The following is a 57,232-nucleotide window of genomic DNA, read 5'->3' on the forward strand; positions in this document are numbered from 1 at the left end:
CACCTTGAACCCATTACTCTGGTCCTAGTCTGTGGAGCAGCAGAAAACAAGCTTGCTCCCTCACCAACATGACATCCCTTCAAATATGTAAACATGGCTATCATGCCACCTCTTAACCTTCTCTTCACCAAACTAAACATACCCAGCGCCCTAAGTATCTCATCGTAGGGCATGGATTCCAGACCTTTTACCATTTTAGTTGCCCTCTTCTGGACCCGTTCCAGCTTGTCAGTATCCTTCTTGAATTGCAGTGCCCAAAACTGTACACAATATTCCAGGTTAGGTCTAACCATACCAAAGTCTGCCCACTGCCTCCACCGATCTCCCATATATAACAGCTTTTACCAAAATGCCCCATTTGGGTCCTCCCATCTGAGTTTCTGGGCAGACTTCAGTGTGGGAACAACTGATGTGGAGGTGGACTCTTCACACATACCCCTTCTGTCTGCATGAAAAATAGATGGGCGTCCAGGTCGTGACCAGCCCCTTTAGTAACTGGGGGAAGGACCTGCAGGGAAGGCCTCTTTTGCACCCCTTCTACCAGAGGACTCCTACAGTGTTCTGGGACTGCTGGCCTATCATCCTCCCAGCTGGACGGGAAGGATCTGGGGGAAGGATCCTGCAGGGAAGGCCTCTTCTGCACCTCTTCTACCAGAGGACTCCTACAGCTCCTACAAAGCTCCGACAACTCACTGACGCAACTCACCTTGAGAGAACTCCATCACTCTAAATGGTGCACAACAGTTATAACAAAGATTGGGGAATTGGGCTATGATAGTGACTCTCTGAACATGCTAACCCTTACTGAGACATTTGCCCTCATCAAAGAGCGGCTACTTGCAATGGATTATCAACAACTGCAGAGCTTGGCCAACAAATCCTGCTCGCCAATGAACGCGGGTATAATTCCATTTTGTGCAGGGAAACCCAGTCTACTATATCAAGTAGCTTACTAAACCCTATATATAGGGGAGCCTACACGCTGGCTAGATTTAACATTATGCCATCCCCGCTCCATAGAGGAAGACTCAAGGGTCTACCAAACGATAAGAGGCTTTGCCCCTGCAGTCCAGGGCAGTTGGATTCCATTACGCACATTCTCCTCCACTGCCCACTTTACCAGAATCCAGGATCCAGCTTATTATTACAAATCATTGACTCTATGAAAACCCTGACAGAGCTTGATAAAGTAAATATGCTCTTAAACTGTAATGACCTTGACTGTTGTCTCGCAGTGGCAAAGTTTCTGGCTGAGGTTTGCGAACTGAACTTATGATCCAGTGTGAAGTTTTATCTAGTAATTCTAACTGTATTTATATTGTATGTTCTGTATGCCAATAAAGGCTTATTGAAATTGAAATTGACTCCTACAGTGTTCTGGCACTGCTGGCCTGTCGTCCTCCCAGCTGCAACAATCCAGGTTTCTTTCCCTGCAGTGCTCTTTTGGCGCACCCTCAGGCTAGATCATTGGTTTCTTCGGCCATCGCATAGATCTCCATCAACCCCACTGGCTTGTCCATTGTCTTTGGTTCACGGCACAACGCCAGTGGCGGGTGGAGGCAGGAAATAATACGGCATATTGCTGCAACGTTATAACTTCAACAATCTATTCTATGGTTTGCACAGCTGGCTTTAACCAATGGAGCGATCAAATCCTTTTACTACGGCACATGGCCAATGTTAAGAAATACAATAAATATGATGTTCACTTAAAACATAAAATCATAGCATAGGCTGTAAAACAAAATGTTCCAATTTATCAATAGAAATTGATTTGAGCTATTTCCCCAATTTAAAAACACTTGTTAAAAAAAGATTAATCTTGTAAGAAGAAAATTACTATTTAATTTCAGTGTTTATAGAAAGACAAACTTTATATAATAAAGCACAAAGTTTGGTGACTTGCCAGGTTAGTTGAGAATTCCCATCTGAAATAAATTGTTGGTCCCAGTGGGTGTTGGTCCCAGTGGCCCCGGAGTGGTTTCCATGAGTCCTGATGTGAAGGGGATCCCCATCATTGCCTTTGGGCCTCTTACAGGCAGCGTGCCGTAGTGGTTAAGAGCAGGTACACTCTAATCTGGAGAACCGGGTTTGAGCTGTGGAGGCTTATCTGGGGAACCAGATTAGCATGTGCATTCCAACACATGCTGGCTGGGTGACCTTGGGCTAGTCACAGTTCTTTAGAGCTCTCCCAGCCCCACCCACCTCACAGGGTGTTTGTTGGGGGGGGGAAGGGAAAGGAGATTGTCAGCCCCTTTGAGTCTCCTTACAGGAGAGAAACAGGGGATATAAATCTTCTTCTTCTTCTTCTTCTTCTTCTTCTTCTTCTTCTTCTTCTTCTTCTTCTTCTTCTTCTTCTTCTGTTGCTGCTTGGCCATCTGCTGGAGAAAGTGTTCAGCAAGTCCTGCTTCGGCCTCCCCAACTGTGCCTGCCAGTTGCCATGGGTGACGCTCCCAGCATCTCTACCCCTGTAGTAGTCAGGTCCTTGCTGAGCCCAGCCCAGAAAGGGGAGGTTAGTGTAGGTGTATGCAGCAGGTCAACGCCCCCCCCCTCAATGACATCCTTCAAAAACCACAAGACAGTAAGTAAAGCAAACTCACAACTTTTCCTTCTGAGCATTTACCGTTCCTATTTTGTGTGAGAGTTGCACCACCCCTGTACCACACATGGTTCCCTCACCTAGCACACGGTGTCAAGGATATGTGTCACAGTACTATACTTGAGTCGCTGTCCAAAGGGTTCCCACTTGCTTCCCAGGATCTCTGGAACAGGGAACTCAGAGTGAGTGCAGGTGCATGAATGCTAAGGCACCCTGCGGTGCACTCCCTGAAGCGTCACAAGCATCTTTTGAACTCCCAGTAACACATTAATGAACTATTCTGGTTCCCTAATGTATACTGAAGTGGCTTGGTGGCACTGAACACACTCAAACATTTAACTAAAGTCAGTGTAGTGGTTAAGAGCAGGTGCACTCTAATCTGGAGAACTGGGTTTGATTCCTCTCTCTGCCATTTGAGCCGTGGAGGTGTATCTGGTGAACTAGATTAGCTTGTGCACTCCAGCTGAGTGACCTTGGGCTAGTCACAGTTCTTCAGAGCTATCTCAGCCCCACCTACGTGTTTGTTATGAGGGGGGAAGGAAAGGAGTTTGTAAGCCCCTTTGAGTCTCCTTACAGGAGAGAAAGGGGGATATAAATCCAACTCTTCTTCTTCGTGGTTAAGAATGGTGGGCTCTAATCTGGAGCTGCAGACTCTAATCTGGAGAAGTGAGTTTGTTCCCCCGCTCCTCCACAATGAAGTCGGCTGGGTGACCTTTACCCAGTCATAGTTCTCTCTGAACTCTTTCAGCCCATGTGGAGGCTGGCAATAGTAAACATCTCTTGCCTTGAAAACCCTACGGGGCCACAATAAGTCAGTTGTGACTTGATGGCAGACACACGAAGAAGAAGAAGAAGAAGAAGAAGAAGAAGAAGAAGAAGAAGAAGAAGAAGAAGAAGAAGAAGAAGAAGAAGAAGAAGAAGAAGAAGAAGAAGAAGAAGAAGAGGAGGAGGAGGAGGAGGAGGAGGAGGAGGAGGAGGCGGAGGAGGAGGAGGAGTTTGGATTTATATCCCCCTTTCTCTCCTGTAAGGAGACTCAAAGGGGCTTACAATCTCCTTTCCCTTCCCCCCTCACAACAAACACCCTGTGAGGCACGTGGGGCTGAGAGAGCTCCAAAGAACTGTGACTAGCCCAAGGTCACCCAGCTGGCGTGTGCTGGAGTGCACAGGCTAATCTGTTTCCCCAGATAAACCTCCACGGCTCAAGTGGCAGAGTGGGGAATCGAAGCCGGTTCTCCAGATGAGAGTGCACCTGCTCTCTCTACGGAACTGCTGCTTTCAGTAGGCAGGTAGTCAAACAAACATTCTCCCAGATTTTCAATAAAAGCGGCTGTTGCAGATTACCTGAACTCAGGAGCCGGAACTGAGCCTGCAGCATAGTTAGCGGTGGAGTCAAGCATCCCTGCTGCTGGAAGAGATCCGTCCCTCCCCTGTTCCTATAGAGAGAGGTGAGAGCACAAACATTATTTCATCCCAAAGCAAAGAACATGTGCTTCTTTAGTAACCATCTCCCAGTCTTGCCACTGCAAAGCAATCACGTCCCCGCTGCTGCCTCCGGTCCCCGGTCTGTGTTTCTCGCTGTCCCATTGGCAAGGCTGGGGCAGAGAGGAGGATCTTGCAATCCCCACGCCTTGTCTTGATAAGGAGCCCGACAGGAGCTGGCTGGGTCATACTCTCCACAGCAGCTGGGGAGAGCAGGGCAGGGGAGGGGGGGCTGGGAACACGCTGGGGAGGGAAGCACTTCCCTTCTGCACCAGCCATGGGGCAGACGGAGCACGCATCCTGGAGGAAAGTCGAGAGAGAGACCCTGAAATACTTCATCGAGGATCCCAGCACCGGCACGCTTTACAAGAGGGGCCAACTTTTGGGAAAGGTAAACGGACCGCTCTGCTTTTTTGGTCACTGGCTGAAAGTGGCAGTTCTTTGGGGATGACAGCTCCGTATTATTTTTAGCGAGGGCGGCGACCACCCCCACACAAGCATCCCCTTCCAAAGCAAGGGGGCTGGCTTGGAGGCGCAGAGGAAGATGCTTAGTGGAGATGCGGCCAGGCAAGCAACCGAAGACCCACCAAGAGCACAGGGACTTCCCTGGTAACCGCTGTTCAAACGGATTCCAGTTTATGGAGGGAATACAGTATGACCCATTTAAATGGCTACTGGATTCCTGCACTTTGGGGAAACTGAGGCACAAGATGAAGGGGCTGCTCAAGGTCACTGGTAGATTGAGTCCCTCCCCAAGTTTTCCAAGCCCCCTCTTCTGCTAGGGCTAAGGACCCTGCCCTCCTGCAAGCCCTGCTTTCGACCCTGCTCTTTGGACCGTCCTGCACCTCTGGAGAGCTCAAAGGAAACCTAAAGGAAAGGGAGAGGAGGGAAATTCGAGCCGGGTCACTTGGGGACTTTGCCCCCACACCGAGCCAAGGATGTTTACCTACTCAGTTTTTGCACGCATTCTAATGAACGCATGGACAGAGCCCCAAACCTTGCAAAAACCCCAAAGCGAAGCTAGAGAATGCCAATGTAAAACAAATAAGGAACTGGAGGAGGGGGGAGCGCAGAAGGGAGGGAGAGAGAAACGGGGAGCGTGTGAACAGCCTTCCCCATAAAGTGGGTTTTAATCTGGATTCTGGGCTGGGGATGCATTTGTGGGGTCGGTTGCAGGACGAGCTGCTAAAAAAAGAAAAGAATGTGTTTCCCAAGAATCCCGAAACTGCTTTAATCCTTGCAAAAAGGTTACGTTTTGAAAGAACGGCTCTGTAATGTCCAGTTTGCAATTTACCTCTGAGGGCAGGTGACAGGAAGGAAAGCAGGAGCGAACCCCTATTAATGTCTAACACGAAGTTGTGGGTGTTTTTGCAAGGACTGGGCTGCTGGTGAGCAAGAATGATCTAGGCGATTGGCCATTCTTATAGGAAAAAAGGAACTATCAGCGCCCCCAAAATGCCTAAAGAATTTAAGCCCCTCCCCCCCCAACCCCCCCCACTGCAATTTAAATTACTCTGGATTATCCAGGACAGAGCGCGCGAGTGAGTGTTTAGAGCTGGGACAGCTTCTTTGCACGGTCTGCCCAAGTTTTTTTACGCCCTCCCTGCAAAGAGGGCCAGCATCCAAGACATGCTTACCCGCAGAAGTACGCCTCCTAGTCCCACGGGTCACTGCAAAATAAGAGTGCCCGGGACTGCAGCTCTCCAAAGAGCTGAATCTCTTCTCTTCCACCCAGTCCTGAGTCCCTGTCCTTTTGGACAGGGTGGAGGGACGCCCAGTGTCCCCCCCCCCGCCATTCTGACCTGGACCCCCAAGTTCAGAACGTGAGAACCCCTCCCTCCCCCTCTCCCGGATTCGATTCTGCCTTGGATTTGCACAGACAGGTCCTCAGATCTTGCAAACATGCCCGGGCTAGTTGCAGGTGGACGAAGACGCTCCGCCCATTTGAGACACCTGCCTATCTTGCGTCATTTCGGACTTTTGAGAAAGGTTCGAGACTCACCCGAGATCGAGCTGCGCGAGCAAAATGTAACGGGCGTGGGAGCTTAAAAGGGAGCCTCCGTGTGCTGACGCAGTGTATCTCCGAATGGCATATGCTGCAGGCAAGCAATGGGGGAGAGCCCGAGGCTTCCTGCCCTGTCTGCCGGCTTTCCAGAAATCACTGTTGCAAAAAGGAAGGCGGAGTGAGTGGATCTCAGGTTTGATCCATCAAGTCCCTGTTAAGGTTCTTATTTTAAAAAGAGACTGGATGCAGTGCTTGCAAAGGACTAGTAGAGCAAAATGGAACCTCCACGTTAAGAGGCAATCTACCACGAGAAAGACTCACAGCGAGGGTGATCTGTTGCCTTCCTGCCCCCGGTTGTGGGCTTGGTGAAATAGGGTGACTGGTGGTACAAAGGAGATGTCGGCCAGACAAGCCCCATCTCCAGCTGGGAAATGCCGAACTGCCTTGCTCCAGTGCGTCCAACGACTACCCTCAACAAGCAGAAATCCAACAGGGGAGCACTTCCTGTCCTTGAATCAACATGCTGGGAAAAGCTGCCCATCCTTGTGTGTTCCACGCAGCGTCTAAAGCTGTAAGATCCATGCAAGGAACAAAAGACATTAAAGTGGGGAATTAGCAGGTTCGAGACGCAGGTTCGAATCCCCACTCAAGCTTGCTGGGTAACCTTTGGGCTTTGGCCAATCCCAGATTCTCAGCCTGACTTACCTCATAGAGTTGTTGGAGGGAGGAAGAATGATGTTGCAAGTGACTTCGTGACTTGGGGAGAAAAGGGGGTATAAATCAGGGAACCCTGCTCAGCTACTTTGGGCTTGCTGGCATCTCTGAATATGTTGTGAAGATGAAATCGGAGCCCCAAGCACCCGGAGCCTCCTTGGAAGAAAAACCCTTAATGCTTTTTAATGCAGGATGGACGTGGTTTAAGAAAATCTTGCCTTTTTCTTACCTGCAGTTGCTGCTGGGGGTGTTTCTTTCCAGAAGCTGCAACTGTCCACCTTCCCCTTAGAAAGCTCTGGCTGAGCTTTTCGATTTTCTCTTTAAATTATCAGGGACGCTTAGCCACCTCTCAGCTCCTCTGAAGCTATGCCTTGCTTAGCCAGAACACTGGACTCTTAACGCTGCCTTCCCGATAAACACACGAGCGCTGCATCCTTTCTGCTGTTCCTTCCAGGTGCGAGAGTCACCTGCTGTTACCTGAAGGGAAGATGATATTCTTCGGCAGGTGGAAAGGCCAAGTCTCAATTTTTGTGTCTGCTTTAGAGACTGGTCTTGCTGTTCTCTTGCATACAGTCCGTGTATGCCTAGATTCAGTGGTGGCAAACCTTTGGCACTCCAGATGTTATGGACTACAATTCCCATCAGCCCCTGCCAGCATGGCCAATATCTATCTGGTACAATTGGCCATGCTGGCAGGGGCTGTCGTCTAATCCCTGGAACAAATTCGCCATAGCGAATCTGCCTGCTAAACCGTTGGGATTTCGGCCCAACTCTAGACAGTGGTTTTAACTGAGGATGCACACAGAATGAAGCTAATGAAATGTGCTCCAATAGAATGAAGCTAATGAAATGTGCTCCAATCCACTCAGGCTTCTGCACACATATACACAAATCCACGAGTCTTGGAAGGTGCCACAAGATTTTGGCTGCTCCAGACGAATGCTTTCGTTACAGTGTATTTTCAATCCGCCTTAGCGATCGTTTGCAAGTACATTTTCCTGCTTCATGCAGGAAAATCCACTTGCAAGTGATCGCTGAAGGGCGGCATAGAAATGAAATTATTATTAATAGTAGTAGTCGTAGTCAAAGAACACAAAAGGCACTGCAGACTATTTCAGCCAGAAAAATCAGCAATAGCAGAACACATGATAAACCAACCTGGACACAGAATGTTATTTGAAAACACAGAAATTCTGGACCACTCTGACAACCACTACGTCAGACTACACAGAGAAGCCATTGAAATCCACAAGGCCATGGATAATTTCAACAGAAAGGAAGAAACCATGAAAATGAACAAAACTTGGCTGCCAGTGTTGAAAAACACTAGAGTCAAGACAGTAACTAATCAGTTCCACACAAACACAGGATGACTATAGACAGTAAATAATCAAAGGGAACAAAGGTCAGGCTACTTCTATTCAGATGCCCTCACTTATTACCCTTGCTATCTTCATTGTTACTCACAGGTATATATACTCCACTTGCTTTCCTACTATCAGATCCTCTGAAGATGCCAGCCACAGATGCAGGCAAAACATCAGGAGAGAATGCTGCTAGAACACGGCCATACAGCCAGGAAACCACACAGCCCCCTGGTCGTAGTAGTGCTGGAATTAGTATATATGCCAAGTGAATGGGACCTACAAAGAATGTTATCAGAGGTTGTAAGATTGCTATCTTTTTTAAAAAATTGATCTTTATTTAAATTATTTCATACAAAGATCATATTAAACATCAAAATCCACGGTACATGCAAAACCTAAAAAATAAAAATAAAACGGTTCACTTTCCTTCAATACTTTATATTAACTATGTTATAAATCTTGCCGTTCCAATTTTAAAAAATGTCCTGCTAGAATAGTAATTCTGGCCTTTCAGTTCCCTTACAACCTCGTTAAGGATTTTTAGAATTGCTCAGCTTCTTCCATTCTATATTCCTCTTTAACCCTACTTTATTATCATTCCTGTGCCACTCTTATCCAACAAAACTACATCTCTTTTCTCTAGTGTTGAAGCCTCATTGATAGGTATTGATATTCTCTTTTAATTTTAATATAATTTACCAATCATTCCCAGTCCTCTATGGCAGCGGTTCTCAACCTGTGGGTTGCGACCCCTTTGGGGGTCAAACAACCCTTTCACAGGGGTCACCTAAGACTCTCTGCATCAGTGTTCTCCATCTGTAAAATGGATAGATGTTAGGGTTGGGGGTCACCACAACATGAGGAACTGTATTAAAGGGTCGCGGCACTAGGAAGGGGGAAGAATTAGGACTAATAAAAGGAAACACTTCTTCACGCAACGTGTGACTGGTGTTTGGAATATGCTGCCACAGGAGGTGGTGATGGCCACTAACTTGGATAGCTTTAAAAGGGGCTTGGACAGATTTATGGAGGAGAAGTCGATTTATGACTACCAGTCTTGATCCTCCTTGATCTGAGATTGCAAATGCCTTAGCAGACCAGGTGATCGGGAGCAACAGCCACAGAAGGCCATTGCTTTCACATCCTGCATGTGAGCTCCCAAAGGCACCTGGTGGGCCACTGCGAGTAGCAGAGAGCTGGACTAGATGGACTCTGGTCTGATCCAGCTGGCTTCTTATGTTCTTAAGGTTGAGAACCACTGCTCTATACATTTTCCCCCATTTTGGTATTTATTCAATGTTGAAAATGTATCTGTTACTGTAAGACTGCTCTTTTAGCTGTTAATTCCTGTAGAAATGCATTAATGTCCACATACAAAACCCATTTGTGGGTGGGGGGATGGGTATGTAGATTATGGTGCTCAAGGGGGAAACCATCGAATGCCACAAGTGACTTGGTCTATTGATTACATTTGGAAATTAAATGAATTTATTTTTTACTTGCATGAATCTGACAGAATCTGAAAGGAGACAGAGAATGGATGTTTGGGCCCTGTGTGCATATATGCCAGAACTGAGATTCACAGCACCCACTGAGAACTGTTTTGGGGAGGGGATCAGCCATGGCAGCCCCAGTGTTTCTTTCGTTCATGCAGTACCCCAAACCTTCTCAAGTGGCACCCGTTCTGCATCATAGAACCAGCCAGATCCAGTCTCCCAAGCTGAGGAAGTGGCGATGTGGTTTGGGCTGTGGAAAGCTGTTTGCAGGCAGAGAACCTGAGAAGGACCTTGTGCGAATTCTCTGAGTTAAAAACTATTCTCTGCCACAGAACTCAACACTGGACCTTCTTTGTAGTAGAATGCTCCGCTTGGGGTGCTAGTGCCTACCTAGCCCTGCTCCCCCAATCTGTTTGAAAGTCTGACGATAATCATTCGACGAACTATAAATGCTCTTGTGTCAAAGTACCACGTTCAATGATGCACAAAATAATGGTTTTGTCAAAGGCAGCACGTAAAAATGAATGATAATTCTCATATTCTTTTGGGACTATATTCTAATGCGGAAGCATATAATTTTCTCAACCACTGCACCTCAACTGACCGTACTAACATCTTTATCTGAGACAGAGGATAGCAGTGAGGGCAGGGATACCAGCCTCTACATGGGGCCTGAGGATTCCCTGTAATTACACCTCATCTCTAGACTACAGAGATCAATTCCCCTGCGTTAGTCTGCAATAGAATAGCCACATTCGAGTCCAGGAGACCAACAGAATGCTGGTCTCTAAAGTGCCACTGGACTCGAAAATAAATGAAGAAACGAGTTACGTTTTCATTGGACTATCTTTTTGGGCAACCATTTTAGGTGGTGCCAATTTTGGAGAGTTACAGAAGTCTTCGTAACACTTTTCTGCCTAGCAAAAGCATTCTATGAAACTACAAAATTTGTACAGCCTAATAGGACTGTAAATGGTGACTACAGTTAAGGGCATTTGGGTTTTTTTTGAAGCCCATCCCTGTCTCCCAACAGAGGCCTGATTCCTGCCTAACCCTCCTTCCTTTTTGTTACAGGGGGCATTTGGAAGATGCTACAAGTTCACGGATACATCGACCAACAAAGTCTATGCGGTGAAAGTCGTCTCTCAATCCCGGGTCTCCAGGCTGGACAACAGGGGGAAGGTGAGCTGATATTTGGGGTCTGGGGGTACTGATTGATTGGAACCCAAATGTCTATATCAGGAGTCCCCAGTGTGGTGCCTGGGTGCCCAGTGAAACTTTTCTGACACCTGCCAAGTGGTTTTAGTAAATGGGCAGAGCAGAGGAGGGATCCAGCAGGTTCTCACAGGTTCCCGAGAGTAGGTTACTAATTATTTGTGTGTGCCGAGAGGGGGTTACTAATTGGTGGTTTTGCCACGTGATTTTTGCCTTAGTTACGCCCCTTCTCCGCTCCTCAGCAGTAGCGCGCAGAACTTGAAGCAATCTAGCAGGAGGTGCACATGCGTGGCAGCCTGCACCTGCGTGCATTCGTTTCCCGCCCAAGGACCGGCGCAGCGGCTGCGTGCTTGCCACAGCCCCGCACAGCAATGCCCCGCCCCCGGAATGCCCGGCCATGCCCCCGTCGTGCCCCGCCCAGCCCCATTGGCGCTACGCCACTGTTTGAATCCCACCACCAGGGGAACCTGTTACTAAAAATTTTGGATCCCACCACTGGGGCAGAGCCATTTCCCAGCAAACAGAAAATCCACTGTACCCTAGCTGGCAATAATGATAACAAATCAACCTCGAATGCAATTTTATAAAAGTGTGAAAATGCAAATAAGTGCAATAACCATACATTCTACATTAAAATATGACATAGAAACAACCATCCTAATACCACACAACCGGGAAAGACTTTGACATACAAGTTGTGGTCCGCTTGAAATACCACATTCAGAATATCGTTATTGTTTCTGTATGTATTTTAGACAAGTACAGGAATTAAAGTCAGGCAGTAGTCAATGGTAATATCCTAAAAAAACTTGCGTGCTCTGACAGTCCTTCAGGCAAACTTCTCAAAAGTCCTTCAATTAATTGGTTTCCCTTTCTTTCTTTCTTTCTTTCTTTCTTTCTTTCTTTCTTTCTTTCTTTCTTTCTTTCTTTCTTTCTTTCTTTCTTTCTTTCTTTCTTTCTTTCTTTCTTTCTTTCTTTCTTTCTTTCTTTCTTTCTTTCTTTCTTTCTTTCTTTCTTTCTTTCTTTCTTTCTTTCTTTCTTTCTTTCTTTCTTTTTTGAGACCTGTTGTGCTTTCCCAGTGAAATTGACACAAATACATTTAATCTACAATGCTGAATATGTAGAATAAACTGCAACCCGCGGTAAGCGGTGTTTTCAGGAAAAATCTTCCTCAGTGTTCAGATTTGTCTAGCCAGGTGAACTGCAGGGCTAGATTGTACGAGAAAGCTCTCCCAGTCCTGCTATGGCTGCACATCTGCCATTTCGTGCTTTTTCCCAGCAGAACTTCTGATTGAGCTCTGGAGATTTGATTGGTTCTGCAGGTTTTTAAATATATTACTTTGACAGCAGCTTCCATAAGGATCTGTGCGACTGAAGGTAAGCTTCGGCAGCCATTTTGTTGCTGTACTTACCACACTGTTTCAGCATCTCTAAGGTACCAGCAAACTCAAAAGGATACCCCTGGTCTACATAGAGTTATATAGACCTGCCAGACCAACTTTGTTTCCTTCTTTGGCTACAGTTCCCCACGCTGGGCCAGGAGGTAAACGGTGGTCCCGGCCTGAAAATGAGTGTGAAGCGGCAACAGTATAACAGCCCGAAGCTGCTGCTGACACCATTTTAAACCGCTGACATCCATTTTCAGGCACTGTTCTTTCACTGCACTATTTTTTTGGCCCATGCGGAAGCTGTCCCGGAGATAGAGTGGGCAACCAGGCCTTGGCGCCTGGGATGCTGTGGGCTGGCTTGTAGCTGACATAGAGGGGAAAGACGAGAGTGGGGAAAGGCCCTTTGTTTCCTTCTTTGATTGAGTGATGGGCTTACTTGGTCATGAGGACGCTGTTGATATGGTTTACCTGGATTTCACAAAAGAGATCAACTCTAACTTTGCTTCAATAGGACCTCTCCTAAATGCTCATGGAAGCCCTATCTTTCTCTGTTTAATGTGCTGGATGCAAACCCAAATCCCCTGCCTTGATCTTCCAATCCTTCTTAATTTGGGATTAATTTGTTTTTATCAGACTTGGCCCCTTTTTCATCCTCTGGAATCAAAAACTGCAAAATGGAGGAGCCTTTGTTTCCATATTCCAGGGCTCAACCTTGGAGCAGGCAAAGTATTAATTTTTGTTTAAAAAAATGTATTTGCCTCTGTGCATGTGCAAAGTAAATTTTGCACACTGTTGTTGAGTAACCAGAATTTGTTCCTCATGCAACTGGGATTTGTAACAAAATGCTGGCCAAGATGGCCTGATCCAGCAGGGCTTTCTTATCATCCTAAGAAAAGCACCGACCAGTAAGAAAGGTTGAGGGCAAACCACTGAAGCAGGAGGTGCTTTCTTCAAATGTTGAAAACAGCAACATAACTCTGTAGCTTCTCCCCTTCCCTCTCCTTGGAGGCATTTGTCCTTGGCAGACTTTCCTCCACACCATTTTAGCGTTCTCGCTGACTCCAGCACCTGCGCCCCGTGACTTCTCGGTGGGGTGTGCACGCAGGCATCTATTTCTGCAAAAATTTCATTCCCCCCTCCTTTGCAGGTGGAACGTGAAATTGAACTGCACAGCCAGCTCAAGCATAGAAATGTTGTGGGCTTCCACCGACATTTTGCTGACCAGGAAAATATCTACATGGTCCTAGAACACTGTAGCCGAAAGGTAAGCAGCAGAAACAGGAAAGTCTTACCCGAGTTTTCTTGATGTTCACAAGTGCAGCAGCTTATGTATGTAGCTGAACTTTCACCCACATGCTCCTACCTGTGGTCTTCGAACCTAATGTGTTAAAGAGGGAGTAGGAATTAGCTGAGCAGAGTATGTATCGAATCCTTCAGCCAGGGAGTTTGGAACCAGGGTTTAGAATCATAAGAGACCTGTGGGCAGAGGTGGGATCCAGCAGGTTCTCACAGGTTCCCGAGAGTAGGTTACTAATTATTTGTGTGTGCCGAGAGGGGGTTACTAATTGGTGATTTTGCCATGTGATTTTTTGCAGCTTGAGATTCACGCCCTCCTCTCTCAGCAGTAGCCGCGCCAAGAACTTGAAGCTTGAGTCTAGCAGGAGGATGCGTCGCGTATTGGCAGCAACTGCGCCTGCGTGCGTCGTTTCCATGGAGACGGGGCGGCTTTGCGTTCATTAACTTGCCAAAGCCCTGCACAGGAATGCCCCGCCCCCCTGAATGCCCGGCCACGCCCCCATCGTGCCCCGCCCAGCCCCATCGGCGCTACGCCACAGTTTGAATCCCACCCCCATGGGAACCTGTTACTAAAATTTTTGGATCCCGCCACTGCCTGTGGGGTTAGGCTGAGGCCTAGGAAAGGAGAATATCATGTGCCCCACACATTGTGTACTATGGGGGGAAAGTGGGTAGTAAGAAGCAGGAGCATAATTTGGAGTGCATCCTTCCCTCAGCGAGCTTGGAGCAGGGGTTTAGCTTCACAATGGCCTTGTGAGGTAGGCTGTGCCAGCGTGGTGTAGTGGTTAAGAGCAGGTGCACTCTAATCAGGGGAGCTGGGTTTGATTCCCCGCTCTGCCACTTGAGCTGTGGAGGCTTATCTGGAGAACCAGATTAGCTTGTGCACTCCAACACATACCAGATTAGCTTGTGCACTCCAATACATACCAGTTGGGTGACCTTGGGTAAGTCACAGTTCTTTGGAGTTCTCTCAGCCCCTCCCACCTCACAGGGTGTTTGTTGTGAGGGGGGAAGGGAAAGGAGATTGTAAGCCCCTTTGAGTCTCTTTACAGGGAGGAAGGGGAGGATATAAATCCAACTCTTCTTCTCCAATGCTAATGTTGCCAACCTCCAGGTGGCAGCTGGAGTTCTCCCACTATTGCAGCTGATCTCCAGGCAACAGAGATCAGTTCAGCTGGAGAAAATAGCTGCTTTCGAAGGTGGACTCGGGCATTCCATTCCATTGAAATCTCTCCTCTCCCCAAACCCACCCACCTTAGGCTTCTACCCTCAAATCTCCAGGTGTTTCCCGACCTGCAGATGGCAACCCTGGTCAACACAGAGTTAGGCTTGGGTGAGGCCTCTTGGTGGGCTAGAATTTGGGAATTTGGGAAAGGCCCTATAACTCAGCGGCAGAGTACCTGCCAAAGAGCAGCAGTGGCTTAGGAGGTTAAGAGCTCGTGTATCTAATCTGAAGGAACCGGGTTTGATTCTCCGCTCTGCCGCCTGAGCTGTGGAGGCTTATCTGGGGAATTCAGATTAGCCTGTGCACTCCCACACACACCAGCTGGGTGACCTTGGGCTAGTCACAGCTTCTCGGAGCTCTCTCAGCCCCACCTACCTCACAGGGTGTTTGTTGTGAGGGGGGAAGGGCAAGGAGATTGTCAGCCCCTTTGAGTCTCCTATAGGAGAGAAAGGGGGGATATAAATCCAAACTCTTCTTCTTCTTCTTCGTCCAATCCATTCCTATTCAAAGATAGACACCAGTGGAAGATAGGACCTGGAAAATATCTTCCTGTTGGTGGAGACAGATGGACTGATGCGCCTGACTCTGCATAAGGTAGCTTTGTTATCTTCCTGAGCAAAACTTCCCAGCTCTGCAGTGTTCCAGCCCGGCCTCCTGCAGAGCAGTGCAGTGAAATGCTTGGTTGCCCTCTCGGGGGGGTCCTTTTGAGATCCAGGCATAGAATGAGTTGCAGGTGCCGCAATGTGCTGTGGGAAATCAGCGTCGTGTATCTCTTCTGCCTCTCCCCCTCTGCAGTCTTTGGCACACATCCTGAAAGCCCGGAAGACGCTGACAGAGCCGGAGGTCCGGTTCTACCTGAAGCAAATCATCTCTGGCCTACAGTACATCCACCAACAAGGGATCATCCACCGGGACCTGAAACTGAGTAGGTGGCACGGTCTGAAGATGGGTGCAGGCAGGAGGAAGTTTGCTTCGGTTAGCTGATCCAAAAAAAGCTCACTCAACTTGGGCCCTTTCCGCACATGAAGAATAACGCACTTTCAACCCACTATCACAATTGTTTGCAAGTGGATTTGGGCTATTCCACACAGTAAAATCCAGCTGCAAAGTGGATTGAAAGTGCATTATTCTGCACGTGCAGAAGAGCCCCAAGCCCCCACCAATTTGCCGTGAGACTGATGTGATTTCAGCCTTAAGTGGGGAACCAGAATGCCTGGGGTCTAAGGAAGGGAGAGACAGGGGAGCCCAGCAAATGGAAAAGAGAGTGGTGGTTGAGGTTTGAGGTTCTGCTCTGGAAAAGGAGCAGATTGGCTGGACTGGAGCTTCCCAGCGTGGCACCTGCGGGCATCATGACACCTGCCAACGCCATTCTTGGCACCCTCCAAATGTTTTTAGAAAGTAGATGGGGCCAGGAGCAAATCTACAGAAAATGGCACCCAGGGAAAGCACTGAAATTGCTCCCCCGCAAAAAAATAAAAATCCAGCAAGTCTTCCCCATCTTGGAACCAGCTCTCCAGTGGTCAGGTCTACCATTACTTCCAGTCACGGGTCACCAGCCCTCCAGAGGGCTGCTCTAACCGCTGTTAAGAATTTGTAAACCTTCTAGAGCAGCAGTGGCGTAGTGGCTAAGAGCAGGTGCGCTCTAATCTGGAGGACCGGGTTTGATTCCCCGCTCTGCCACTTGAGTTTGGGGAGCTAGATTAAACTGTGCACTCCCACGCATGCCAGCTGGGTGACCTTGGGCTAGTTCAGGGGTAGGGAACCTGCGGCTCTCCAGATGTTCAGGAACTACAATTCCCATCAGCCCCTACCAGCATGGCCAATTGGCCATGCTGACAGAGGCTGATGGGGTGTAATCCCTGATCTGGGTCTTTGCAGCTCTCTCAGCCCCACCCACCTCACAGGGTGTTTGTTGTGGCGGGGAAGGGCAAGGAGATTGTAAACCCCTTTGAGTCTCCTGCAGGAGAGAAAGGGGGGTATAAATCCAAATTCCTCCTCCTCCTCCTTCTTCCCATTGCTTCTTAATGGTGGGTAGACCAGCCGTCTGAGCAGCAGCAGCTTCTTGCGTTGCAAAAGGGGAGCCTGGCCACCCCAGGCCTCACGCCCTGGCTTGTCCCGCCCTAAACATGTCTGTGGGTGGCGCCAAACGGGGTTCTTGTTCAGCAGAGCGTCTGATTTGCCAATGAAGTTCTGATTGAGCTATGCAGATAGGAATCAGATGGTTCAAATGTTAGCTGCCCCCAGAGCATTTGCTTTATTCTCTCTTGCCCTCTTTTCCAGCGTATTTTTGTTTTAAATTACCCCTTCTTGTCTCTGCTGTGCTTCTGCTTCCTCTGTGTCTGTGGCTCCGCTTTCTGCGGCAGCTATTTGGTGGCCGTGCCCCCTGCCCAAATGCCAGAAGTGCCCACAGGCTGCACAAGGTGGGGGGCCCCTGGACTGCACCATGGGCATGCCTGGGATGGGTGTGCGTGCCTGCTTTTAAAGCTTCGGTTAGGCCTCCCTGACTTGACTCGGCCTGAGATATTTGGTCTCTGCCGGCTGGCTCATGTGTGCTAAATCATAATCTTGGTGAAGAAGAGCCTGCCAAATAACGCCGGGGAAGTTAATCACCCACTGCCCCAAATCCGCCCTTCGTCCCAGGCTCTCACAGGGCGAAGTTTCGAAGCAGGGATTAAAAATACACAGTCTCAACGGGCCGGCTAGCCGGCTGTCTCGGGCTGAGCAGTGGAGGATGCCTGCGAGGTGAGCTCATCCTGTTATTGCAGGCGGGACCTTGGGGGCTCTCTGGGCAAAGGACTCCAGTGGGGAATGCAACTCTAATTGGGTCTGCGTCGTGCAAGAATCTCTGTCTTTCACACGCGCCCCCACCCAGCCCTCAGCCTGTCATCGCGCATGTTGCAAACTCAGCGAGCGTCAGGCAGGAGCACAGAGGTGGGAAGGGGAGCATTGAAAAGAGGTCCCCCCCCCATGTGTTTACAAAGATGTGTGGGCACTTGCCCACAGAGCTCTTTCTGCTCTGAGGTGACTTCCCTGCCTTCCATACAGCAATGACCTATTACTGGAGTGGCCAACTTGCAGGTTGTTGGAGATCTCCTGGGATTCCAGCTGATCTCTAGGCAGCCAAAATCAGTCCGCCTGGAGAAGATGGCTGCTTTGGAAGGTTGGGTGCCGAGGGCAGTGATAAGCCGAACCACGGGGAGACCGAGTGCCCAAATTGCAAGCTAAAGCCCCCCACTTGTTGCTCATAAAGTGCCAACAGGTGAATTGGCACAGAATAGCTGAGGACAGTTTAGAAAAAAATGGTTGGCTCCCTCTTCCTCCGCCCCACCTGCTCAAGCAGGGGCCAGTCTGCTCTAGCCTCCAGCAAGTCCCGCGTGCACCACTCTGTGCCTCTCTAGCATCTCTGCCTCCTCTGCCCCCCGCAGGCAGCAGCCACCTGGAGCACAGGCACCAGGCCCACCAGCCGAGTCCTCCCTGCTCACCGCAGTGCACGCACATCGTGCTCAGTGGCCTAGGCCATCCTAGATGTTTGTGTGTGTGGGGGGGGAGTGATTTTCTGCCCCCCACATGATGAACTCTGTGTGTGCGTGCCCACAGAGAGGGCTCCGAGTGCCACCTCTGGCACCCGTGCCATAGGTTCGCCATCACTGGCATAGGGCATTGTACCCCATCAAAGTCCTTTCCCTCCCCAAACCCCACCCTCCTTAGGATGCCCCCCCCCCCATATCTCCAAGTATCTCCCAACCCAGAGTTGGCAACCCAATGTCAGGTCTATGATTCATTCAGTGACAGACTCTGGATTTTCTCAATCGGAAGTCTTTATTGGAAGGAACATTGAACCCCTGGCTTTTGCAAAGCCCGCTCTAACCCACCCCCCAAATGCCCATAGCTTTATTACCTCTGTTGATCACTCCCTTCCCTGCCCCCATCTACATAAAGCACAAGCAGGAAAAGAAGAGCTTGGGCCCTTCCCAAGGTCTAGGGAAAGATAGGCTACCCCGCCCTTCGCGGAGAGGCCCCGAGATGCCACTGCTATCTACATTGCAAGCACAGTGGCGAACCTAGGAATTTCTGCCTGAGGTTTGAGGATATTTCATATCGAGATTGAAAATGTAGACCCTTTCTGGCTAGGATGATATAGCACCTTTATCCCTTTGCCTTTCCAGGTAACTTTTTCATCACAAAAAACATGCAGGTGAAGATTGGAGACTTGGGGTTGGCGATCCAAGAGAAACAGGCTAACAGGAGACGGGGGTGAGTGCTGTGAAAGGTGAAACATGCATTTCTGGAATGTATTGATTTTAATTTTTTTAATTCATATTTATGTCCAGCATGGTGTAGTGGTTAAGAGCAGGTGGATACTAGTCTGGAGAACCAGGTTTGATTCCCCACTTCTCCACATGAGCACCAGACTCTTATCTGGTGACACAGATTTGTTTCCCCATTCATACATATGAAGCCTTCTGCATGACCTTGGACTGGTCACAGTTCTCTCAGTATTCTCTCAGCCCCCACCTGCCTCACAAGGTGATTGTAAGTCGCCTTGAGTTTCCTTATGGGAGAGAAAGGTGGGATATAAATCCAAACCCTTCTTCTTCTACCCAACATGGATACAAACCAGCTGTCCTCCATTTTATCTGTACAACATAGGCAGATTAGATAAAGAGCATGTGACTGATCAAAGTCACTAGCAAGCTTCCATGACAGTGTGGGGATTTGAACTGGGGTCTTCAAGATCCTTGTCTGTAAGTGTAACCAGTACGCCGTGCTGGCTGTCATACTGGAAGGGACAAAGCCCCATGTTTCAAAATCAGAACACTTCTAAACTGTAAAGGAGTACAGTTCAGTTCTCTCCCAGTCTCTGAAGTTAAGGTTATACAAAGAAAACTTTGAAAGAAATTGGGACTCGATTGCAAACCGGACTGTGTTTCTTGTGAGTTAAATGAGGACAGGAAATCGGCTTCCATTGACTGCCTTTGTACTTCACTGAGCTTTGTACTTCACTTCTCTAATCCTTAGCTTGCTTTTTCAGCTTTACATGCATCCCTGGAATTTGGCTATTGCCCCTGGAACCTCATGCCACAAGAAAATAACAGCAAAGCCTAATCTTTGTGCTTGCACAGTGTTTCTTGTCTTTTATCTTCAGTGGACTTAACTGCTGTTTTTGCTCTCCTCCTGTACCCCCTTACCCCAATTCCACAGAGTTGTATGCGGTACCCCCAACTACCTGGCTCCTGAAGTCATTGCTAAAAAGGGGCACTCGTTCAAGTCAGACATTTGGGCTCTGGGTTGCATCATGTGAGTAACTGTGCAGTAAAAGACAAGGTCTGCTAAACCATGTATAGTGGAAGTTTCCAGTCAATTGACTGAGTTTTTCCCCATTGCCTGTATTTTTCTGCTGGCATGTAATGGGTGGGTAGGAAAGAAAACACCAAACCTGGGAGTGGCAAGTACAATGGCATACAAATTCAATCCATTCCCTGTTGCATACAACAAGACAACCAATAAATGTTGATGAAATTTATAATAAAGTGTCACAGTGCAATAAAAACAATAATCACCTATTATATATAAGTTACAATAGAACTCTGAACACAGGAAGAACCTGTATTGATATTCTGTTTATATTCTGACATCATTTTTAAAAACAAGATGCTGAGAGTCAAGTATAACTAGTCCAATTGTAAACAGGACTCTGGAAGCCAAGCACAAGAAGTCCGCTTTCGAAGGATTTTTCTTCAGGCCCAAAGCCTCCTTATCTGGCTTGAATTTGATCACATTCCTATGCTGTCTTGAGTTTGAGACTGTAAACCATCCTTATAACCAAAGTGACTTGGGCTGTAACATACATCTCGCATGGTCAGGGGTGGGTAGGAAGACACAATCGTTTATTTGAACAGATCAGTTAAAAATATTTGCTAACTGACTTATGATTTTTTTTCTCCACCATGTTGAAGATCTTTGTGTTTCTCAAATGCTTGCATATCTATATCGTTTGTCCGTCTGCCTGTCTGTCTGTCTTGTCTATATTATTTTATATCTATATTTATATATGTATCGTTATAGCCCAACTATAATGAGCTGAGGAAGCTATTTATCCCATTTTGGGGAGGAACTTCGCACAGGGCTCTTCCCCAGAATGGGTTCATCTCGTTATATTTCCCTCAACCCAGGTTTTACAAAAATGGCTAAACTAGTGATCTTTTTGGGGAAACCAAAAGAGCCACAGCAACCTGGACTGTTTGCAATCACTTCCTGGAGGGGTGGAATCTCCAATGCAAAGGCGAACAGGGTAAACCGGGTTCATTAATAATACGTTACACATTATTAGTGCACTGTGCAGAAACCACCAGAGTTCCTATTAGCAGAGGCGTAGCTGGGCCACATTGCGCCCAGTGCGCATTCTATATTTTCCGACCCCACCAGTGGCACCCCCGTGGCACCCCACTGCGGTGCCCCCCTTCCACTTATCTTAGTTCCTTTCCTTTTTCTAGAACTTTTTCAGGCTGCAAAAGGCCTGTTCGCAGTAAAAACGGCCTGATCGGAACTATAGTTCCCAGGAGACCTTGTGAGCCCCAAGGTCTCCTGGGAACTGTAGTTCCTCAGGCCATTTTTACTGCGAACAGGCCTTTTGCAGCCTGAAAAAGTTCTAGAAAAAGGAAAGGAACTAAAGTAAATGTGGGAAGGGGGTGGGGAGCGCTGCGGGGGTGGGGTAAGGGGGAGGGGCCTGGGGGAGATTTTCTACGCCCCCCAGGCATGCACCCAGTGCACGGCGCACCCCACCGTCCCCTTGTAGCTCCACCACTGCCTATTAGAAGTGTTGCTAAATCAGCTGAATCCCCTCCCTTCCCCCTAGCATTTCAAGTGAACATGCTATAAATTCAGAATCTGTGCGCAGCAGAAAGGATCCATCTAAATTTAATGGACTCCAATGATAACCACAGTCTACTGCACAGTAGAACCAAGCAGAAATATCCCAGACTGGCTGGTTTCTCCCCGCAGGTACACGGCACTGACTGGCTGCTCCCCATTTGAGATTACCCACAAGCAGGAGATGTATCAGCGTATCCAAGAGGGCCGCTATCCGATGCCCAGTCACCTCTCACCCAGCGCCCGAGACCTGATTGGAAAACTCCTGGCTCCAGACCCAGCTGCCCGACCTAGCTTGGAGGAAGCCCTCAACCATGTATTTTTTACCCAGGTATGGGGATAGGATGATGGTGGCCATGTTGGCTTGTTGAACCCTACATGATAAGCTGAAAGGGGAATGGGTCCAAAGAGATAACAGAGGAGTACCACTAGGGTGGACACAGAAGGCATTGTGGAACCATGGTCTGATTACGCAAATGGGCAAATGTGTGTTGCCGCAAGATTTCTTGTATGGACATATTTCCTCAAGCCCTGGGGTGGTGTCGTAGACAGGCCCTCAGGAACCAAGGATAGTCCACACACAGGTCTTATCAGGTTCAGATGTTTGATGTGCACAAAGCAAGGAATCCAGGCAAGACAAGAAACAGTAACCTGCAACTAAACCACAGCATTGCTGCCACAAGCTAGCTCTGCTGCAACCTCTCTTTTATAGCCAGCCTCCCATTCCCTTGTGCAATAACTGGGTTACTTTAGTTTGGCTCCTGCAAAGACTTTGCATCTAATCCAGCTCGCCCCATAGCTGCTGACAGGCTGCTGCGTCTCCTTTGCTGTAAACTAGCACGCAGTCTCCGCATGTGTTGCTCCTGGAGCGTGGGGGGTGGGGGGTACGGGTGACAGGGTCCCCTTTGGGTTAGTATCAGGAGGCTGAAGAGTCTCAGAGCTAGACCCTGGCTGGGGAATCTCAGAGCTTGGACCTGGCTGTGGATCCCAGCCTGAATGCTCTGCCTGAACCTCTGGACCTGATCCTGCAGGAACTACTGATTGCTCAGGCTCTGCATTTACAGGAAGTACCTGGGAGTCTGGAGCCAAAACTGTCCTTTCCTCTCCATCTGAGTCTTTCTCACAAGGGTTCTCCAGTCAGACCAGGCTGAGCCATAACAGGTCGAGCAGGGGCTGATATAATTTTGGGAAGGGGTGGGTGTCAAGTGGGTTTCTTTCACTCACCCTCTGGATCACACTAACATTCCTGTTCCTTCGATTTTATGGAAAAATCCAAGATCATTGGTCTTATTCAGTCTGTTGTGGCTTTTAGCTAGTTATGGCTGTTTTACTGATGGCAATACACACAAATAAACACCCGTTGCACCCAGGCTATTATTCAAATCAGTATATTCATTTTTCATATACTGCAGTAATTTTTATAGTTATTGATTTTTATAGTCAGTTTGCCATCTGCATTTAAACACAGTATAATATTTCTATCATCAGTATTCAATACTTATCCATTCTTATCAATAGTCCATTCAGATCAATTCCAAAATCAAAGCTTCATTCCTAAATATATACAATTTCATTCATAAAGATACGTCATTCATATGAGTATACATCATTCGTAAATATATACAATTTCATTCATAAAGATACGTCATTCATACAAAAACACTTTGCACGTATGAGACGTTTTTTGCATATCTTCTTCAGTGTAATTAATGTTTCATCCAGTTAAATGATGGAGGCTTCTGATGGGTACATCTGCAATTAAAGACACATATACATATATATACACACATCTATACAATTTCTCAGCACATTGTTTTTACATAAATCATTTTTAAAGTCCACTACTTACTGGCTCTCTACCATGAGCCTGCTTTACTGATGGTGCCATAGCAATTAGGCTGTCAGACTAGGAGTCTGCAACCTGCGGCTCTCCAGATGTTAATGGACTACAAATCCCATCAGCCCCTGCCAGCATGGCCAATATCTATCTGGTACAATTGGCCCTGCTGGCAGGGGCTGATAAAATGCTGTCTGGGCTCTGGAATTCTAGGATTCTGAGGTAGGGAACCTCTTGAGAGCTCTCAGATGTTCAGGAACTACAGTTCCCATCAGCCCGGCCAGCATGGCCAATTAGCCATGCTGGCCAGGAATGATATGGGCTATCTGGAAGAGCAATTCTACCTGAGATCTAAGGAACACAGGTTCCAATCCCTCCTCTGGAAGCTTGATGGGTAACTTTGGGCTAGTCCCACACTCAGCCTCGCCTACTTCTCAGGGCTGTTGTGAGGATAAAATGAAGTAGAACTACATAAAGCTGCTTTGTGTCTCCGCTTTGGGGAGAAAGGCAGAGTAGAAATAAAGCACATAAATAACTGTAATTTTAATAACTACTGAAAGCTATCTTGAGAAGTGATATAGTAAGAAGCAGATATAAATAATTTCACTCCATTCATCAGTGAAATATTGCTATCAAGAAGGAATCCTTGGTCCGAACAAGGGCTAAGCTGGCTAGGATCTATCTACCTGGTGCATTTTCATCCCACCTTGGCTGTCTCTTTTCCTTTGTGTCCGCACAACAACCTTGTGAAGGAGGTCGGACTGAGAGGGCGAGACTGACTGAAAGTCAGCCTGTGAACTTAGTGGCAGAGTGGGGATTTGAATAAGGGTCCTCTAACCGGCCCTCTAACCGCTGTGCCACAATAGCCTTACCAGGAAATAGATCTTGCTTCTCTTTACAGTCTGCGGCATGGCTTACTTGCAGGAGTGATTGGTAGTTGCATTTTAAGTAACCCTTCTGTGATTTATCCACTGCATTCCACAGGTTCCTTGTGCATTCTCTGTTCTTGTGGCACTTCATAGTCGAGGCTGCAAAGACTGATCACAGGGGCTCTTTGGGGGCAGATCCTGACTGGATCAGACAACTTGCAGATCCTGTCTAAACCAGTGATTAAAAGTATTTGGCTCAACTATATGGATATCTTCTCCTCCCCATCCCAGTGGCTTAGTAAAGTCAATCTATCCTTATACATTTATTGCAATACATAAAAACCTAATTTAAACCAGATTAATGAGATGTCCTAATCCCCTGAACCTGTTATAGTTTATAGGTAGCAGCCAACTGCCAGTCCAAATAAAGCAGGTTACGGCCATGTAAATCCCAGATAGGCACAGCTTTAGAGGCGCTACTGATCTCTTGTAGTTCTGGAGAAGCAGTCTGGGTGAAGTATATTGGTTCTCCTGGTTTGCCATTCTGGAATTCCAGACATGCTGGAATTCTCCAAAGAAAAACCCTTGCCACTTCAGCTAGCAGCCAGTTCTGTTAATAAATCTACCAGTTTGATTATGTACTCTTTGCAAGGCCTCCTCGTTATAATACATAACTGGAGAGACAGAAAGCAAGTTTCTAGCTCTCGCTGTGAAGAAAACCTGCCAGCATTCTCTGAATCATTCCTTCTTTTCTCCACGGCTTCCTAACTCACATGCTTCTCAATCTCCTTTGCCTACCTTTCTGGTCTCAGTCCAGGGTCTAGGCCCAACTTTCCCTTTCTCTCCACTCCTCTTAATCTGGTTCTTCTTTTGATCTTATTTCTAACCCACTTCCTCCCCCCCTCCCCCAATTCAGAGGTGGGATCCAGCAGGTTCGCACCAGTTCCCGAGAGTGGGTTACTAATTATTTGTGTGTGCCGAGAGGGGGTTACTAATTGGGTCCGCTTTTCCATCTCCACGCCCTCGCCTCCCCGAGAGGCAGACTGCCTTTGAACGTGAAGGTTCCATATAGCAATTGCGACTAATAATGTAACTCCCTGAACTGGGTTAATCCCTTTCAGGTACTGCAATTCATTGGTTCTCAGCCTTTCGTACCTTTTATCTCACCAGTCTCTATCAAAGAACCTGTGTGTTTCACCATTACTGTGTTCAGATTTGTGAGTTGGGGCATTTTCTATAATGTGATGATGATTTAGAAATGACCTGGTGCAAAAAAAATTTTGGGGGTCGTGGTGGGGTGGCTGTACATGGGGGGGGGGATCCAACTCAGGTTTTGCCCAGGGCTCAGGTTTGCCTAGATACGCCTCTGCCCCCTTTGCTGAGGGGGGACTGGCGAGGTACCCTGTTACTAAAATTTTTGGATCCCACCACTGCCCCAATTAGTACCCAAAGGGATTATTTCAAGACAAAATGAAATTTCACTTGAACCAGAAGCTGCACCGCTTGCCCACATTCTGTAGCTGACCTTTGTACCTTGAGCATTTTACAGCAACCTGGAACTCATTTGCAGGAAATAATCTGTATCCCCCCCCAATTTTGTATCTCCCCACCAGGGCTTCACTCCCTCCCGGCTCTCATCTCGGGCTTGTCATTCTGCACCCATGTTCACTCTTCCCAACCCTCTCAGCAAATTCTTCCAGAAGGCTGCCAAGGTTTTCTTTCGGGGATCCCCCTGCCAAGAGTCAAGAACGGGTGAGTATTCTTAGCCTGAATATTATTAGCTGGAGGAGACGAGAATAGGAGGGAGAGGCCAGGGAGCTATAGCAGGGAATAGCTTTTAAAATGCGAGAGGGGGTCCTCGAGGATAGCACAGATGTTCTGCTGAATCCAAGCTGCAGACTTGAAAAGCACTCAACCCATGCTCAGAGGCAACCTTGCTTTGTTTTGATCATCCCAAGCGCTGGGTCAACGATCCACTACTGCGCAGAGAAAGGAAAGCAACCTGGGTGTTTAGGAACCTGATCTGGACGAATCCAGAGTCCAAATCAGGAGTCAAATGAAACCAGCGTTTTTCATATTGTAACTTGCTCTATCCGGGCCTTCCCTTACGTCTGATCCGGAAGTTGAAACTGGTACAACATGCAGCGGCGCGTGTGCTCACAGGTGGTGCCCTTAGAGAACACATTCAACCTGTGTTACGTCGCTTGCATTGGCTCCCGGTTGAGTTCCGAATCATTCATAAGGTATGGGTACTTACCTTTAAGGCCTTACGCGGCCTGGGACCTTCGTACCTTTGGGACCGTCTTACCCCATATGTCCCTGTACGGCCTCTGCGTTCGCCAGAGGCCAACTTGCTGGTTGTCCCTAGCCCCTCGATGATGCGGTTGGCCTCTACCCGGTCCAAGGCCTTTACAGCCCTGGCCCCTGCCTGGTGGAACACTTTACCACCAGCTATCCGAGACCTCTTGCGGGATCTTGGAGAGTTCCGCAGGGCCTGTAAGACTGGTGTTCCGCCGGGTGTTTGGAGGGGCCGACCGCTGATGCGCGCCACTCACTCACTCCCACTTTTACACTCTGGGCCCTTAATTTCTATGGGGCCCTCAGCTCTCTGGGTTTGTTTCTTCCAGGGTGGGTTTATTAAGTTTTACGAAGTTTTATGCTGGATGCCGCTGTAATCTTGTTTAATCCGCTGTTTTAAATGGGGTTTTAATGTGATTATTTGTTATTGTGTTGTTCACCGCCCAGAGCCCTTCGGGGGAGGGGCGGTATATAAAATTGATTATGAATGAATGAATGAATGAATGAATGAATGAATGAATGAATGAATGAATGAATGAATGAATGAATGAATACTGGCCTGGTTTAAGTTTGCATTGTAACCATTTTTAATAATGCTATTCATTACAGCCTGATGTATTTCAAGAACCACAGTGGAAACAATGAGCTTTACGTAAATGCATCAAGTTGTCTCTGGTCTGTTTTGTCACGGGTGTGGAAAATGCCAGTTTCTTCAAGGCAGAAATGGTGGGGAGCAGGGATACTCCACCAACACAGGTCCCCATTCAAAACCAAACCCTGCCTTAAACCCTGTCGGCCCATGCATGTGTGAACGAGTAACTACCCTGTCTTAAGAAAACGTGCCTTGAGAATAAAGAAATTCACCTTACACATCGTAATCAATTGGGCTGGGTGGACATAACTTCTTCCCTCCCCATTCTTCCAGTTGAGGTCTGGGTTTGCAATTTTTAAAAAAATCATTTAAAACTGTTAATTCATTGCTAGTAAAAATCTAGGCAAATAATTTGGGGACGAGGGAGAGACCCTGTTCTTCAGGTGCCAGATAAATCCTGGCCAAATATAATTTTAAAATTATTGTTGTTCATCTACTCCTAAAATCAAAGCTGTTGATTTAGGACCGTTTCCTTCTGCGTGTCGATCCGTGCCTCGTGCGTTAAGCTACTCCGGCGAACCTTTGGTTAGTGCAAATGCAAGATGTCGATTGTTAATGTGTGCACAAAGCCCACCTGTTTTGCCAGGAAGCTGACCCATGGCTGCATTGTGTCTTCCCCCACCCAGTGAGCCCCACCCCCCAGGAAGCAGAAGAGAGACCCCTGCAAGGATTGCTGCAGTGCCCACTGGAACAGCATCCCAGCCTGGTAAGGGAATTGAAGTGGGGGGTTTCGATTAAAAACAGAATGCATCCCAAATTGTAGCAGAGAACTTGGGAATTGTGACTGCATTGTAGCTATTTGGAGGAGGAGGAGGAGTTTGGACTTATACCCCCCTTTCTCTCCTGTAAGGAGGCTTACAATCTCCTTTCCCCACCCCCCACAACAAACACCCTGTGAGGTGGGTGGGGTTGAAAGAGCTCTGAAAAGTTGTGACTCTCCCAAGGTCACCCGGCTGGCATGTGTTGGACTGCACAGGCTAATCTAGTTCTCCAGATAAGCCTCCACAGCTCAAGTGGCAGAGCGGGGAATCAGACCCGGTTCTCCAGATTAGAGTACACCTGCTCTTAACCACTTTGCCGTTCTGCTCCCATAAGAATGGGGACGGAGGACGAAAAACGAGGGGTGGGGGCAGGCTCCTCTCTAGGGTTGACTGATCCCCTCTGGCAGGAGATGAGGTGTGTGTAAGAATGCCAGATCCAGGTTGGGAAACTCCTTGGGATTTGAGGGTGGAGCATGGAGAAGTCCAGGACCTCAGTTGGGTACAGTACCTTAGAGTCCGTTTCCCAAAGAATATTTTCTGCAGGGAAACTGATCTCTTTAGTCTGGAGATGAACTGTAATTTGGGGGGATCGCCAGGTCTGTTAGAAGCTGTCATGGACCCAGAATCCTGCACTTTCAACCCACTTCCATTGCACTTTGCCAGTGCATTTGATTGTGTGAAATGGCCATAGGCACTTGCAAACCATGGCGAAAGAGCATTGAAAGAGCTGGCGTAATGTAGTGGTTAAGAGCAGGTGCACCCTAATCTGGAGAACTGGGTTTGATTCCCCGCTCTGCCACTTGAGCTGTGGAAGTTTATCTGGTGAACCAGATTAGCTTGTGCACTCCAACGTATGCTGGCTGGGTGACCTTGGACTCTCAGCCCCACCCACCTCACAGGGTGTTTGTTGGGGGGGAAGGGAAAGGAGCTTGTAAGCCCCTTTGAGTCTTCTTACAGGAGAGAAAGGGGGGATATAAATCCAAACTCCTCCTCCTCCTCCTCCTCCTCCTCCTCTTCTTCTTCTTCTTCTTCTTCTTCTTCTTCTTCTTCTTCTTCTTCTTCTTCTTCTTCTTCTTCTTCTTCTTCTTCTTCTTCTTCTTCTTCTTCATTACGCAGTATGTATGAAACTGTCAAGAACTCCATCTTTTTAAATCCTCTTTTTCCCTTTCCCAAAGAACTCCATCCTCATCTAGTTCATGAAACTAGAGAGACCCCACCAAGTTTAGCTGAGAAATGTGGGGGGGGGGGGGGGGGAGAAGACTCTTTCAGTATGTAAGACTACAGTGATCTATACAATTGGTGTCCATGTCATGGTGGCCAACTGGAGCCCCCATGTCCAGAAGTAGGGGCTGATGGGAATCTAGGGGGGGCAGTGTTGGATACCCCTGGTCTAGGGTTTTCATATGAGCCACATAATGCTTGTAGGGAGACGTGGGAGTTTTATTCCTTTTGTGCTACCGGATTCATAGACCGCTTCTTTGTCTCCCTGCTCCTTCCACTTAACCCAGGAACCGGAAAAGGAGAGCATAAACCTCCTGGAAGACCCCAGTAGCTTCCCTGTTCATTTGCTCATGAAGGGATCCTTGAACAACAACTGCGCCGAAGCCCAAAGTGAGTGGACGAGGAGCTGGAAACCATTACCGGGAGGGGAGCGGGGGGAGGAAGGGGAAGCTGGTGGGATGAACTTTTCTTGGAAATAAGTGATAGGTGTGGGGAGCAATTCTGTGGATCAGGTTGCTGTTAAAGGCACAGGGTCAGCGCCAGGGGAAAAAGGTGGCCCCCAACAGTGCAAGGGACAATGGTCAATAATGGAATATGAACAGGTCACCATACTGTCAACCTCCCAATGTGCTGTGCCTCATACCTGCCCCAGTCTTCAGTATGGCAGAGGGACCCCTGACCTGTGGTTGAAGCGGAAAAAGTTGCTCTGTGCTCAAATTCAAGCCACGTTTTAGATCAATTCACATCCTCCGGAGGTAACTGAACATCCATACTTCAACCACAGGTAAAAGAGCAACCTGTGGAAGGATGTAACCTGCTTCACTTTAACACAACACTTCCCACCCTTTTTTCACTCGCACGCCCCTTGGCGACCCATTTCTCTAAATTTGTACCCCCATAATAGCAAGCCTGTTACATATTCTTTTCATATGTCCCCAAACACTCTGGTGCTTATCCCACTGCCCCCACTCTGGGGGCAGTGGTGGGATCCAAAAATTTTAGTGACAGATTCCCATGGTGGTGGGATTCAAACAGTGGCATAGCACCAATGGGGCTGGGCAGGGCACAACGGGGGGCGTGGTCAGGCAGTTGGGGGGCGGGGCATTCCTGGGCAGGGCTGTGGCAAGGACACAGCCGCTGTGCCGGTCCTTGGGTGGGAAACGAATGCACGCAGGCGCAGGCTGCCACGCACGCCGGTGCACCTCCTGCTAGACTGCTTCAAGTTCTGCGCGCTACTGCTGAGAGGAGGGGTGTAACTAAGGCAAAAATCACGTGGCAAAATCACCAGTTAGTAACCCCCTCTCGGCACACACAAATAATTAGTAACCTACTCTCGGGAACCTGTGAGAACCTGCTGGATCCCACCTCTGCCTGGGGGTATGCATACCCCGTGGTTGGTGACTGCTGCTTTAACAGAATGTTCACGCTCAATCTTTAGGTGATGGCTGAAAACACTTTTAGCTAGGGTTGCCAGGTGTCCCCTGTGGCCACCAGTGGGAAATTGGGGATAGGCTTGCCAGATCCAGGTTGGGAAATTCTTGGAGATTTGGGGATCGTTAGTTCGTTTGTTCAATTAAATTTATATCTTGCCTCTCCCCAACCAAAGTCAGGCTTGGAGTGGCTAACAATATTAAAAATTGGGGCTTGTAAGTCACCATCTTTGGTTGTTTCAGTTGTCCGTACTGTATAAATTGCTTTTAACGTATAGGATATTTATTGTTGCTGTAATTGTAGTAGTGTTTTTATGATGTTGTATGCCATCTTGAGCCCCTCGGAGATGGGTGGGGTAAAAATCCAATAATAAGAATAAGAATAATTTAAAAATTAACAGCTAAAAGATGAATGAATTTAAAATGGAGAGGACAGGGAACTCAGTGGGATACAATGCCATAGAATCCTCCTTCCAAGGGAACTGATCTCTGTCATCCAGAGATAAGTTGCAATTTATTTATTTATTGGGTTTATATTCCAGGTGATCTCCAGGTGATCTCCTGGAGGTGATCTCCAGGTCCCGCCTGGAGGCTGGCATCCAGGTTTTATTTTTGAGAGCATTTGATTAATTCTTCTGCCTACTGGCAGTTTTAAAGTACTAATTTTTCGCTAATGTTTTTATTTATTTATTTATTATTTCGATTTGATCTACCGCCCGATCCCCTAAGGGCTCTGGGCGGTGTTCAATTTAATACCAAAACCAAATCAGACAATCAACAAACCCCCATAAAAACATAAACTACATCTTAGTTAAAACCTTTTAAACATCCAATAGCTCTACAGCTTCAGAATCCAAACATCAATATCAGTGTCAATATCAGCAGCCCAGCCCAGTGGCGGTCGATCTCAAAGGTAATTCCAAGGATGGAATGGAATACAAGAATAAAAAATGACATTTTATTCTTATTTGCATGATAAGCCATTTTGAATTCCTATAAGGCAGTGGTGGAATCCAAAAATTTTAGTAACAGGTTCCCATGGTGGTGGGATTCAAACAGTGGCGTAGCACCAATGGGGCTGGGTGGGGCACGACGGGGGCGTGGCCGGGCATTCCGGGGGCGGGGCATTAATAATTTCTCTGTTACTGTAAAAAACTCTTACTGTAAAAAAAAAAGTTCCTAATTTCCAGCTGGTATCTTTCTGTCCATAATTTAAACTCATTATAGCAAGTCCTATCATCTACTGCCAACAGAAATAACTACTTCTCCTCTAATTGACTGCCTGTCAAATACTTAATACTTTCAAATACTTAATTTTGTTTCTAGAAATCAAAAGAAGGATACTTTACTTAAACAAGGAACTTTACCATATTTCTAAAACATGTTTTTAAAACAGCCCAACAGGGAGAATTATCCCGTTTTCTACCTTTGCTAACCAGCCACATAGGAAACAACAGGACTTTATGATTTTTGGACCTAATGGAATTTCTAGCGGAAAAGCAGACCCAATTAGTAACCCCCTCTCGGCACACACAAATAATTAGTAACCCACTCTCGGGAACTGGTGAGAACCTGCTGGATCCCACCTCTGCTATAAGGCAGAAAGTGGGCTAAGAAATGTTTTAAATAAAGAAATAAAATAAAGAAATAATAATTTTTTAAACTTCATGGTTATCCTGCCTTACCTGGATGATTGCCTCAGGCCTCCCAGGTTGAGGAGATGTTTGGAACAGCATTTATTTTTATTTATTGTATTTTATTTGACTTTATACCCCACCCTTCGGGGCAGCTAACATACATATTTAACACAGTCAACAAAACAATAAATGACAAAACAAATAGTTAAAAAAGATTCATAAAGCTCCCAGACGGCGATTTAATAATTAATTCATTTACCCATGTAAAATCTCAAGCATATAAGTTTTATCGAGCATAAGGCAGAGTGTGAGTTCTGGGGCCAAACATAATGCATGAGGATCCATCAGGAGGAGCTTTAGTTATGAGTGTGTCAGAATACCTCTGTCTTACTTGCTGTATGAAATTGCTGGATGCCATATACAGCCCTGATTTTTTGGGGCAACAAGTTACGTCACGTGGGAACCAGGACCATAACGGCCCTGGCTTGTTCTAGTGGAAGCCAACCTTATAACCTGGGGCCGGGGATCACCAGGAGATGGTCATTGTAGGACCGCAGGGTCCTCTGTGGGCAGTATGGGGAAAAGCTGTCCTGAAGGTATAACGGGCCTTAAAGGTCAGTATCAGAACCTTGAAGACAATCTGGAATTCAATCAATACTTCAGTTATATCACACCTTTCTCCTCGACAGGGACTCCGAGTGTCTTATGTCTCTCTCCTCTCCTCCATGTTCACAACAATCCTGTAAGGAAGGTTAGGTTGAGAGTGTGGGCCTGGCACAAGGTCACCCAGCAAATTTCTGTGGCAAAGGATAGACTTGAACTTAATCTCTGAGATCCTCCTAGTAGGCCATTCAAAACTCTATACCACACCAGCTCTCAATACCACATAACAAAAAATGTGTACCACATATACTCGTGTATAAGTCGACCCGAATATAAGTCGAGGCACCTAATTTTACCACAAAAAACTGGGAAAACTTATTGACTCGAGAATAAGTCTAGGGTGGGAAATGCAGCAGCTACTGGTAAATTTCAAAAATAAAAATAGATACGGTTGGGCGCTATTTGGGTGTCTCTGCCACTGACCCCCCTCTCACCAATCCCAAGGTCTCTGCCACCGACCACAAGGCAGAAGCAGAGAAAGTGGCTGAAAGGGGGAAGGCAGAGAAGTAGGTAGAGGAGAGTGAAGCAGAGAAGGAAGCTGAGAAAGCGACTGAAAGGGGGGAGGCAGAGAAGAAGGCAGAGGAGAGCGAAGCAGAGACAGAGAAAGCGGCTGAAAGGGGGGAGGCAGAGAAGAAGGCAGGAGAGAGTGAAGACAGGAGAGGGGGAACGCCACACAAGAATTAAGTGGGACCCTCACTCACGTATAAGTCGAGGGGGGCTTTTTCAGCACAAAAATGTGCTGAAAAAGTAGACTTATATGCGAGTATATATGGTAATATACACCGCTTAAACACATTAATGTCTCCCAATGCCACTGGAAACCGATATGAAAGGATTTAATGACTTTTGTTTTTGACTCTGGGTCTTTTCACACAGATGTTTGTTCGTGGGTTGGGTATTACAAACCTTCAACCAGCCCCTATATTGTCCTGGCCCCTATATTCTCTTATTCTCCAAGAAGAGTCGCCATGTTGTGATGGATTAGTCCCCAAAAGGTGTCCGGCTTGAGAGGGAGGGAACTCGAATGGCTGACCCCATGACCTCTGACTGCCCAAGAGCAACCATTAAGTCTAAGGGAGTCGGGCACTGTGGCCTAGATCTCTGGGTTTTCTCCATTTCATCACCCCATTTCCTTACCCTTCAGGAGATGCTGAGTGGAACCAGGGTGGCATTGTGGACACAGTCGACCGAGTGCTAAGGACTTGTCTGAAGAGGATCCCTCTGGGTAAGGCTGAAGTCTGCTTTGGCTTTCCTTTGAGACAGCAGTCCTAATCTTGGGAGGTGAGGGGGTTGGTATAATGGTACAGAGTCCACCTTCTGTGAGGCATAATGCCATAGAGTTCACCTTCCTTCAAGTGAACTGAACTCTGCTGTACACTGACTAGGGCAATTTGGCCCACCCTGTGACCAGCGGCATAAATCCTGCTAAAATTGCCGATGTGCTGATTTGCACTAAGGATGGCCAACTGCAGATCTTTGTTCTTAGTTCAGAATTCCACATGCAGTCCCAGCGAGTCAAACCAGAATGCTGCCGTAGATGTTTTTCAGAAGTTAATATTGGAGTTTTTCAGAGTGCTCGATCCTGTAGCCAACCCTGAACCGGTATCTCCTCCCTCTCTGTCCTTGCAGCTGCGCAGAACCCAGAGAACCAGCGACGCGTGGGCCCTGTTTGGATGGTCACCAAATGGGTCGATTATTCCAACAAGTACGGCTTTGGTTACCTGCTGTCTGACAGGTCGACAGGGGTGCTGCTTGCGGACGGAACACATATCGCCCTCTGCCCTCGGCGCCAGTGGGTATCTTCCTGCCCCTCCTCTGTGTTTTGGGGTGCTTGTATAAGGCAGCGTTGGGGGCAGGAATTCATGGAGAAGAAGTCTATCAGTTGTGGTTAGCCTTGATAAATAAATGGAACTTCCAGCTTCAGAGGCAGTCTACTGCTGAATACCAGTTGCTGGGAGGCAAAAATTGAGGGAGGGGCTGTTGCCTCCATGTTTTGCTTGTGGACTTCCTCTAAGCATCTGAGTGGACGCTATGGATAACAGGAATCTGGACTAAATGGATCTTTGATTTGAACCATGTCCTTATTAAAGGGGATGAAGTGCATCCCTTGGAGAAGGGAGAGATCTGTCTGCAGCCACTAGTCATCACAGGTTAATAGAGCATCCATGCTCAGGGACAGTGTACCTTTGAATAGCAGGCATTGAGGGACATTAACGATGACTGCCAGCTCTGGCTGGGGAACTGAGATGCCTGACTTCAAGAGCAGCTTTCCTATAAGATAAGGCTGGAGAGTCTGGGACTTTTTAGTCTAGAAAGAAAGAACAGCTGAAGGACGACCAGATGCCTGTACGTGTTAAGTGCTGTCAAGTCACTTCTGACTTACGGCACTTCTGACTTACGGCAGCTGTGGCTCCTGAGATTTCATTAGGCTTTGCCACCAAACGCAGTAGCCTATCCCAGGTTTGGAAAAGGGCTGCCTGAATTACCGTATATACCCGTGTATACCTGAATTATGTATATACCGTAATATACGTATATACCGTATATACGTGAATTACCGCATATACCTGTGTATAAGCCGAGGCACCTAATTTTACTGCCCAAACCTGAGAAAACTTATTGACTCGGGTATAAGCCGAGGTGGGAAGCTGGGAGGCAGAGGGAGCTCCTTATTTGGGCAGTGACATCAGGGGGAGTCACTGCCCAAATAAGGAAACTCCTACCCGGGCTAGGTTTGACAAAGCAGCTAGCCCGGCAGTCAGAGGGAGCTCCTTCTTTGGGCAGTGACTCCCCCTGATGTCACTGCCCAAATAAGGAGCTCCCTCTGCCTCCCAGGGTTTGAGGAAGCCCAGCCAGCCAGGGTGCCTCGGGGTTCCCCCTTCACCCTCGATGAGGGCAGCAACAAGCGGCTTCCGGGGGCAGGGAGGTTGTCCCAGCCCCGCCCCCAGCCTCCTTGTGATTAATAGAAAATGGTGACTCGCGTATAAGCCGAGGGGGCTTTTCTCAGCCTTTAAACAGGGCTGAAAAACTTGGCTTATACGCGAGTATATACGGTAAGGATGAAGACGTTCTCAGGGAGGATAGAGCAGGGAAGAGGTGGGCTCGCTGCAGAACTGAGTGTCCCTTATTTGGAGACCCCTTTTCATCTGCTCTCTGGAATCTAGGCATCGGTTAAGGATAGCCCAGTATCCTTCAAGCAGCTTTGCAGAGTAACCTCAAAGCGTGCCCTGCAGGGCAAATATTTGAGCAGCAGTATGGACGGGTGATAGAGCACAGGGAAGGGCACTCTGCGCATGCTTGGTTGGCCTTTCTTCTTTGCTGGCTTCTGACCGCAGCAGGCGGTTTCTATGACAAGGGTCTTAGCTGTAGAGTGTGGGTTTGCTCCCTTGGAGACATTGGGCATTTTGGTCCATCCTTGCCCTATAATTTTGCAGCACTTCCTCTTGCTTCACTCCAGGCACGTTGGCTACTGCACGGAAGTCCAGGAGGCCGTGTCCTTTCCACGGAGGGAGGTGCCCCAGTCCCTGACCATGAAAATGGGCATTCTGCATTTCTTTACTCAATACATGCAGCAGCGGCTGATGGAGGTGAGGGGGTGAGATACTGTGTTTCTCTGAAAATAAGACAGTGTCTTATATTAATTTTTGCTCCCAAAGACGTGCTGTGTCTTATTTTCAGGGGACGTCTTATTTTTCCACTCCACAGCTGCATGCTCTGGTGTTCTGTTCGACAGGCATGTTTCCAAACAAAAACTTTGCTACATCTTCCTTTCGGGCGATGCTTTATATTTCGCCCTTCAGCAAAAGCTCTACTACGTCTTATTCTCAGGGGATGTCTTCTTTTCGGAGAAACAGGGTAGCTAGAGGAGGGAGGAGTTTTGTCTCGAACTTTTCTTTGTTTGAAATTTTTGACCTAAATTGTCTGGGGCCTCCATAGCCACAAGACTGCCAATACGTTCACCCAAGAGGTTTGTGCTCAGCAAGCGACAACTTAATGATGGTCTGAGGTCTGAAAGCTGTCCGACTACTCTTGTCCAGAGACAGAGCCTTTTCGGCGTTGGCCCCAGCTTAGTGGACTGCACTGTCAAGGGAAACCCAGGCACTGTAGGACTTAGTACAGTTTTGCCGGGTCTGTAGGACAGAGCTGACACTCCAGGCTCATGGCTGTGGACAGCAACAGTATCCATTCTAGCTTCTAGGAGCAGCAGTGGCGTAGGAGGCATTGGTAAAGCAGCGCTACGTTCCATAATCTAATCTGGAGGAACCGGGTTTGATTCTCTGCTCTGCCGCCTGAGCTGTGGAGGCTGATCTGGGGAATTCAGATTAGCCTGTACACTCCCACACATGCCAGCTGGGTGACCTTGGGCTAGTCACAGCTGCTCGGAGCTCTCTCAGCCCCACCAACCTCACAGGGTATTTGTTCTGAGGGGGGAAGGTCAAGGAGATTGTAAGCCCCTTTGAGTCTCCCGCAGGAGAGAAAGGGGGGGGGGATATAAATCCAAACTCTTCTTCTTCTCTTCTTTTCATTCCCAATTTCTTCCCACCTTTTCCCCTTTTGTTTTTCCCAAACATATGCATGAATGTGGATTGTGAGGGATTTTGTTTACATTTTGCTTTTAGGTATCTATCCCTATTGGAGTTTATGGTGCTGGGACCTAGATAATTTTTTTTACTGATTTATTGTTGTTAACTGATGTGTATGCTGCCTTGAGCCGTACCTGCCAGCTCTGATATATTTATTTGTTTTTAAGAAATAAATTTTCTTTTTAAGAAATAAGACATACTTCATGTCTCTATAATAGCAGCAGCATGGCGTAATGGTTAAGAGCAGGTTCGCTAATCTGGAGAACCAGGTTTGATTTCCTGCTCTGCCACTTGAGCTGTGGAGGTTTATCTGGTGAACTAGATTAGCTTGCGCACTCCAACACACACCAGTTGGGTGACCTTGGGCTTTTCAGAGCTCTCTCGGCCCCACCCACCTCACAGGGTGTTTGTTGTGAGGGGGGGGGGAGGGAAAGGAGATTGTAAGCCCCTTTGAGAAAGGAGAGAAAGGGGGAATATAAATCCAAACTCTTCTTCTTCTAAAGAGAATTTCTTTTTACCTCACGAGCCTCTTGGGAAGGAGCTTCTGACTAACCTTAAAGACTGAATAAAGACATTAAATATGCAATTCACAATAAAAATGCAGGGGCAGTGTTGAGTAGTGGTTGGAGTCCAAACCCAGGACCTGGGAAATCCAGGTTTGCATCACCTTTTTTGCTGTGGAGGGCAGAACAACTGATGCTGCGCTTGGGGAAAGAACAAGTCATAATCCAAGTAAATAAAATAAATGACATGAGGGATCAAGAAGAACAATACAATATTTATAACAGCTCCACTAAATAAATTTAAACCGAGGAGCCAGGCATAGGATGAAAGGAGAACAGGATTGCTGCTTATATGTTATGTTCAGTCTCTAGTTTAGATTTAGCTTAGAGAAGAATAGAGCTGGAAGGGACCTCTAGCATCATCTACCCAACATTCTTGCATAGCTCAGGAAATTCATAATGATCCTTCACCCAGTGACTTTGCTCTATGCCCAAAGAGAGAAGAGGAGTTTGCATTTATATCCGCCCTTTCTCTCTTGTAAGGAGACTCAAAGGGGTTTACAATCTCCTTTCCCTCCCCCCCCCCCACCACAACAAACACCCTTTGAGGTGGGTGGGGCTGAGAGAGCTCCCAAGAACTGTGACTAGCCCAAGGTCACCCAGCTGGCATGTGTTGGAGTGCACAAGTTAATCTGGTTCCTCAGATAAGTCTCCACAGCTCAAGTGGCAGAGCGGGGAATCGAACCCGGTTCTCCAGATTAGAGTGCACCTGCTCTTAACCACTACACCATGCAGGCAAAAAACCTCCAGGATCTCTGACCTGGAGAAAAATTCTGGACCCCAAAGTGGTGATCAGCTTTAACCCTGGGTGTGCAAGGAAGGGCCACGAAAGCCAAGCTATGAGTTGTCCGTTCTTGCCTTCCTTCCCATGAAATGCCTAAAACCACAGAATCAGCACTGCACTGAATGACCTGCAAGAATCTTTATGTCCCTATAACAGGGTGATGTGGGGAAAAAGTCAGTGCTAAAGATCAGGGAAGGGTACCAGAAATAGTGCAGAGCATCTGCTGTATTGTTTTCCGCCCCCCCCCCCTCTCTTGAATGAGAACGTGCCAAATCTTGGCCTGCCCTTTCCATCCTCCCCAAAAGACCTGCCTCAGCAGCTCACTGGAAAGTTGGAGACTGGGGGCTTGATAGAGTTGAATGAATATATATCATCATAAGCAGCATGGAAAGAACACATTATCTCCAGTTATAGACGCTTGGCATCCACCTTTTGAAAGCCGGGCACGGGGGCTGAAAACCAACCGGGGAAATAACAGAATGCTGAGTTGGTCTTTGGGGTTCACTGCCAGGGGATCTCATGGACTTCGAGGAGAACTGAAACTTCCTATGACTACTGGCTTTGGCAACTAAAAGACAATAGCTGTAGTTCAGAGCCTGTATTCCTAGCTAGGGATATTACCAGAGGTGGGATCCAGCAGGTTCTCACAGGTTCCCGAGAGTAGGTTACTAATTATTAGTGTGTGCCAAGAGGGGGTTACTAATTGGTGATTTTGCCACATGATTTTTGCCTTAGATATGCCCCTCTTCTCAGCAGTAGCGTGCAGAACTTGAAGCAGACTAGCAGGAGGTGCATTGGCGTGCGTGGCAGCCTGCGCCTGCGTGCATTCGTTTCCCGCCCAAGGACCGGCGCAGTGGCTGCGTCCTTGCCACAACCCTGCCCAGGAATGCCCCACCCCCGGAATGCCCGGCCACGCCCCCGGCGTGCCCCACCCAACCCCATTGGTGCTATGCCACAGTTTGAATCCCACCATGGGAACCTGTTACTAAAATTTTTGGATTCCACCACTGGATATTACCCCTTGGCCCTATTGGTGGGGTTCAGGGAAGCATCAGGCAACCTAGAGAGGAAGGAGGTAGACCTTCATACCTCCAGGCCCTTCGGTCTCATCCCTTATATGTCTGCGTGAGGGCACTGACCCTTTAGGAGCAGCAGTGCGGAGTGGTTAAGAGCTCTGCCACTTGAGCTGGGAAGGCTTATCTGGGGAACTGGATTAGCCTGTGCACTCCAACACATGCCAGTCCCATCAGGTAAGAGGTCAGAATCGGGACTCAGTGAGCAAGGTCCCAACCTGACGCCTGGGCAACTTTCTCAGTCATGTAGGGGAAGATCTCTGTATGGTCACCGGGCTCCATTTTGCCCAACTTTGGGCGAAGGTAGGTGTTGGTCCCAGTGGCCCCGGAGTGGTTTCAATGAAGGGGATCCCCATCATTGCCTTTGGGCCTCTTACAGGCAGAGTGCTGTAGTGGTTAAGAGCAGGTACACTCTAATCTGGAGAACCAGGTTTGAGCTGTGGAGGCTTATCTGGGAAACCAGATTAGCTTGTGCATTCCAACACATGCCGGCTGGGTGACCTTGGGCTAGGCACAATTCTTTGGAGCTCTCTCAGCCCCACCTACCTCACAGGGTGTTTGTGAGGGGGGAAGGGAAAGGAGTTTGTAAGCCCCTTTGAGTCTTCTTACAGGAGAGAAAGGGGGGATATAAATCCAAACTCTTCTTCTTCTTACTCCTCCGCAGGGTGGGCACCAGCCAGCAGATCCAGCACGCTCCACAGATGACGACGTTCACCTCCTGCATTTTGCAAAATCCGACGAAGCCTTGTTGATGCTTTTCAGTAATGGGACCCTGCAGGTACGTTATTAGGTTTTTGGATTCCCAGATCTAGGTTGCCAGCTTCACTGAGAAATACTTGGAGGTTTTGAGGGTGGAACTCAGGGAGGGCAGGGGAGGGGGCTTCGGTGAGAGTCCACCACCCAAAGCTGCCATTCTGTCAAGGGCAGGGGTGTCCAACTCTGGCGCTTCAGATGTTCACGGACTACAGTTCCCATCAGCCCCTACCGGCATGGCCAATTGGGTTTGGTTTTCCTTGCTGCAGCAAGATTCAGGGATGGATTCTTCTGCCCATGGGCGGTTCATACCCAACTGCTTTCCATCAGCTGGCCAGACTCTTTCCCACCCTTTGGGGCAGGGGTCTGCAACCCGCGGCTCTGGAGCCGCATGCGGCTCTTTCAGCCTTATACTGCGGCTCTGTGTGGCCTGGAGGTCGGAGGGTAACGTGGGCGTGTCCCTCCAGCCCTCTGGAGCAGTGCTGGAAGGAAAGGTGAGTGGAGGGGCTGAACCGGAGGCGGGTCCGTGTGTGAGGGTGCCGCTTTTCGCGTCCCCTCCACTCACCTCTCCTTCCAGCGCTGCTCTGGAGGGCTGGAGGGACATGCCCACACTGCCCTCCAACTCCTGGCGGCTGGAGGGTAGTGTGGGCGTGTCCCTCCAGAGCAGCTGCCATCCCCACAGCTGCCATCCCCCCTCTGCCCCATGGAGCTAGCGGCTGCCTGCTCCATCGGGCAGAGGGGGGTTTCCCTGCCCGGCGCCTCCGCCTCCCAGTGCTGGAAGAAAAGGTGAGTGGGGGGGCCGAACCGGAGGCCGCTCCTCTCTGGCTCGGTAGATCTTCGGGGCCGTGGAAAACAGGTCCAAATGGCTCTTTGGGTGGTAAAGGTTGCTGACCCCTGCTTTGGGGTTTCTCCCACCCAGGTCAACTTCTACCATGACCGCACAAAGATCGTCCTCAATCAACAAGCTGGAGAGTATCTCTTGACGTTTGTAGACCGTCAACGCCGGAGTACCACATTCCCCATGGAGACCCTGGTGCAGGAAGGGTGGACGCTGCCCCTCCGGGAGCGGATGGAGTATGCCTTGCGCATGTTACACTGTCTGTAGCGATCCCTCATCCCTGGCAGCCGGAAACAGATGCAGGAATGTGAAGATCCAGCTGCGAGATTCTGCCTCACCTGAGATCTGCTTGCCAGCTCATAGGATGGACTCTTCACTCATCCGTGCCACCGTTTTCCCCCTCCCCAAAGAGGAAAAGACTGGCAATGAGGCTCAAATATTTGGAACATGAACTCTGCAGAGTGCTATTTGAGAGTCTGTGGATGTAGTCAGTGATGGGGAATGTGTTGTCGAGCAGCAAATATGTAAAGCGATGGAATGCGTGTCACAGGAATGCCCTCAACATCTGGGCAAGATCTCTGTGACCGGAAAGATAAGTGGAAGAGGAGGGAGAATGTTGCTGAAGCAACGGTGAAGGGCATTGGATGCAGGAGGGGGTGGGTAGTGGAGAAAGCATGGTGTAGCGGTCAAGAGCAAGTGGATTCTAATCTGGAGAACAGGGTTTGATTCCCCACTCCTCCACCTGAGTGGCGGAGGCTTATCTGGTGAGCCAGATGTGTTTCTGTGCTCCTACATTCCTGCTGGGTGACCTTGGGCTAGTCACAGTTCTCTCCAAACTCTCTCAGCCCCACCTACCTGACAAGTTTTCTGTTGTGGGGAGAGGAAGGGAAAGGAGCTTGTAAGCCACCTTGAGTCTCCTTACAGAAGAGAAAGGGGCGGGTGGGGGGTATAAATCCACACCTTTCTTCTTCTTCTTTGGGTAGGAAAATGAGATTGCAGAGCTTGCAGCCATAGGAGCACCTACAGGTGTTTCCAGAGACCCTTCCTAAACTTAACAACACTTACAGAATATTCCTTCATCCAACTAGCTTTGTCTCCAGTGACTGGCAGCTGCTCTGTAAGATCTCAAGGAGAGGAAAAGTTCTTTCCCAAAAGTTGCTGTTGGAGACTGAACTGAGACACTCGGCGTGCAACGCATGTGCCTGAACACCCAGGGATGGCTGTAAAAGCCGAGCAGCATCGTTGTAGATTTTTGCACATGAACACATGATGCTGTATTATACTGAACCCACCTCATAGGGTGTTTGTTGTGAGGGGGGAAGGGCAAGGAGATTGTAAGCCCCTTTGAGTCTCCTGCAGGAGAGAAAGGGGGGATATCAATCCAAACTCTTCTTCTTCTTCTTCATTGGTACGTCCAGATCAGTATTGTCTGCTCTGACTGGCAGCTGTTCTCTAGGGTCTCAGGTAGAGAGGTCTTTCCTGTCACCTTCTGCCTGGCCCTTTCAACTGGAGATAGCAAGTATTGAACCTGGGACCTTCCGCACGACAAGCAGATACAATTCCATGGAGTCACTGCCCCACATACAGAGAAGCTGCCTGATGCACGGTCAGAGCCGTGGTCCATCTTCCTCGGTACTGACTCCTCAGATTGGCTATGCAAAATCCCAGGTGTGGACAGGCGCCTTCCAGCATGGTGGTTAGGAGTGACGGACTCTAATCTGGAGAACCAGGTTTGATTCCCCACTCCTCCACATGAGCGGTGGAGTCTAATCTGGAGAACCAGGTTTGATTCCCCACTCCTCCACATGAGCGGTGGAGTCTAATCTGGAGAATCAGGTTTGATTCCCCACTCTACCACATGAAGCCTGCTGGTTGACCTTGGGCTAATTTACAGTTCTCCCAGAACTCTCTCAGCCCCCTCACCTCGCAAAGTAGCTGTTGTGGGGAGAGGAAAGGAAGCTGATTGTAAGCTGCTTTTAGACTTCTTCAAGGTAGAGAAAAGTGGAGTATAAGACGAACGAGACAGCATGGTGTAGTGGTTAAGGGCAGGTGCACTCTAATCTGGAGGATTTGATTCCCTGCTCTGCCACTTGCGCTGTGGAGGCTTATCTGGCGCACTAGATTAGCCTGTGCACTCCCAACACATGCCAGTTGGGTGAGCTTGGGGGGGAGTCACAACTCTTCAGAGCTCTCTCAGCCCCACCCACTTCACAGCGTGTTTGTTGTTGGGGGGGGGAGGGAAAGGAGATTGTAAACCCCTTTGAGGAGGGAAAGGGGGGATATAAATCCAACAATTCTTCTTCAAGGTAGAGAAAAGTGGAGCATAAAAACAAACTCTTCTTCTATTGAAGTTCCTTTAACTGGAGACCTTCTGCATGAAAAGTGTCTGCCCTGTCAGCCGGCCACACCGTCTCCCCAAACTGCATGAATATGCAAACCTGCCTGATGCAGGGTCTGACTCCTAACTCCATGTAACTTTGTTTGGTCTACTCTGATGGACAGGTCTCCCAGGTCTGGGGCAGAGAAAGGTAGCAGGCCCTGAAACTCAAGCCGCCCTGAGTCACAGAGATATGGCGGGATATAAATGTAATAAATAAATAAATTTCTACCAAGTCCGCCTGGACTTCAAGATTATGGATGGAACGTGTTCAGTGCAGAGCAGAATCCTGCATAATGAAGGCTTTAGGAGTGGGGTGGCCATATTTTTTTCTCCACTGACAGAAACTTTATGGAGAAGTGATAGATTCTCAGGTGTGAACTGAGATCAGTTTGGAAAGGGGAAGTAGATTATAGGCATGAGAGTCTGTTTTGGTGATGGGGGTTTGATGGAAGTAGAGGATATCTTTCCTTAATTGGGGAAGCAGGAAGATTGCAGAGTGAAAGCAGGAGACAGAATGTGGCTGGAGGTTAGCTGTGCAGGTACAGCGCTGGTTGCTGGCCAAACCAAAAGGAAAGAGAGGAGAAAAGAGGAACGCATGAGTTTTAGATGAGGGGTGTTCCTGCCCACTGATGTGGGCAGAACAGGATTCTGACTCACAACCAGCCTTTAGGGGCAGCAGGATCTGGGCTGGGTAGTAGACTTTCCCATGCCGCCTGTCGCAATGTTGGTGCCAGTGGTGGGATTCAGATAATTTAACAACCGGTTCCGGTAGTGGGAATCAAATAAGTTATCAGCTGGTTGTTTACAAGCACCATTTTAACAACCGGTTCTGCCGAAGTGGTGCGAACCTGCTGAATTCCGCCACTGGTTGGTGCTCTCTTGATTGTACGATTCAAATCTGGTTTCTAATTAAAGCAATGTGGACCCAAGGTTTGCCATCTCCGTTTTGTCATTGGTGAGTCAAGAAAAGAGTGAGCTTGTATGTTTCTCCTTGTGTGGGATGCGCTGGTGAGGCTCCTGGGCTTGCAGGTTAATCGGACCCAGCGGAGCAAAGGGCCACCCAATCCACAATCCTGGCTGCCCAAACAGGGCCAGCCAGAGTTCTACAGGGAGACAACCACCTCCTGTGGCACACCACTTTGCACTTAGAGGTAGACTGCTCCTGAATATGAAGGTTCCATTTAGCTCTTATGTTTAAACCATCGAAGGGACTCAGGACAACATATATAGTTCTCCCTTCCATTTTATTCTTGAAACAATCCTGTGGGCTGTGTTAAGTTGAGAGCAGAGGTGGGATCCAGCAGGTTCTCACAGGTTCCCGAGAGTCGGTTACTAATTATTTGTGTGTGCCGAGAGGGGGTTACTAATTGGTGATTTTGCCACGTGAATTTTGCCTTAGTTACACCCCTCCTCTCAGCAGTAGCACACAGATCTTGAAGCAGTCTAGCAGGAGGTGCACCGGCGTGCGTGGCAGCCTGCGCCTGCGTGCATTCGTTTCTCGCCCAAGAACTGGTGCAGCAGCTGCGTCTTTGCCAAAGCCCCGCCCAGGAATGCCCCGCCCCCAGAATGCCCGGCCACACCCCGTCGTGCCCCGCCCAGCCACAGTTTGAATCCCACCACCATGGGAACCTGTTACTAAAATTTTTGGATCCCACCACTGGTTGAGAGACATGACAGGCAAGCTTCTATGGCAGGTTGTCGATTTGAACCTGGGTTTTGCAGATACTGAGCCCTGACCTGGATGGCCTAGGCCAGTGGTGGCGAACCTATGGCACGGGTGCCAGAGGTGGCACTCAGAGCCCTCTCTGTGGGCACGTGCAAGCAGAGTCCCCACCACCACCACACATCTAGGCTGGCCTGGGCTGCTGGGCCTCGATTATTAGCATTAAACCTAAGACCTAGTTTTGGGGAAGCAGTGTAGGTAACCCTGTTAAGCACTGTTAAACCCCACTGATTTTCATGCGAAGAACTTAAGCGCAATCCTTTACCTGGGAGTAAGCTCGGTTGCTGGCAATGGGGTTTGCTTCTGAGTAAACCCTCCTAGGGTCGTGATTCACCCGTTGGAAGAGTTGCACGGTTGCTTCAAAGCAAACCCACTGACTACCACCAAGCTTACTCCTGAGTAACGCACGCCTCGGAACCAACTGTTTTTTCTAAACTAAAACCTCAGTATTCAGGTTAAATTGCCGTGTTGGCACTTGGTGATAAATAAGTGGGTTTTGGGTTGCAATTTGGGCACTCGGTCTCGAGAAAGTTCGCTATCACTGGCCTAGGCTAAGGTCAGCCCTGGTTAGTATTTGGATGAGAGACCCTCAAGGGATTCTAGGGGCCTGACATGGAAACAGACAACGGCAAACTACCTCGAAATGTCTCTTGCCTGGGACATCCTCCGGGGTCTCCACAAGTTAGCTGCAATTTGCCAATACTTTCTAGCATCACCACTTCACAGATTCTAGTCCCACATAAGTCCTTTCTGCACAAATCTCCTAAAACGTTTGTAAAATGTTTTCAATCCCGCCCTCTGCCCCTCCACGCACACTTCTGTTTGCACTCACCCCATTGAAATTCTTGGCTGCCATTATGTGATTTCCCGCTTTTTAAAAGTTCTGTGTTGAATCTATGCTTCAGTGCTTCACGGCCCCGTGCTGCATTCTGTACTCTTGTATACTTGGTGCTTCAAAGATTCCCCCCCCCCCAATAAAATAGCAGAGAAATGCTGCAAATAAACAGGAAAGGGGGGGACTATGGGCCTTTCCCCATTTACCTTAAGCCCCGGCCTAGTTGAGGAGAGTAGCGCGGGGTCCCCCGGCACTCCCCACAAGAGGGGCGGCGACAGCTGCTGCTGTCATGCCCCCTCAGCGCGAGGCATCCCTGGCGCTCTTGCAAAGGGCGCCTTTTGGGTCGTGGGGATGCCCGGGCGTGCACCAGGGATGCCGTGCGCTGGGAATTGCACGCAGCAACGGCGGCCGAGGGAAAAGTGGGGAAAGGCCCTGAGTCAGCTCAGAAAATGGCGTCAAGAAGGAAGATCAGGGAAGCAGAGACATGTGGAAAATGTAGCCAATAGATCGCACAGCAACTGAAGACGTTTTCAAAACATTTCAGCCAGAGAATCGCGTCAAAAAGGGATTCATTCAAAACATTTTGAAGCTGGAAATAAAATGTTTGGGGGTAAAAACAAGGTGGTACTCCATGGAGGAAACGTTTTATTTTCTGCCTCAAAACGTTTTAAACGAATTGTGGGGAAAAACCCCACCAACGACTACATCGTGCTGGCTGGTATGACAAATGGCTGTTGATAGATTTATGGCCCTCTGTGAATGTATTTTAATCCCCTTTCGAGCAGTTGCCTCCAACTGTTTTGATACAGTGACCCATAAATCTCAGTTTACTTGGTACGGTGACCCACTCAAACAAACAGAGCCTGCGCAAGTCAATAGAACGGCAGAAGCTTGGGAATCGTGTGGGGTGGTTTCACGATCCACTTTTGACTTGGGATCCACAGGCTAGGAAATGCTGCTTTGTAGAACAACCCCACAGCAGCCCCTCAGGACCAGGTCACACTAGATCCAGCTAGATCCACACTAGATCCAGCTACTAAAAGATTTAAAAAGCTGCTGTCCTTGCCAGAGATTTGATAAGCACAAGATCCTGCTTCTTTACACCCCTCTGAGTTGCACTTTCCCATTAGCCAAGCAGATGACCCAGACACTGGGAGATAGACCAGGATCTGGGTGTGTGACTTCCTGACAGGCTGTTTTCCCCTATAGGGCAGTGCTATGTGCCCTCTGCAAAAAGCCCCAGAGCCAAGGTCATGAGACTTGTCCGTCCCCCAAGTTGGAGATTAGTCTTTTGAGTGCAACGAAGTCCCAAGGATGGAGACTGTCACCACCTTGCTGAAAAACATGACAGGAATATGTGACACGTGCCTGCAGGCACAAGATCGGCATAGCTAGCCCAAGGGCAGGGGAGGAAGGGGCGGGATCAGAGATTCAGCTGGGTCCTTCCTGCCTCTCTTCTAGTTGCACGTGCCTCTCATCCCATGCCTGCCTCCAAGCTCTGCACAGTGTCTAAGTTTCACTTGTAACGGGGCTGCTTTAAGCCAATAAAGGTAAAGGTGCAAGCATTGGGTCATCACTGACCCACGGGGTGATGTCACATTATGACATTTACTAGGCAGACTATATTTTGTGGAGTGGTTTGCCATTGTCTTCCCCAGTCGTCTGCACACCACCACCACCACAGCATGCTGGGTACTCATTTTACTGACCCCCAGAAGGGTAGGAGGCTGAGTCAAACTTGAGCTGGCTAGTGGCTACCTGAAACCAACTTCTGTCGGGATCGAACTCAGGTCATGAGCAGAGCTTTGACTGCAGTACTGCAGCTTACCACACTGCTCCACAGGGCTGTGAGCTATGCACCCACAAAACCCAGCCTAAACCCTAATGTTGCCTTCAAAGTTAAACCTCAGCTGCACTGGATGCTGTGCTCTGGTGTTCATTCATACCCGGATTCCTGCATCTGTGCAGGTAAATCCAGGGGTGAAGGAGTGCTATAGCTCAGCAAAATAGCCAAGAGGGTGTGGATGCAGCCCTGGTTTTTAAAACCATTTTTCTGTCTTTCATGACCTCTGGGATCACTCCAATTCATGCTGGGCACCTGTGCATTCTGCCCAGAGCCAACCCTAAAAACACACCAAGAGTCGCGCCCAATCAGGTCTACCTGGTTCAGCATCCGGTTTCCAATTGTGGCCAAAAGCACATAGGCCAAATCCTCCCATGGCACAGTTTCCCAGTAACTGGTACTCAGAGGTAGACTGCTTTGGAATATGGAGCTTCCATTGAGTCATCATGGCCAAAAGTCATCAAAGGACTTCTCCTCTATGAATTTGTCTAATCTCTCAAAGACCACAAAAGTAATTGGCTGGGAGGGAAGATGGCATGACATGGCCAGTGGTGGGATTCAGCAGGTTCGCACCACTTCGGCAGAACCGGTTGTTAAAATGGTGCTTGTATGCAACCAGTTGTTAATCGCACCACCAGAATTGGTTGTTAAATTATTTGAATCACACAACTGGACATAGCCCAATCTCATCAGATATCTCCAGCTAAGCAGGGGCGGTACTTGGACGGGAGACCTCCAAGGAAGACTATGCAGAAGAAAGCAATGGCCAACCAACTTTGCTTCTCACTTTCCTTGAAAGCCCTTCGCTGAAGTCACCATAAGTGAATTGGAACTTGACAGTATTTCCATACATAAAGGGGTTGCCATCACCATATGCTGTAGTAACAAATGGCACAAGCCCAGTCCCTCCTTCACTGAACAGTTTGCTTTTGTCTGTCCCAAACTGACAGTCCTTCATTTTCATTAGGTGACCCCCTAAATCAGTGGTGGCGAACCTTTGGCACTCCAGAAGTTAAGGACTACAATTCCCATTAGCCCCTGCCAGCATGGCCAATTGGCAGGGGCTGACGGGAATTGTAGTCCATAACATCTGGAGTGCCAAAGGTTCGCCACCACTGCCCTAAATTCTACTGTAATGGGAGAGAGAGAAAGCTTACCCGCTCTTCATTGACTTCACTGGGCAGCCGGCCTGACCGTTACCATAATTGGCCTCCCTTGGGTACAGTAAAGGGGAGGGGGATTTTTCGCCATCTGTGTTTGGTTTGCTGTTTTAATTATTGTATTATTGGTATTCATTATTGTACTGTTTTTTATGTTGTTGCCACCCTAAGCCCTGCTGGGGAGGGTGGGATAGAAATAAATATATAAATAAAATAAACTTAATTCTATAGAGCTATCATGTATGCCCCCCTCCCTGCCCTGATGAAACGCAAGAGAAATATATTATTGGAGACTAATAGCCATTTATCAGTTTCAGATATTGATAAGATAGTGTTCAGATGAACTAAGATACAATTTAAGATATAAGGACAGTATTGTCAAGAAAATGAAGTGACATCATGAAGCGTTTAGATTTTTTAAGAAGCACCTCATGATGCTAGTATTAAATTCCAAAAGCCATGACTTGGAATCTGTCTTCAGAAAGTGTTTTTAACAGGGAAAAGGCCGATATGGAATTTGCACGTTGTTTTGTCCGCAAACTTGTTTTGCTGCTGGCTGGAGACAATTCATGATTGCTCTGTCTCTCGTTAAGACGTCCAAAAGTGTTTGTACGTGATAACCTTGATAAGACACATTGCACACTATGTTAATTTACACTTAAACCCCCAGTGGTGGGATTCAAATAATTTAACAACTGGTTGTTTACAAGCACCTTTTTAACAACCAGTTCTGCTGAAGAGGTGCGAACCGGCTGAATCCCATCACTGTAAACACACACCCCTCCAGATTTTCAAAGCTTTCCTCCAAGGCAACCATTAGCTTGTTTTCTATACTGTGATCCAACATGGAGAGAAGAGAGAATTGGCAGAGATCGTGCCAGTCTCCCTATTTCTCACAATTTCCCCCTCACAGCTGTGGTGTTCAAAATCCACCCCCCTGCCCACCAAAGGCCCTGTCTACCAGTATTTGGGTCCCTGCCCCTAGAAACGATTTCACCGTTCGGGACGGTGTTGGAAAACGCATTTCAAAAATGTGCCGACACATGTGTTTCGAAAGCTTCAATCCCCCCGTCCTAAGCATTTTGATTGAAGTTAATGCTCGGGTGGGGTACACGGCGCAGATGCCCTTTGAAATAAGCTCTCCTGATGCACCAAGTTGCAAATGCAGGCGCCCCGGGGGATATCTAGTGCCAGCTCCCTGCTTCTTTCTCCTGTCCCGTGCAGTGTCTCAGACAGTGAGTGTTGTCGAACATGTTTAGAAATAAAGGAGACGAGGAGGAGGAGTTTGGATTTGTACGCTATCTTTCTCTGCTGTAAGAAGACTCAAGGTGGCTTACAAGCTCCTTTCCCTTCCTCGCCCCACAACAGACACCTTGTGAGGTGGGTGGGGCTGAGAGAGTTCAGAGAGAACTGCGACTAGCCCAAGGTCACCCAGCAGGAATGTAGGAGTGCGCAAACACATCTGGTTCACCAGATAAGCCCCCGCCATTCAGGTGGAAGAGTGAGGAATCAAACCCGGTTCTCCAGATTAGAATTCCCCTGCTCTTAAGCACTACACCACGCTGGCTCAGAAAGCTGAGGCTTGGTGGTCCTGCATCTGCTTGGCATGAAGAAGATCCTGGGTTTGACCCCAAGGGTCTCTAGGTCACAGGTGACACGAAAGACCTCTGCCCAGAACCCTAGGGAGCCGTTGCCAATCGGAGCACATAAGACTGACCTAGATAGATCAAGGACCTGAGTCAACTGAGTCAATAAGGCAACTTCATGTGTTCAACTGCTGCAGCTCTATAAACAGTGCTTCTCAGTCCAGAGGGAGGTGAAATTTTAAGAAAGGGAATCTTTGTTTACCAGCTTCAGAAGCCCACGGAGGACTGGTGAGTGCAGCTCAGAGCAGGTGGAAAAGAGTCTCTAAGAATGTTATAATGGTAATCATCTCTAACCTGTGTCTAGCAGTTCCAAGAACGCACCCCATTTCACATACCTTCCCTTGTTGCAGTTCTTACAACAACCCTGTAAGACGGTAAGTCAGCGCTATCACCCTGAGGGTTTGTGAGATCTGATTCCTCTCTCGGGCATGAGCATCACTGGATGCTGGGGAGGATCAGGCCTTGTCGGAACAGAAGTGTGTTGCAGGCTTGTGGAACTCACTGCCACAAGATGCAATCGCAGCCAGTCTCTTAGATGCCTGCAAAAGGTTACAAGCCAGATTCGTCGAAGATGCATCAACAGTGACTAGTCAATGCAGAGGCCTCAAACCTTTTGACCCTGGAATTTTGATACAGGCACAACCACAAAATGGCTACAACGGGAGGTGCAGCCACACATACAGAAGATGCCTAAATGACGGTTTTTAAAAAGAGAAGGACGGTTTTTAGAGGAGTGAAAGAGATGAAAACCGACCCTGTGGAGGCAGCCACCACGGAAACGTTCTTGTAATGTCCCCAACCAATTGGATCTCCAGCGGCCAATCAGAAGCCCTGATGGGCAAGTACCCCACCAGCCCAACCCACTTTCTAAAAACATACAGGAAAGGAGCTGGTGGGCTCCATGATTAATGACCCCTGACTAGTAGAACCTCAGCACTCAGACCAGACAGATCGGACTTGGTCTACTTTGTTTCTTAGATCCCTGCTGAGAGATTGTTAGATGAAGGGGACGTGTCTGTGGCTGTTTCTCGGTGGATGGAGCAAGGCGCAGGCAGAAGAGAGCAGCTGGCACGGCTCCATCGTGAACTCCGTCTGAGCACAGCTAATTTGGGTGCTGCTATTTAAAAACCAGAGACATGCTTGGGGGGAAAATTTAAAGATCAGACATGATAAATAGGTCTTGAGATGGGGAGCGGGAGGAAAGGTTACTTGGCAGGTTGATAAAGCAAATCCCCACCACCACTACCACCCTGTGCTCTGCAACAACAGAAACAGCCACGGAGGCCCAGCCGTTGGGCTCAGGAGAAAGCAACTGATTCACTGCGATGCTTTCCGGGGACACCCCCCCCTCCCCAATCTGCTTCTGCCCTGCATCTCTCTGGCTGTTCAGCATCTGGGACTTTGTGCAAAATGGAAGAAGAAGAAGAAGAAGAAGAAGAAGAAGAAGAAGAAGAAGAAGAAGAAGAAGAAGAAGGAGGAGGAGGAGGAGGAGGAGGAGGAGGAGGAGGAGGAGGAGGAGAAGAAGAAGGAGGAGGAGGAGGAGGAGAAGGAGGAGGAGGAGGAGGAGGAGGAGGAGAAGGAGGAGTTTGGATTTATATCCCCCCTTTCTCTCCTGCAGGAGACTCAAAGGGGCTTACAATCTCCTTACCCTTCCCCCCTCACAACAAACACCCTGTGAGGTGGGTGGGGCTGAGAGAGCTCAGAGAAGCTGTGACTAGCCCAAGGTCACCCAGCTGGTGTGTGTGGGAGTGTACAGGCTAATCTGAATTCCCCAGATCAGCCTCCACAGCTCAGGTGGCAGAGCTGGGAATCAAACCCGGTTCCTCCAGATTAGATACATGAGCTCTTAACCTCCTACACCACTGCTGTCCATGACCACTCCTCAAAGGAAAGTCCTGCCAGGAAAGGCTTGGGGGAAGGACAACTGCTCTGTACGCAGATTGTTCTGGGCCTGATCCCGAGATCAAGGATCTCTAGGTAGAAGAAGAAGAGTTTGGATTTATATCCCCCCTTTCTCTCCTGCAGGAGACTCAAAGGGGCTGACAATCTCCTTGCCCTTCCCCCCTCACAACAAACACCCTGTGAGGTGGGTGGGGCTGAGAGAGCTCCGAGAAGCTGTGACTAGCCCAAGGTCACCCAGCTGGTGTGGAGGTGGCAGGTTGACCCACCCCTTGATCACCTACTCAGGTGGCAGATGGGAATCAAACCCCGTTCCTCCAGATTAGATACATGAGCTCTTAACCTCCTACACTACCAAGGATCACAGACCACTCCTCAAAGGGAAAGTCCCAAGCTAGGAAGGCTTGGGGAAGGGACAACTGCTCTGTGCACGCAGATTGTTCTTGCCTGATCCCGGTGATCAAGGATCTCTAGGTAGCAGCAAGAGTTTGGATTGAGTCCCTTTCCCCTGGGCAGGAGACTCCAAGGGCTGATAATCTCTGTCCTTCCTCACAACAAACACCCTGTAGAGGTGGTGGGGCTTATGAGAGCCCGAGTAGCTGGGTAGACTGTTCTAAGGCTCACCAGCCAGGTGTGTGGGAGTGTACAGGCTAATCTGAATTCCCCAGATAAGCCTCCACAGCTCAGGCAGCAGAGTGGGGAATCAAACCCAGTTCCTCCAGATTAGATACACAAATTCTTAACCTCCTACGCCACTTTCTCTGCTCGTACGCCTGGAGATTCACTCCAGTTAACAGGAAACAATAGTGACATAGATGACTCCGTATGAGGACAGGTGGCCAGACAGGATGAGGTGGAGGGACCAGAGGAGCACTCCAGATATACATGGACTACATCAGTTCTGCCAGCACAGCCAATTGGCCATGCTGGCAGGGGCTGATGGGAATTGTAGTCAATGAACATCTGGAGTGCCATAGGTTCGCCACCACAGGGTTAGAACATCAGAGTCTGGGTCTGGGAGCCCCAGGTTTGAATCCTTACCCAGGGACAACAGTAGGCATGCCATCCTCCTAGTGGGACCCAGGGATCCCTCGGAATTACAGTTCATCTCCAGACTATGGAGATCAGAGGAAATGAACGCTTTGGAGGGGGGGACACTATGACATTATACTTCACGGAGGTCCTTATCCTCCCCAGGTTCCAAATCGTCAGGCAATTTTCCAATACTATGCCCCCCACCCCCTGCTGGTTGTCAGGGAAGACCTAGCAATCCAACCTAATCTACCTCTCAGACGTGTTGTGAGCATCAACTGGGGAAGAGAGCGATTTCGTCAGCCCCTCTGGGATGAGAAGTGGAGAACAAGTATTTAAACAAGTAAATAAATACATAATTTAAATAAGTATTCAAATAAGTAAAAGATCTCAGGAACATAGCTGGGAAAAAGCTCTTTTTCTATTTGATACCTTGGGCCCCTTCCGCACACGCAAAATAATGCGTTTTCAAACCACTTTCACAACTGTTTGCAAGTGGATTTTGCTATTCTGCACAGCTTCAAAGGGCACTGAAAGCAGTTTGAAAGTGCATTATTCTGCATGTGCAGAATGAGCCTTGGAGAACCGTTGCCAGTCACAGGAGAGTGCTGAGTTAACCATGGCTTTGCTCAAGAGGGAGTGTTTTATATCTACCTCAAACACTGGTAGCATTATGACAGTCTCACCAATGGCTAGCCTGCCACTTTGGCCTGAGCCTAACAGACACCAAGAAGAAGAAGAAGAAGAAGAGTTTGGATTTATATCCCCCCTTTCTCTCCTGCAGGAGACTCAAAGGGGCTTACAATCTCCTTGCCCTTCCCCCCTCACAACAAACACCCTGTGAGGTGGGTGGGGCTGAGAGAGCTCCGAGAAGCTGTGACTAGCCCAAGGTCACCCAGCTGGCATGTGTGGGAGTGCACAGGCTAATCTGAATTCCCCAGATAAGCCTCCACAGCTCAGGCGGCAGAGCAGGGAATCAAACCCGGTCCAGGGCCCTAGCTAGACCTAGGGCCCTAGCTAGACCTAGCTTCAAAGAAGAAGAGTTTGGATGTATAAGGAGACTCAAGGTGGCTCTCAAGCTCCTTCACCTTCCTCTCCCCACAACAGACACCTTGTGAGGTAGGTGGGGCTGAGACAGTTCTGAAGAACTGTGACTAGCCCAAGGTCACCCAGCTGGCGTGTGTTGGAGTGCAAAGGCTAATCTAGATAATCTTCCACAGCTCAAGTGGCAGAGTGGGGAATCAAACCCGGTTCCTCCACATTAAAATCGACCTGCTCTTAACCACTACACCATGCTGGCTCTCAAGGCCTAATATGGTCACTTCGTTTTCAACAGTTTCAATCTGGAGACTCCCCCACCCCTCAACTAGGCTCAGCTGCAAAAATATACCCACAGCAAAACTGGTTTGGGGGCTGCCCGGGAGGATGGGGCATCAAGTCGATAAACTGATATAAAAGGGAACAATTTCACAAGGACCCTGGAAGAAAGTACTATGTAAGCACAGATTCCTGACAAAGTGGGTTATAGGGGTGGGGGGGAAGGACGGGGGGGGCTGCTTGATTGGGGTGGGGAGCAGGACAAAGTGTGGGAATAGCACAGGTCAAAGCAGCAGGGGATGAGTTGGCCAGCCCTGGAATCTGGTCATACCACAAGTTTAGCCCTGTCTGTCTGTCCATCCAGAAAAGGCCTCCTGCAGTTTGCGCCAAAGGGTTTATGCTGGCCGCTGCACAAGGTAAACTTGATCCTACACACACACGCACGCACGGACCGTCTTAGTTTAATAAACAGGTTTGAAAATAGACCCAACCCTAAAATTAACCCAGCCCTGTCGCCTATTTCTGGACACACCCTGAAATCCCAGAGATCTGGTTTCTGCAAACAAAAGAAAGATGTGCACGCTGCGGAGCATGACTTCTGCAATGCAAAACATGTTGTGGTAGCAAACAGCTCCAGGCTGACCCCTGAGGGTAGGTGCTGGCCCTGTAAGCAAGCAGAAAACTATGGAAACTGTATTCTGTCGGCTCATGCAAGGCATAAATCAAAGAAGTATTTTGGGGTGTCTATTGTGGGGAGAAGGGAAGGAGTTTGTAAACTGCTTTAAGAGCCAGTGTGGTGTAGTGGTTAACAGCAGGTGGATTCTAATCTGGAGAACCGGGTTTGATTCCCCACTCCTCCAACTGAGTGGTGGAGGCTTATCTGGGGAACCAGGTGTGTTTCCGCACTCCTGCATTCTTGCTGGGTGACCTTGGGCTAGTCGCAGTTCTCTCTGAACTCTCTCAGCCCCACCTCCCTCACCAGGTGTCTGTTGTGGGGAGAGGAAGGGAAAGGAGCTTGTAAGCAATCTTGAGTCTCCTTACAGGAGAATGGTGGGGTATAAATCCAAACTCTTCTTCTTCTAAACTTTTTTTCTTTCACTTGCACTTGCTTAAAATTATAACTATTTCCCATTTCTAAAGCAAAAATTGTTCCTAGTCTCTAGTACTTCCACTTGAAAGGACAGTGATAAGGAATGACCCTGGGTATGGTTGAAAACAGCGCCAACTTTGGGGCACCCAGTTGACACTCCTTGGTAAATAACAAGGATAGTGACGGGATCAGCTTCCAGGTGCTGCTCATGAAAGGGAAGAAGTGAAAAAGCAATTCATTCTGTCTTGGCTCACATGGCAGGAAAAAGCCAGTGGTGGGATCAAAAAATTTTAGTAACAGGTTCCCATGGTGGTGGGATTCAAACTGTGGCGTAGTGCCAATGGGGCTGGACAGGGCACTATGGGGGCGTGGCCGGGCATTCCAGGGGCAGGGCATTGCTGGGCGGGGCTGTGGCAAGGACGCAGCCACTGCGCCGGTCCTTGGGCGGGAAACGAATGCACGCAGGCGCAGGCTGCCACGCACGCCGGTGCACCTCCTGCTAGACTGCTTCAAGTTCTGCGCGCTACTGCTGAGAGGAGGGACGTAACTAAGGCAAAATTCACGTGGCAAAATCACCAATTAGTAACCCCCTCTTGGCACACACAAATAATTAGTAACCTACTCTCGGGAACCTGTGAGAACCTGCTGGATCCCACCTCTGGAAAAAGCCATACCAAAAAGACCATTCACA

General features: G+C 48.5%; 1 protein-coding gene across 1 annotated transcript; it reads left to right on the forward strand.

The window, feature by feature from the left end:
• Window positions 1-4,346: 4,346 nt before the first annotated feature.
• LOC125433095 (serine/threonine-protein kinase PLK2-like) lies at window positions 4,347-42,400 on the forward strand. Its single transcript, XM_048497439.1, has 15 exons — window positions 4,347-4,469; window positions 10,735-10,842; window positions 13,411-13,527; window positions 15,580-15,709; window positions 18,951-19,038; window positions 19,987-20,082; window positions 21,787-21,985; window positions 25,974-26,112; window positions 27,937-28,016; window positions 29,580-29,682; window positions 34,167-34,247; window positions 34,652-34,814; window positions 36,480-36,609; window positions 40,690-40,803; window positions 41,698-42,400. Exons 1-15 carry the CDS (start codon window positions 4,356-4,358, stop codon window positions 41,881-41,883), a joined length of 1,848 nt encoding a protein of 615 aa, XP_048353396.1. The 5' UTR covers window positions 4,347-4,355; the 3' UTR covers window positions 41,884-42,400.
• Window positions 42,401-57,232: the final 14,832 nt, after the last annotated feature.

The sequence above is a fragment of the Sphaerodactylus townsendi genome, linkage group LG05 (assembly GCF_021028975.2).
Source record: "Sphaerodactylus townsendi isolate TG3544 linkage group LG05, MPM_Stown_v2.3, whole genome shotgun sequence".
NCBI classification, from domain to species: Eukaryota; Metazoa; Chordata; class Lepidosauria; order Squamata; family Sphaerodactylidae; genus Sphaerodactylus; species Sphaerodactylus townsendi.

Excerpts from the sequence above, each read along its gene's own strand:
- LOC125433095 (XM_048497439.1), top strand. The coding sequence starts at position 4,356 with ATGGGGCAGACGGAGCACGCATCCTGGAGGAAAGTCGAGAGAGAGACC. Across the intron at positions 20,083-21,786 it reads TGGGCTCTGGGTTGCATCAT|GTACACGGCACTGACTGGCT; the intron begins GTGAGTAACTGT and ends TTCTCCCCGCAG. Across the intron at positions 36,610-40,689 it reads TGCAGCAGCGGCTGATGGAG|GGTGGGCACCAGCCAGCAGA; the intron begins GTGAGGGGGTGA and ends ACTCCTCCGCAG.